The sequence below is a fragment of the Oryctolagus cuniculus genome, chromosome 9, assembly GCF_964237555.1.
Source record: "Oryctolagus cuniculus chromosome 9, mOryCun1.1, whole genome shotgun sequence".
NCBI lineage: Eukaryota > Metazoa > Chordata > Mammalia > Lagomorpha > Leporidae > Oryctolagus > Oryctolagus cuniculus.
Window position 1 is genome coordinate 73,250,910 of NC_091440.1, and position 72,089 is coordinate 73,322,998.

At 45.3% G+C, this 72,089-nt stretch overlaps 1 long non-coding RNA gene across 1 annotated transcript; it reads left to right on the plus strand.

Annotated features, from left to right (window-relative positions):
* Window positions 1-21,921: 21,921 nt before the first annotated feature.
* Window positions 21,922-55,711, plus strand: LOC127487179 (uncharacterized). Its single transcript, XR_007913720.2, has 3 exons — window positions 21,922-25,720; window positions 35,067-35,174; window positions 48,527-55,711. It is a non-coding gene; the product is annotated as an uncharacterized lncRNA (long non-coding RNA).
* The last annotated feature ends 16,378 nt before the right edge of the window (window positions 55,712-72,089 follow it).

The window sequence follows — 72,089 nt, forward strand, 5'->3', positions numbered from 1 at the left end:
TCACCTTTTAAATACGTCAGTTATTATTCTATGGTGTGTATCAGTGTGGCAAGAACGACATGGTTAATGTGATAATATGATCTTCCATCACTTTTATGAGACATTTGCATCCTTTTATGCAACACCTAATTGACAGTTGCCCCACCAGTCCTCCCCAGTGGAACCGCCTATTAAATGGAATTTATGGCCGTTGCTTTTTAAGTCACTTAAATGACATGAAATGAAACTCTGTTTTAAATGACATCTTTTCTCTGGTTGGAAAAAAATCACATTTCAAAAAATATTTATTTATTATTCTGCTGAATGCACATGCCCAGGACCTGCTGAGCTGCAGTGTCAGTGCGTTGGGTGTTTGAGCCATTCTTTTCGGTGGCGGGTGCACCTGCTGCTATTGAACAACACCAGTCCCAGCACTTGCTGTGTCTCTTCTGATGTATTTCAGGGGACAACCAGAGCAGAGTCTGCTCTTGGGGAATGCATTCCCCTCACTCCAGATCTTCCTTACCCTGTGCAACTCGTGGGTGAGAAAGACAGCATTGTCTTACTATTTGTCTTTCTGCTAAAGTGCCAGTTACAAGAGGACAGTGATCTGATTTTGCTCAGGGGGGTGTCCTTTAACACATGCTAGGTGCTCCATAAGTCTTTGTTGAATGGATGAATGAATCAGTACACTGACTGCCTTAGCCTTGTTATTTTTGTGATTTTGATGTAATTTCTTTTATCCTCCCTTACCTGTTCAATCCTTATTCCACAATCCGTTGAGTTTTTCAATGAAGGCCAGGAATTGATGTTTCATTTATGTTTTTTAAGTCAGTGAATGAGTTCCTACAGTTGAGAACTGGCACATCTTCCAGATGACTGATGGCAGGTCTCCCCAGGTGGCCAATGACATGTATGGCAGCATGCCTTTCACATCTGGTCTGTTCTGCCCATTTTTGGTAGGTAGGACTGATGAGATGAGTGAGCAAAAAGCATTGTTTGGGACATGAGGAGGGCACTTGACCATGACTTTTGATTTGGTTGCTGTTCCCCATGGAGTTCAATGCCAGCATCTTCTGTGACTAATCACAGTATTAAATCAGATTGGAGGGATTTTTTTAGAGTTAGAAGGAAGGAGAGGCAGAGAGAGAGAGAGAGAGGTCTTCCATCTGCTGGTTCACTCCCTAGATGGTCACAATGCCAGAGCTGTGCTGATCCAAAGACAGGAGTCAGGAGCTTCCTCTGAGTCTCCTATGCAGGTACAGGGGTCCAAGGACTTGGGCTATCTTCTACTGCTTTCTCTGGCCATAGCAGAGAGCTAGAAGGGAAGTGGAGCAGCCAGGACTCGAACTGGCACCCATATGGGATGCCAGCACTGCAGGCGGCGGCTTTATCTGCTATGCCACAGCGCTGGCCCAATGGAAGGATGTTCAACTGCTTGTTTCCTAAGCTGTAAGAACTGAACTGGAACATTCACCATCATTGTAGGGAATGTTAATCTGTCTAGAGCCCACCACCTGATAGTCCTATGAGTTCACAAATGCATGGACCACATTTACCTTATTTAGTCTTGTAGATCCAGCACATGACATTCTTTGTTTCAGCAACACTCAATGGGCTCTTTGAGCATAATTGGTGTTCAGCAAGTATTGTTAAATGAATGAAGTCATTCATTCTTCTTGTTGATGCAATTTTAGGAGCAGGTCAAGGTTTTATGAAGCCTGAAGGTTACATGCTTTGAAGGAGGGATTCTCTTTGAGAAAAAGAATAGAAAACCACAATATGGGTATGAATATAAATATTTGGATTGAGTAAGGACAGAGTAACATACTATTAGAAGCTTAGAGATTCATGTCTCTTCTTTCTAAGCTCTTTTTAGCCAATTTGCCAGAAATTCTTTCTTAGGAATACTTTCTTCTTCTGGACTGTCTTTCCTTTTCCATTTAGAATTCTTTAAAAGTTCCAGAAATTTCCAGAACAATGGGGCTTAAGCACATAAGGTGCTCTATGTCTTAACCTTCAATAGCTTCACAGTAAACATGCCTCTGATTACAGGTCTTGAGAACTTAAGTCCCACTAACAGGAGTGGTGGGAAAGAGAAAGAGGAAGAAGTTCTCGGCCAAGGTAGGACCTCTACAAAAACTATAGAAATGATTTGGGGCCTAATCTAGACTTTAGCTCAGAAATGCAGTTGATGCCATGCACTCTGCACAGTGGGTCTTCTTGTGGATCCCTGCCATGGCCCCACCTCTTGTGACCAGGGCTTGGAAGCCACCAACATCCTGCCTTCAGGTTGGATGGATCAAGCCTCAGGCATATGTGCAGCTGAATAAATTCCTGTGATCTATGATCTATTTGTCATCATCAGTGAAGATAATGTAAGATTACTGATTCTCTCTCTTTTTTTCTTCATCTTATTTCCTAACTTCTTAGAGAGGGGAACAATTTATGAGTAGCTATGTCCTTTGTCCCTCTTCTGAAACCTAAAAACACGTTCTACAGAGTCATGTGTAGGAGCACAGGATAGACATTTTTTCTCTCTAACCTGGAGTCTCTTCAGTTTCTTCACAGGTCTTTAGGAACACATTTACATCACGTGTTGGGTATTGTCATTTCCATAATGTTTCTATGTTAAAAATTTCATTTCACATAGTCATGTAGATCAAGAATATTCAACACACATGTGTGTGTGGCATTGTATAGAGGGTTTCACAAGGAGTTGGAAAGAAATGGAAACTTTTGAGAGTTTATGCTATCAAGAGGGCAGATGGAGAATGGAAAATATAGCATACAGTGTAAGGTAAAGCAGATTGTAACAGTGTATCATAGGGAAAGGTAAACAATGGCAGGGGCTACAAGAATCTAAGAGGGAGAAAGAACACATGAGGTTACATACTCTGCATGGTGGGGGCAATATATTTACTGGAACTTCAGAGAGAGTAGGATTTCAGTATGCATGGATGGGCTAGGAGATTGGAGAAAGGGAAACATTCCAGGTAATCAGTACAACATGAGCAAAAGAAGGGAATCAGGAGTGTATGAGCCATGCTCAAGGAAAAGTGAACATATAGCTTTGCTGTTATGTAGGGAAAGAGTTTTTTAAAATGAGAAAGGATAAATTAAATAAAAACTATGGGTGTTCTTAACCTTGGAGCTTCATAGCATGAAATGTTGAGGAAATCATCAAATTGGGATGAGGAGATCTGAGTTGGATTGTGATGTCATGACTTACTCGTGGACTCATTCTGAGCAAATCATGAAACACTTGGAGGCTCCCCAATATAATAGTGGGGTAATGTCTGACTCAGTGTTCATAGGATTTTATGGAGGGTCAAAATATAGGAAACGATGTTATGTTACAAATTCTCACAAAAAACACTTATCCAGTGCCCAGGTCCTAGGAACACTGAGGGGACAGGCATACAGGGCTGTGTTCTCCACAGTTGACCGGTTGGTGCAGAAAACCAATAACACATGCACAGATCAACCCAAAGGACATAACAGAATCTCAGATAGTTGTAACTGTTATGAAAGGAAAGAGCTGACTACTGGGGTAAAAAGCAATGAGTCAGAGGGAGGAAAGTTGGATTTTCACTACTGTAAATAGGGCAGTCAGGTTTCATGGTAGCATGAACTAAACCAGAGAACTAAACCAGAAGTAGGAGGATCTGGAGGACTAGAGTTCCAGACAGACATAACAGCAAACTCATATTTGAAGATCAGCAGGAAGGCGAGAGTGGATGGAGAATAGCAGGAGAATAGAAGAGACAAATTTCTTTTTTTTTTTTTTTATTTTATTTTTGACAGGCAGAGTGGACAGTGAGAGAGAGAGAGACAGAGAGAAAGGTCTTCCTTTGCCGTTGGATCACCCTCCAATGGCCGCCGCTGCAGCCGGCGCACCGCGCTGATCCGATGGCAGGAGCCAGGAGCCAGGTGCTTTTCCTGGTCTCCCATGGGGTGCAGGGCCCAAGCACCTGGGCCATCCTCCACTGCACTCCCTGGCCATAGCAGAGAGCTGGCCTGGAAGAGGGGCAACCGGGACAGAATCCGGCGCCCCGACCGGGACTAGAACCCGGTGTGCCGGCGCCGCAAGGTGGAGGATTAGCCTATTGAGCCACGGCGCCGGCTAGAGACAAATTTCTTAAGATGGTCAGGATAGCTCAGCTAAGACCATATGATCTGAAGAGAGGAGTTTGTTTTTCATTTCAAGCACATTGGGGAACACTGGCTTGTTTAAAACAAAGGAAAGGCCCATTCCAGTTTACTCTGTGAGAAGGGAATTACAGCAGGACAAGAATGAATGGGGAATTGTAGATAGGAGATTGTAATTTTTAAAGGAATAGTGGTGGATTAGGCAAGATGATTGTTGGGAGACAGAAATACTTATGTGATTGTGAATTGTATATGTCAGCTTGATGGGGCTAAGGGATACTGAGATAGCTGGCAAGGCATGCTGATTCTCAGGCCTTCAGACTCAGATGGAATGACACCACTGGCTTTCTCCAGCTTACATATGACAGACGACAGTGAGGTTCCATGCATACATAATTGCAGAGCCAGTTTCTAAAATGAATCTATTTCTCTCTCTCTTAGTCTCTATCACTTTATGCCTGTATCTATCTATATCTATATCTGTATCTCTCTATATATATTGTGGATGTTTCTACTCATTCAGTTTCTCTGGAGAACCCTAATACAACTTGGATTCATGTAGCATATCTGGAGCATCACCATAAAATTGTTGATATAGTAAGATGTGAACTTGCATATAGTGCTAAGTGAAAGTATTTTGTGATTTGAAAGCATTGTATGAAGCATTAGCATTGCCCAATTTGGTAGTCAATAGTGAAGGTGAAGGTTTTGAGTTTGGAAGTGGCATGAAAGCAGCGTGTGAGTGAGTTAGTATGACATAGCCTATAGCATGAATAGAATGGACAGAACCTAGGGGAGTGAGCAACAGTCAGCCCACATGCTACTCAGCTTGACTGTGCACATGAATTGCCTAGCGATCTTGTGAAAATGCAGATTTTTATTTTGTATGGCCAGTATGAGACCCAAGATTCTGCTTTTGTAAAAAGCTCTCAACTGATGGCAAGGCTGCTGATCTTCTGGTGACACCTGCAGTAGAGGATAATTCAACTGATAGTTTAGGAGGGCATGAGCTGGGTGGAAGTATGAATGTAGAAGAGGAGATTTTTCTAGTATAGTGGAGGTACAGATTGAAGAAAAAAGGGAAATTATGAAAAAATTAAGTTTCACTCAAGGTGATCAAGAAATCATGGTGTCAGGGCCATAGTTGTGGTACAGTGAGCTTAGCTTCTGCCTACAACCCTGGTATCCCATATCAGAGTGTGGGTTTGAGTCATGGCTGCTCCACTTCTGATCCAGTTCCCAACTGATAAGCCTGGGAAAACAGAACAAGATGGCCCAAGTACTTAGGCCCCTGCTACCTATGTGGGATATCTAGATGGAGCTCCAAGACTCCTGGTTTTGGCTTGGACCAGCCCTGGTCATTGTGGTCATTTGGGGAGTGAACCAGAGGATGGAAAATCTCAATCCTTCTTTCTCTCTCTCTCTCATTCTTTCTCTCTGCCTTTCAAATAAATAAACATATTTTTTTAAAAAGGAAATCATGGTGGCAATAATAAAGACACTGAGATCAAGTGGAGGTTTGGGGAAAGAATTTTCCAGTTCTAATTATTTTTTTCTTGTGATGCAGCTTGGGGTTTGACTTGGGTGCTTGTGGTGGGAAAACCCCATGATATATTCGATCTTACCTGGTGGGATGAAGTGTCAAGGTTTCTATTTCTTCTTCCTGTGTCTGCTGATTGTTAGAACACAGAGAATGCATGTCTTTAAAGATTCCCAAAGGGCAGAAGGACTGCAAACCTCATTCCAAGTAATGTGGTTGGAATTTGAACTACTAAATCATCTTGGAAGTCAAGAAAGTCTGCATTTTCATTGTCTCTGTGTGTTTACTCCAGAGCGTGCTTGAAGATCAATCCCTATCCTTATCTCCTACATATTACACACTGTTGGCTTAGGCTATTAACAGCATACACCCCAAGGACTAGTACAATCTGTGAAGCACAATAGTCCACATTGTTGAACATTTATTATGTGCCAAGCACTGGGCAAAGAATTTTATGGCTATTATTTTATTGAAAGCTCACAATTCCAGGAGGAAGGCACTATTAATATCTCTCTACCCACCTCCCCAAAGACCACCTATCCCTGTATTATAGTCAAGGGGCTTGAGGTTTTACAAGTTCAGTGGTTCATCAAGACTCTACAGTAGAATGGGATTCAGATGGCTTAACTGAGTCATTCTTTCAACACGTAGACCCAGGGACTTTCAACAAGTAGACGCCAGCAGCCTCTCTCTTAACCGTTTCTTTAAAGTGTCCTCTGATTGCTTACCTGGAGTTAAAACAGGATATCTGGCCCAGTAGCTGGTCTGACTGGGCTATTCTCTATGATCTGTGGGACCTTCATCAAAGCCCTGGAATTCTCTGGGCCAAACATTTTTTGATGAGAATAGCCATCCCAGCCAGCCCCAGCCATCTGCATCAGTAAAGACTGACGCTGGACAGCCCTCAGAGATTCTGGGCCGTGTGGCTTGGTGAAGGGCAGGTTACCAGTGCTTTGAAAAAGTATCCAAAGGATCCCAGTGGACAGCCAAGGTGCAGCTCCTGGATGACCATCACTCCTTAAAGAGGTTTCACATCTTTCAGCAGCTTTGCCCTGCAGATCTCTGCAGGACGTGGGCATTTTGTCTCTCCTAATCACCAGAACCAGCTGGTATGGTGGCTTTTATTTTGGCCATGCAGCCTCTGTGGTCTGAAACATTAGGCAATAGGGACGTCTGATATGATCATAAGAATCCCAGATTTTACAGGTAAAAAATATGAATGTGGAAAGAAGCTTCATGTGGGATTTTTTTTTAGAGAAACTGCTTCTCCAGAACGGCCCTCTGAGGAGCCCAGAGTAGCCCCAGTACTCTGTGTGCTGAGAGATAACTCGGAGTTGAGAAATGTACTCGAGGCTAGCAGGATCCGCCTTGATTTGGCCAGGGAAGTGTGGTCACTGAATGTCTGAGATATTACACAGTCACATGGAAGCAAGGCATGAGTGCTGCATGGAAATTATTTCATCCCGTCGCTCAGGGTATCAACTAGCATTCCGAGCCTCTGGGACCGGGTCCTCCTTTGGGGTGTGTGCAACAGCAGCTGGTGCCCCACTCCCTGGAGGTGGCATCGCAACCAGGAACCCTTGCCCGAGGATTTTGCTTCTGGCCAGTCCCCCGCCCCCTCACATATTATGCCCGAGAGTTTTATTTCAAGATAATTCAGTTGTTAAGAACTGGGTGTGCATCTAAGTTGTCCCAGTGGAGTCAAGCCTGGGAGGATTCCCTTTTGATCCCCACCTTCTGGTCCTGAACTGCTGAACCCAGGGCTGTTTGCCTTTCCACGGCAGGATGACATCAGCGAGGAGGCAGTTCCTCAGCGGGGGGAGCCAAGTCTTCAGACACCATCTCGGAAGTAGGACAAGTACATTTTGTTTCTGCGATTCAACCCAGAGAACTGCTCGCTCCCCGGAGCGTGTGCCAAATGTGTTTGCGCAACCTCAGCAGCCGCTTCCAAAGTGCGGTTCAAGAGTTTGCCAAGGATTTCATTTCTTTGGAGAAATAGGCTTACATGGATGGCATGGCTGGTGTTGACCAGACGATGCCAAATGTGAGCTGGGGGCTCAAACACCAGAAAGGGTTAGTGCCATAGGAGACAGTCTCCCAGGCTAGTCCAGACATGCGACACTGCAGCTGTACTGTCCCCAGATGGAACACACAGCCGTGGAGAACATTGAGATCCAGCTGACCAGGGCATACTGCCATCTTGTTTTGGCCAGGGGCGAGTTCATGCAGTGGATTAGAGTAAGAAAAGCTACCAATTTGGCCACAGCTCCTAACATTTGCTCTGCATTCTTGAATTCTCCTCGTTAAAGAGAATTTCCTTGCAAGTCTCTACACCCCAGGCAACTGGACAAGAACACACACACACACACACACACACACGATTACACATGCACACACCCACACATCCACAGAGAGACTTAAAACTTTTAGGTGAAACTTGTTTATTGCATATGTCTCACGTAAACATGCTTCCACTAGAAGAAAACAAGAACTATAAAAACACATGTGCACATACAAGTGATCAGCATTTTAAAGGCTCATATTGGTGTCTTTCAAAGGCCAATCTGATAATAAGAGCTTATGCTTTCCCATGTTTTATGGTTTATAGAACAATTTCACATGTCTCATCTGATCAGCTCAATAACTTTGTAAAATATGTATTAGTTTCCTCTCCATTTTAACAGCAAGGAAGTAAAAGATCAAAGAGGTTAAGCAACTTACTCAAAATTATATAGCAATTAAGTTCTGGAATCAGTATAAAAAGATGTGGGTCATCCGTACCCCACCTCTCTCCTGTGCTTGCTGTCTCATTTTAGGAAGACTGAAGAGCAGGAGGTGCACGACTCCTCTATTTCTAGGCCTAGATGCCGGGGCCTGAGGCCTCACAGTGTGGTTGAAGGACCAGCAGCAACACCCACTTAATATGGGGCTCTTTCAGACATGGATGGGTGGGCGTTTGGTACAGTGGTGAAGTGGCCTGTCGGGATGCCTCCATCCCAGATTAAAGTGCCTGTGTTTCAGTCTCGGTTCCACTTCTGGTTCCAGCTTCCTGCAAATGTGCATCCTGGGAAGCAGCAGGTGATGGTCCAAGTCCTTGGGGCTCTGCCACCCACATGCGAGGTCCAGACTGAGTTTTGGCTTTAGCTTGGCCCAGCCCTTGCTCTTGTGGGTGGGCATTTGGGGAGTGAGCCTGTGGAAGGGAGATTTCACTCCTCCGTCTCTGTCTCTTTTTCTTTGACTTTCAAATTTAAAAAAATCAGCCAAAAATGCAGATGCCCAGGCCCACCCCTGACTTTCTGAATCCTAATCTGCATTTTAATTGGGATTTTGTCAGGTGATTCGCGTGTACGTGCTGGAGGAGAAGGCTAGGATTTCTGTCTTATTTCTGCCAAATCAGGAGGGCTGAGCACCGGAGTTGCATAATCTAGGGAATTAAAAAACAGCTCATGCCAGGGGCCCATGCCTGTAATTCTGTCTGTAGGATGAGAGCCAGATCAACAGGCTCGAACTCCCCCAGGTGGTTTTCCCACAGGCCAGGTTTGAGAGCCGCGGCAGAGATCACCCCTGAGCTCTCTTCCCGCTTTTCCCAAGTCTGTAAACCTTCACCACGGGAATGCACCTATATGACAAGGCTATTTCAGATGCAATTAACAGGTATGTTTATTGTGGTAATAAAAGCAAAAATCTTGAAAACTGCAAACATACGTGGGACCTTAAAAAATGAACGGAGCATTCATATTATGAAATAACTACGTGCAGCTTTCAGAAGTTTTTGCAGCAAAATAAACTTCTTTTTTCATTTTCCATGAACTTTCTGAAACACCCTCATGTCTGTTTTGTCCCATCCCATGCTTCATGGATATTTCAGGATTCATAAACATTTTATATTGAACCCAACCTTTTTCTTTCTGCCCAGAGACTTTAAAAGGCACCTGTAAGTGTGCCAGCTGCTCTGTGTGGTAACTTGCCAATGGGATGATGTATTTTATTCCCTCACTGTTCCCATGAAAAAGAAGTTAAACGGTCCAGAAAGAGGCCCTGGATCCCCATTTTTAACTGGGGGGCGGGGGCTGTGAGCTGCACAAAAAGCATGGTGCAGCCCTGAAGGCCCTAGGGTGAGCAGGAATGGCATGCACAGCTTACTTTTCAGGTAATGGCTCCAGTGCCCCATAGGACTGGCAGAACAGGCCAGCACATTGCCAATGCCACCAAGAGTGTGAGGTCCAGGCAAGAGCCAGATCCCAGGAGAAGCCTGGCTGTTTCTGGGCCAGCGTTGAGAGCCTTAAAGGCAGTATTGTGTTCATTGAACCTCTTTAAAAAAAAAAAAAAAAAAAAGGGAAAACCCAAACAAATCCCACATGTTCCTGTGTGTCCAGAGTCATGCTGTAATATTTGGGAATGCGTTCACTCTCCTGTTGAGCCATCTGCTTGAGATATCAAGAGAAAATTCATTAGGGAGAGATTAAGCTGGGTCAGGCGAGGACAGCTGTGCAGCCGAGGTCCCTGAGCCAGCCGCGAGTGCAGGAGCTCGTAATTCTAGATGTCCTGTATTCCCCTGCTTCTTAGATATGCGGTGACGACGCCAGGGACCCACGCATATTTGCTGAATTTTGCAAAGCCGTCTAGAAATTGCTGGGGGGGGTGGGGTGGGGAGTTTGAAAGCCTGGCCCCCTGGTGTAAGGCAAGCCTAGGCACTTGTGTTTTCCTCTGACGTCTGTGCTTGTCAAGCCTTGCGTGGACATGTAGGGACACGTGCTTCATCTGGTGCCACACTTAGAAGCTGGGCAGCTGTTGCCATTCCTGGCTGCCGGACTTGTGGCGGGTCACGTCCCACTTTGCTAACTGCCTTCCCCCACCCCTTCACTATCGGTTTCAAGGCTTAGCAGCTGCATGGCTAATTATTTTATTTTCTTCTCCCAACACTTCTTGGATTCCTTTCACCGCCTCCCTCCTGTCTCTTCCTGGCCCATATACTCAGAGCATAATCCAATTCCCATGGCTATATCTCCCACTCTCCCTCCCAAGCGGAGGAGTCCAGAGCAAGGGGAGAGAGAGGGGGTAGAGCTACTCTGGGAGCTGGGGCTGGACACAGGAAAGGCTCTGGGCTCTTGGCATCTGGAGTCTTCAGTACTTACCCTGTGAATCGGCCGTCCCATGACCACTGTGTGACAAGGCAATGTCATCGTCCAGCTGACACAGAAGCGGCCAAGGTTTGGAAGGGCTGGATCTCCCCGTAGGTCAGTGAGTGACAAAATACAGGCAGTGCGGTGTGACAGCTCTGGACACAAGCCAGTGGTTGTCACTCCTGCTACCCCTTAGAATCTTCTGAGATATTTCTTTTTCTTTCTAGAAGCATTTCTGATTGATTTTTAATTGACAAGCAGTAACTTTATATTTATGGAGTTCAAAGTGATATTTTGATAGAGGAGTACAGTGTGGAATGATGAAATCGGAGCAACTGGCGTATCGATCACCTCAAATACTGATAATGCTTTTGACATCCAGATTCCTGGGTCCCACTTCCAGAATTCTGACCAAACTGGATGGGGTTGATGCCCAAGTGTAGGGATTTATTCACAAGCTGTGGACTTGGTAGGAGGTTCTGCTCTTCTGTTTTTCTTGGATAGGGGTCTAGTTAGTGTCAAGTCCCCAAATCCCTACCTCCAGATGGTGGGCACGGTATTTCCCAGGGACAAGGAATCTCATGTTTGCTGATGCAGTGGGAGAAGACAAATGTGAATGATGGTTTTGCCGCTGCCTGCACATGCAATGGCTTATTAGCTGCTAACCAAGTGTTGCCTGACAGTGCTCCCGGAGGGCCTGGCTGAAATGAAGAAGGTGGAGGACTTCCACTCATTTGTAATTACACATTAGCGCCACTCAAGTGCTGCTCACCCCTAGCGCTCTCCTCACCGAGTGTCTCCCAGGCCAGCCTCCGTGCCTGGGGGGCAAACTCTCCTTTGCTGATTCAATTATGCTGTGTCCATGGCTGATGGCTTTTAGATTTGCCTAATTCTTTTGCAGGGGAGTGCCTCTGGAAGCCTCTGGAATGAGTACCATTTGCATATCTGTCTTAATTACCGTTTCCTTAAGGAGAAAATGGAACTCTGTTGTCTGCACACAACTGGGCTGGTACAGTAGGCTGTGGGGACAGGGAGCTGGAGAGCTCCTGCCAGCTTCCAATGCCCCTGCCAAACTGACTTTTTTTTTAAAGATTTTATTTATTTATTTGAGAGGTAGAGTTACAGACAGTGAGAGGGAGAGACAGAGAGAAAGGTCTTCATTGGTTCATTTCCCACATGGCTGCAATGGCCGGAGCTGCGCCGATCTGAAGACAGGAGCCAGGTGCATCTTCCCAGTCTCCCATGCGGGTGCAGGGGCCCAAACACTTGGGCCATATTCTACTGATTTCCCAGACCATAACAGAGCTAGATTGGAAGAGGGGCAGATGGGACTAGAATCGGCGCCCATCAAACTGACTTCTAAGACGTCCACACACCTGTCCCTTCCTGCTCTGATTGGAAGCCACACGTGCTCTTGGTTCAATCATGCATCCTTAAACATCTTCCCCAACAATGGTGATAGAGGAAAAGACATTTTTAAAGAGGCACTGTTAGGCCGGCGCCGCAGCTCACTAGGCTAATCCTCCGCCTTGCAGTGCCGGCACACCGGGTTCTAGTCCCAGTCGGGGCGCCGAATTCTGTCCCGGTTGCCCCTCTTCCAGGCCAGCTCTCTGCTGTGGCCAGAGAGTGCAGTGGAGGATGGCCCAAGTGCTTGGGCCCTGCACCCTATGGGAGACCAGGAGAAGCACCTGGCTCCTGCCATCGGATCAGTGTGGTGTGCTGGCCGCAGCGCGCCGGCCACGGCGGCCATTGGAGGGTGAACCAACGGCAAAAGGAAGACCTTTCTCTCTGTCTCTCTCTCTCTCTCTCTCTCTCTCCACTCTGCTGTCAAAAAAAAAAAAAAAAAAAGAGGCACTGTTACAGTAGCTGCTACCTCTGCTAATGAGGTTTCCCCACAAAGAACCTGGAATATCAGGGTTCTAAGGGACTCCAAATATCATCTAGGTTGGAGTCACGGATTCGGCTGTTTATATAGTCCTGTCTACTGGAACCTCGTGTGACAATGGTTCTATATCTACGTTCAATTTGGTGGCCGCTGGCTGCATATGGGTATTGAACACTGGAAACTGGCTAGCATGACCGTGAAACTGAATTCTAAAGTTAATTTCATTAAATTGCATTTAGATTGAAGCAGCCCGCATGACTAGTGGTTACTGAAGGGACATAGCAGGTGTATGGAGCCAGGTAAGGCAGCCATGTAGGCGGTGACTGGGCCAAGGTTAGCCCTCAACACGTGGCAGGAACTTGTGACTGCCGAAGGGACTGCTGTGCTCCACTCCAGCAATAGTGGCCATGTGGGAATGTGGGCTCAGGGGTGAGATGTTCTGATTGTTCAAGAGAAGACAACAAGCCAGATTTGCACTTGAAACCTGTTGAGTTTTTAGTTTAAATTCTAAAATGTATTTATTTGAAAAACAGAATTATAGAGAGGGAGAGGGAGAAACACAGAGAGATGTTCCATCTGCTGATTCATTCCCCAAATGCCTGAAATGGCTGGGGCTGGGCCAGGCTGAAGCCAGAAGCCTGGAACTCAATCCAGGTCTCCCACATGAGTGGCAGGGGCCCAGGCATTTGGGCCATCTTCTACTTTTCCAGGCCCACCAGTAGTGAGCTGGATTGGAAACGGAGCAGCCAGGACTGGAACTGGTATTCATAAGGGATGCTGGTGTCAAGTTTTTACAATTTTGGTTAACATGTAATACTTGTACATTTTTATGGGTATGTTGCAGTGTTTCAACATATTTAGATGGAGGAAATCTCCCAAGCTTTAAATGTTGGAAACTGTTCACAATGTTTAAATCACTTGTGCTTTTGGTCCAACTCCTTCACGTTACTAAAGAGGAAATTAAGACTCAGAGAAACCTCATGCTTTCTCCAAGGCTGTGAAGCAAGTGGGTGAACCAGACTGCCTCACTCAGTGTCCTGGGTCTACCCTTCTTCTCTTGATCAGGATCCATTTAGTTCTATCTACAGATGACACTCAACTTACCATGGGGGTTGTGTCCCAATAAGCCCATTGTGAGTTAAAGTGTCACTAGGTTGAAAGCACCCCTCCCTGCAGGCCACCCTGCAGGGCTGCCCAGCACACTGCGGTGCAAGGGTGGTTCCTCCTGTCAGCGTGGGGATCTGTGCTTGCTGCTGCTGCCTCACAGATTCTGAGAGAGGATTTTACTGCATTTCAGCGGCCTAGGAAAAGATCCAGGTTCAAAATTCTAAGTAGAGTTTTTACTGAGTGCTTAGCACTTTTGCACCATCATAGAGGATAACAATCCTAAGTCAAATCATCATAAATTGGAGACTGTCTATTTTCTTGTTCTAGACGGTACCTAGTTTATCCTCCACACATTTTCATTTTGTCAGATTGAACATGTGACCTTGTGCATTCCTCTTATTCTTCCAGGCACCGATAACATCCCCAAGCATCAGAAATACCCCCATGTGAGAAGAAAGGGGATCTTTGCCTCTTGGATTTGAGCATTCAGATGCAGTTTGTCTAGAGAGCTGGAATCTCTTTGAAGTCTCCTATTTTATCTTAAAAAGAATACCCCATGCAAACTTGGCATTCTACTCTTTAATATATTTGTGCTTATTTAATATTTAGACAAAAGCCTTCAAATATTCAAGTAAAGCTGATGTTTCAAAGAGAAGCAGCGGTTTTATCTGTGGTTTCATGAATCATCTGGCCCACAGCATACCCCATAGCCCAGTTGGAAAAGCGCTGAGGCAGGGCAAGCCACTTCCGTGGTCAGTTCAAATTGCTCTGCCATTCTAGTGCACCATTATTTAGCAGGTAGAAGGGAAACTTCTAGATCGGGGACATCAGGATTTCTAAGTCTTTTCCAGGAAGATGTGAGTCATTTGGTCTTTGATCCTGTCCCATATTTAAGATATTTCCAGGCCATTGAGTGAGAGAGAGAGAGAGAGAGAGAAAGTAGATAGCATAACCAGGAACAAAGAGAGCTCACTCCATCACTGGCTGTCCCAATGCCGTTGTTTTACAAGATTGCTTTTGTCCTGAAAGGGAAGCACACATGAGGTGTCATGGAAGTGACAAGAAGGGAATCTGTCTTGCAGGGGAGATGGGACAATGGCCTTCCTTCAGTCTCCCGCAACACCCTCTCCAGGCACGTCAGGGCAGGGAATGTTGGGTTGCAGATGCCGGTGTGTGGATGTATACCTTGCAGAGATAACGTCCCCTAAAAGAAGCACAACTCTCACAAAGAGAAGCCACAGGCTTTTAGTCTGGGTTGCATTTTGTTGCTCTGTGGCCTCTTATTACACGTACTTTTCTCTGTATTTTGCTTTGTCCTCTCCCAAACTCAAAGGTTTTTGAATCTTTTGGAGCAGGTAGAGGAAAGTTCGAGGAGGTTCACAGTGAGTTTGTAGCCCACCATGGCCTAATATAGTTAGTAGAAGAAGAGCAGCAGAAACGTATCCTGAGCATTTTTTTTTTATTTAGATGAGAGATTTGGAAAATTTGGGACGCTTTCTGTTTGCTGTCTTCCTTCTAGTGACTGTGGAAGTGCAGGAATCCCAATCCCTGAGTGGGATTGGTCCCACAATGAGCTTGGGCTGTCCTGCACGAATCTTTGGGTTCCTTTTGTTTTCTTTGTACAGTTTGCTTTGTTTTTTTGTAAATCTTGAATTAGCCAGATGACATCACAGTTTTAGCTATTACTCTCCCAATTTTATCTCCTGAAAACATCACTCCCATATTTTCAATTGCCTACTAGATGCATCCTCCCTATTGAGATGCTGTCAGCCTCTCAAACTTAAAATTTATTGATGAGCTTTATCATCTATTTCTGCAAACCTGCTCTGTACCCCACACATTCCCTCTCGGAGAGCAGTGAAATAAATGACTCATTCAGCTTCTCCAGTTAGAGAGCTCTCCATTATCTTTGATTTCCCTTCTTCCTCTCCTACCACATTCAATTAGTTGCCAACCTTGTCAACTTTCTTCTCCTAAACTTGGCAGCCCTCCCATTGTTCTGATTTGATTCATGTCATTATCATGTCCTGTCTAGACGATTCCTATGGCCTCTACGCTACTTTTCCCCTGACCTTTATCTTCTCTCATCTCTGGGGGGCAGTTTTAATACTGTCCTCCTGAAATCTCTCTCTCCCTAAATTGGCATAGCTGGCTCCAGCTTCAAATTCCCTGTTGACCCTTATTGTTTCAGGATGAGGTTTAAATTCTATGTAAAGGTTGCAGGATTTCTCTCTCACTGACTCTGATCTAACCGTTCATCTCAAACGTCTGCCAGTTTTCATCTACATAGACAGCAGTCAGGGCACACAGAACTCATCTCTGCTCCTCCAGCCCTGCCCATTCTTTTCTTAATTTTTTTTTTTCCATTGGTTCACCCCCCAAATGGTCGCTACGGCCAGTGCTGCGCCCATCTGAAGCCAGGAGCCAGGTACTTCTCCTGGTTTCTCATGCGGGTGCAGGGCCCAAGCACTTGGGCCATCCTCCACTGCACTCCCGGGCCACAGCAGAGAGCTGGCCTGGAAGAGGAGCAACCAGGACAGAATCCAGCGCCTCAACCGGGACTAGAACCCAGGGTGCTGGTGCCACAGGCAGAGGATTAGCCTAGTGAACCGCGGCGTCGGCCCATCCCTGCCCATTCTGTCATGCATCGGGTTTGCTACACACAGTATGCCCCCTCCCTGTGCTCTGGGGTGTTCTTTCTACTTATTTCCTGCTTATCTTTCAAGCCCCACCTCAAATGCCAACTCCTTTAAAACTCTCTGTAGCTCCTCCAGTCGCAATGAGCTGTTCTGTCTCTTGTAGCCTCCAACTCCTTGCCCTCAGATCTTTCACAGCAATGCTTTGCCACATGGGTTAATAATTTATCTGTATGTTCCCTTGATGATGAGATTCTAAAGGCACACACCGTGTCCGTCTCTGTGTTGTCCGCAGGGCCTAGCACACTGCTGAGCACCAGGTAATGTTGGCCACATTTGTCCAAACACCAGTCCTGCTGGTCCCAGTGGCCAGTTTTGAACTGCATAAAGGGAGAGATCGTGTTTCGTATCTTTGGGTCATCAGTGCCAGCATATACTAAGCGCCCTCTAAACATGCTGATCATGAAACCTCTCTGTGCCTTGGTTTTGTGGCCTTGGTGAGTTACAAATCACTGTTGCAAATCCAGGCTTCTGAGACCACTGATCCATGGTGAAGGCCATACTTCTTGTGTTCATTTTGTATCTACTGAAAATCGTGGTAGCGACCATGTACTAAGGGCCTGTGATGTGTCAAGTTCTGCATTAAAAATTACTTCACCCGACTATCATTTCTTTAAAGGCAGCTATGATTCAGCTGAGGTCTATCATCAGAAAAACCCTGGAATTTATTTAAAGTTACCTTGTGCACATCTGAAAGACTCAAATTATTGTTTAAGCCCCTCAGACATTACACCACTAATCCTTTTCTAATGATCTCATCTTAAGAAACAGCACTGGCAGGGGGACTGTTGGGCCCCCTTCCCCTCATAACGACATAATGAGCAGATTTGGGTATTTACATAATAACTCAGAATGATTTCAGGGCATTTTAGGCAAAATATACAACCATTTAGACTGCTGTCATTGCACTTATCTCATCACTCTTGGAAATTAAATGGAGATGGAAATGGAGAAAAGCAAAATTGTGGGAGTTTCTGGGTGTGCTGCACTTGGTTTAGCTCCTTAAATGCTCTAGGCTTGCAGCAAAGTGCCACAATTAGGAAATTCAGTTCATAGAAAATGCAAGCATTAAAGCTTTGAGCAACCTATCAGAAACTGAAGTGAGGTAGAAGCTGCTGGATCCCAACGATCCTTCTGAAAATGGTGATGTTCTCAGCACTGAGAGAACTCGTGCAGCTCCCCATTTCTGACTCACTGCTATTTTCTTCCTCTCTGTTTTATTTTCTCTTCACATGTTGGACATTATTGTTGCCATTTAGGACCTTAACATTTTTACGTGCACATGTATTATTTTCCTTGCTACTTACTTCTCCTAGGGAATCATTTCTGAGATCATTTTCTCCTTTCTGAAATTCAGCCTTTTTTTTTTTTTTTAAATCTTTTATTTAATGAATATAAATTTCCAAAGTACGACTCATGTGTTACAATGGCTTCCCCCCCCATACCGTCCCTCCCACCCACAACCCTCCCCTTTCCCACTCCCTCTCCCCTTCCATTCACATCAAGATTCTTTTTCGATTATCTTAATATACAGAAGATCAGCTTAGTATACCTTAAGTAAGTATTTCAACAGTTTGCTCCCACACAGAAACATAAAGTGTGAAATTCAGCCTTTAGAAGCTGCTTACCCATGTTTGTTGGTAAGAGTCTTTAGGGTTTTCTTATTTACGAATATGTTCATTTACCCTCATATTTGAAAGAGAATGCTGCTGTGTGGATAGGCATGGCCTGCCTGTAGTTGCTGTCTGCGGGCCAGCTGTTGGGCTGATGTTCTCAGTAGAAGGCTGTCTTTGAGTCTGGGAGCTGCTTCTGTATCCCTGTGGATTCTGCAGTCCCACTGGGACGTGTCTGGGTGGGATTCCCTTGGGAGCACTGGTGTCCCCTGGGCTGTGTGACTCACAGGAGCACGGTCACGAGTCCGCTCTGGGAAGTCTCCAGCCTCATCGTGCACCCCCCTCTCCGTCCCCTCCGTTGTCTCCTTCCTGCTTCCTTTGGAGATAAGAACTTCCCCCTCCACCCCTCCTGCCTCATAATCTCTTTCCCATTTTCCATCTCTTTGCTGCCTGTTACACACTTTTGTTCGTTTCTTCAGGTTGATCTTGAAGTCACCAATTTTCTCTTCAGTTCTGACTAGTTACTTTACCTTTTGTTTCTCAAATTTCTCACCCCTCTTTTCATCAAAATCTGTCTGAGTACACATGACAATCTCTTATTTCTCTACCAACTTTTGGATACAATCTTTCTTGAGGCTTTGAAATATCAAGTGTACAACATATTATGGTTAACTATAAGCAGATCTCTAGAAGGTTTTCATCTTGCTGCCTTCCATTTTTTGAACATGTTAAACAAGCAAATATTTTGTATTCCCCTCCAATAATCCTGTTTTCTGTGTTCTTACTGGTCTGATTTTTGCCAGTTGTTGTTTCTATTGCTATATTGCTACTTCTTTTTTTTTTTTTTTTTTTTTGACAGGCAGAGTGGACAGTGAGAGAGAGACACAGAGAGAAAGGTCTTCCTTTTCCGTTGGTTCACCCCCCAAATGGCTGCCACGGCCGGCGCGTTGCGCTGATCCGAAGCCAGGAGCCAGGTGCTTCTCCTGGGGGCATCTGGGGAGTGAACCAGAAATGGGAGGTCATACTTTCTCCCCTTCTTTCTCTCCTCTGTCTTTCCGCCTCTCAAACAAGTAAGTTTTGAGTTTTGTTTTGTTTTGTTTTGACAGGCAGAGTTAGACAGTGAGAGAGAGACACAGAGAGAAAGGTCTTCCTTTTCCGTTGGTTCACCCCCCAAATGGCTGCCACGGCCGGCGCATTGCGCTGATCCGAAGCCAGGAGCCAGGTGCTTCTCCTGGTCTCCCATGTGGGTGCAGGGCCCAAGTACTTGGGCCATCCTCCACTAACCTTCTGGGCCACAGCAGAGAGCTGGACTGGAAGAGGGGCAACTGGGACAGAATCCGGCGCCCCGACTGGGACTAGAACCTAGTGTGCCGGCGCCGCAAGGCGGAGGATTAGCCTAGTGAGCCGCAGCGCCGGCCTCTATTGCCACTTCTTATGATAGCTTCTTTTCCTTCATGTTTTGGGATCTCTTTCTGTCTATCTGTCTCAACACCTATTATTTAGAACTCTTTAAAAACTTATTTGTGGCCAGTGCCGCGGCTCGCTAGGCTAATCCTCCGCCTGCAGCGCCTGCACCCCGGGTTCTAGTCCTGGTTGGGGCGCCGGATTCTGTCCCGGTTGCCTCTCTTCCATGCCAGCTCTCTGCTGTGGCCCAGAAGGGCAGTGGAGGATGGTCCAGGTGCTTGGACCCTGCACCCGCATGGGAGACCAGGAGAAGCACCTGGCTCCTGGCTTCGGATCAGCGCAATGCGCCGGCCATGGCAGCCATTTGGGGGGTGAACCAACGGAAAAGGAAGACCTTTCTCTCTGTGTCTCTCTCTCACTGTCTAACTCTGCCTGTCAAAACAAAACAAAACAAAACAAAACTCAAAACTTACTTGTTTGAGAGGCGGAAAGACAGAGGAGAGAAAGAAGGGGAGAAAGTATGACCTCCCATTTCTGGTTCACTCCCCAGATGCCCACAACTGTCAGGGCTGGGTCAGAGCCTGAGCCAGGATCCGGGATGCCAACACAAACCAGGATCCCTGCTTGGGTGACAGGAACCTACTTACTTGAATCATTACTGCTGCCTCTCAGGAATTCTGCATCAGCAGGATCAAGGAGCTGGAGCCCAGAATCAAGCCCAAGTACTGTGATGTGGAACTCAGTTATCTTATACTGACATCTTTTCTATGGCACTAAATATCCAGTTCAGTTACTTGGAACTTCACTGCAGGAATGCTCTGAGACCTGGGTGGAAGTTGTCTCTTCTTTAACTGAATTTTTGGTTTACATTTTTGCAGTAAATTCTAGACCCAAGCTCTTACCATCTGATAGTTATATATTCTCTGAGGCTATTTTTTTCCCTCCATCAAGAGCCAGGGTAAGACAAATTATCCTGCTCTCTCAATCAGATAGTTTTGATTTTTTTGAGTTTACTTATTGAGAGTGTTTCCCAATTGAGGGCTTTTTTGGAGGGGAAGGGAGGACAGGATTTGATCTGACTTCTCTCTAGCCCAGGCATAGTTTCCTGTCTTGCAGGCATTCAGCATGTTAGGAGTCCAGGATCTGGGTACTCAGAAGTCTGCAGGCAGCACAGGCCAATGGCTGCTCTAACTGCGGTTTACCTCCTTGAATTCAAGCCTTCTTATTGGTTCTAGCCTCTCAGAGCTGTCTTACTTTAGCTAGCTACACCATATATTTCAAAACATTTTAAATTTTTTAGTGTTTTAGTTATCTCTGATTAGCCCTATTTCCAGAAGCAAAAGTCTCAAGGATGAATCCTGCAACCTTTGATCAATACAGTAATTATCCTTCCTGCTTAAAAGCCAAGAAATACATTCACCAACATGATAAGTGATTTAAAAAAAAATCATCAGTGTCTATACTGGATTCCCAGGCCAGGATCTTGGTTATCATCTTCACTGATGGCAATAGTCTTTCTACTAGCTCACACACCAATGATCCTCCAAAGTCTAATGACAAACTCGCCTACTATTCTTTAAGAAAAGAGAATGAATTAGACAGGAAGCAGTGTTCACTTTGCAGAATCCAGCAACATACCTACGTCTGCACTCATCTTCACTGGCCCACTTTCTGTTCTGTCCTAGGTCTGCCCTTTGTTCCCATGCTTCGGTTCCTGGCCTTCTTCCTTGTGATCATTCATTTCATTTGGTGTCTCAGCAGTTCCCCCATTTCTATTGGCTTATTACTATTATCACTAGTGTATCCACTTAAAAATAATCCTTGGCTGTGGCCCCTATATCATCCTCCAGGTGCTACTCCGTTTGTCTCCTGCTCTTTATAGCAACTCATTGAAAGTGTTGTTTCAAGCATGATCTCACATCCTCTCACTAACCCACATGACTTGCTTCCCATCGGCTATGGTTTGACTATGAGTTGACCCCTGAACTCATGCAGACATTTAAACCCCAAAGTCATGAGTTAATGGTAATATGAAGGTAGAAACAATCCAATTATGATGTTTGGGAGGTGGATCTAATGAGAAATCTTTAGGTCATTGGGGTATGCAGTTGGAATGAAGTTCTCACAAGATGATTGTTATAAAAGCCTGGGTTTGATCCCAACCTCTCTCTAACTCCTAATTATCTATGTGACCTCTACACATGCCCTGCTGTAGCCATCTGGAGCCTTTACTAGATGCCCAACCAATGGAGCTGCCTGATCTTGGATTTGAACCTCCAAAACAATGAACTAGATAGACCTCTTTATAAAGTTAAGTTGCCTCTGGTACTTTGTCATAGTAATGAAAAGCTGACAAATACACCAGTGTCTTCCAGTTGCTCATGTAAGCATTACCTTTGTGTTGTTAGAGTTTATGATCAGGAACAAGTGTGTAGCCTTGTAGTTAAGATGCCTACATAACACATCAGAGTGCTTGAGTTCAATTCCTGGCTCTGACTCCCAACAACAACTTCCTAGTAATGCAGACCCTGGGAGGTAGCAGTGATGGTCAAGTAGTTGGGCCTCTATCACTCACTCAAGAGACCTGGATTGAGTTTCTGGCTCCTAGCCCTGGCCAGAGCCCTGAACCTACCATTGCTGGCATTTGAGGAGTAAGCCAGTAGATAGGAATGCCCTCTGATTCTCAGCTGAAAACCAACCAACCAACCAACGAAACAATTGAACGAAAACCCCTGATGATCACTAGTCTACTTTTGTTGTTGTTGTTCTACTTGACCTCCCACAGCATTTAGTACTACTAACCACTTTCTTTTCTCTTGAAATGCTTTTCTATTTGGACTTGTATGATACCACATTCTGCTGATTTTCTTCCTCCCACAAAGCCTTCTATGTTCTTAAGTACTTCAAGTTCTGGAGTGTCTGCAATCCTGTACTGGGCCCTGTATCTGTTCTTCATTTGCGTGGGCTGTCCCAGGGGATGGTGAAATCCCAAGGCTTTAAATACTAAGGATCAGCAATGGCTTTCGAATCTGTATCTTCAGCTCTAACCCGCACCAGAGCCTCCACTGTACATTCAGCACCTGAAATCGTGTCAGGCACATAGGATGGAAGAATGAGTGATGATTAAATAACCTTCAGACCCTCAAACAGATCATCTTGAGAACTCAAAGTATGTAACCCAAAGTGCTTCTTCTAATTTGGCCAAATGTTTGTGCATTTGGGAGTGCACCTGATACCTGCTAGCATCTTCAAAGATTTACTGTCAAAAACTCATGAATTCTTGGCATTCCTTAGAAGAAAAAAGCTCAGTGTAAGCTTATGTAAAACTTGACAACTGATGGGTCCAACCCACTGTTTCTTCTGTATCCAGTGTTTTATAACACAATGAAGCACTTAGAATTGGAGAGATTCATAGGCCTTGGGGCAATAGACAGTGGAGCACTGGGGATCAAATATTCAAAATCTCAGAAAGAGTTTTTTTCACAGAATGGAAAAGTGTGTGTTTCTGTGGTTATGTGTGTATGTATGTGAGCCTGTGCATGTACTTGTGTGTACCTGTACCTAGGTGTGTGCATGTGTGTGAGTGTGTCTCTGTGTGTAGGTATATAAGTGTGTATACATGCATGCTTCAGGGGACAGGTGCTGGCACAGAGTTGGGGCTGGGGAAGCACTGGTGCCACACCAGCAGGAAGGGCAGGGAAGGTCAACTTCCTTGTAGGATGAAACCTGCCCACTGTCATTTCTGCCAGGAAGGGCACAGATTGGCTCAGATACACAATCAGTCCCAGGAAATGCAAGGTAACTATTGATACCTCATGTGTGTTTTAGCCCAAGGCATTCTCAGGGAGAGTTCTGCAGAGGTTCCTACCAGGCCTCAGGCTAATTTGAATTCTGGCTAATAATGATCTGGAGGAAGGTGTTGCCATTCCACTAATGACTCTGAGTCACACCCACACTGAGGGCTTAAATCATGAGCATGGACTGAGAAAGAATGCACATTGTATGAACTTTATATCACCACTGTAACCCATTGCCAAAGTTTAGTGGTTTAAAACACTATGGATTTATGACCTCACCGTTCTGTAGGTCCGAAGTCTGACAAGGGTCTCACGTGGCTAAGTCAGGTGCTGGCTGGGCTGTGTTCCTTTGTGGGGGCTCCTGCAGAGAATCCCTTTCCAGCTCTTACAGATCTCTGTTGGCCCTTGCACTTGGCCTGCTACAGCTCACAACCAGCAAGCAGACATGAAGCCCTGCTTACCCTGCTGTGTCTTTCCAGTTCTCTGAAGCTGGGAAAGGATTTTCCCCTTTGAAGGACCATTGTCAAGACATTGGGTACACCTGTGTAAAACCTGGCCTTGTCCCCAAATCAAGGTCCTTGACCTCAGTTACACCTGCAAAGTCTCCTCTGCCATGTAAGGTGACATATTCGCAGGTTCTGGGGGTCAGGATGTGGATGTCTTTGCAGGGTGGCCACATTACTGTGCCAATGATTCATGTAGAGGTTACATACTCGGGCTCAGTACAACTCCATCCCTGGAGTGGAAATGAGTCCAAAAGGGAAAATGGCTGATCTGAGTTGCTTGATTCAGCAGGCCAGGCGCACGTAAGCCCTGGGGATATGCTGGGAGCCAAACAAGAGACACAGTTCAACTGTGAGCAGGAAGCCAACTGAATAGGTGCCCTCTTGGGCCTGGCCCAGGGAACCCATTTAGGAGAAAAGTCAGGGCCTTAGAAGTCCGTGGCTATTAACTCTAATGCTCACACTTAGTTGACAATCAAAAGTGAGACAAACATGTCTTAAGTAATAATTAGTTTTTTGGACAGGGTGTCTCTGAAGGAGACTTCTGGTAATGAATGCACCTGTTAATGGTAGGAGGAACTTAAAATATAATGTTAAGAGTCTAATGAGAAGCAATCAGCTAAAATAAAGTTGAGTTTCCATCAGAAATTTAAAAATGAAACTACTGAGACTGGGACTGTCTGGGAAGCAGAATTATGGCCCCCAGAGGTGGTCAAGTACTAGTGCCTAGAACCTGGGGGTACATCACTTTGTATTTTGGAAATATGTGCAATAGAATATTATGCCATATACATGGCAAATGGGACTTTGTCAGTGTGATCCAGTCTGGGACTTTGAGATGCTGAGAGTGTCCTGGCTGATCTTTGTAAAAGGAAGAGGGAAACAGAAGAGATGAGAATCAGAGAGATGGCCGTGTCAGAAAGACTTGGTTTGAATATAGAGGAAGGGACGAGAGGAAAGAACCAGAACTGGGGAAGGCCAGGGGCTCTGGAAGTTGGGGAGGGCAAGAAACAGGTTCTTCCCTGGCATCTTGAGAACGAACGCAGCCCTGCCCTCACCTGGATTTTCACCCTAGGACGCCTATTTTGGACTGTGACCTATGGACTGCACAGTATCTGTATTGCTTGGAGAAACCAGATGTGTGGTCATCGGTTACAGTAACAATAGAAACTGATAAGAGAAAAGGTGGGACTTTATGGGTCTGCTTCCTGCCATGTGGCCCCAGGTTGAATGGAGACCTTCAAAGTCTGACTGAACTAGTGAATGAATAGGTAAATAAATGCAAAAACTATGGGGCCCACCCCCAGGACACTTAAAATGGTGCCACTAAATATAAATGATGCCATTTAACTCGATTTTTCTCTTTTATGAACTTCTTTGATTAGGGCATAGAATGCCTTCAGAACACACACACACACACACACACACACTGTCTCTCGGTAGTACACCCACAGACACACACATGCACACAACAGCCTTGGACTTCTAAAGGACAGGGGCAACTCCATCCCCATCCCCGCAGCACACACACACCCCTCTGGTGTTCTTAAATGAAGCCTGGGTGGGAGAAAAGGAAATGCTCTCTGGTTTGGGGTCCAGCACTGGTGGGAAGGATGACCCCTAGCAACTCCAGTGTTACAACCGGGCTGTGAAATGTTCTGAATCATCTGACCTTGGACTCCTGGTTCAGGCTAATTAAGCCTCTTCCACTGCACAGTGTCCTGGTTTGCAACTGTGGTTGTGCAACCATTTAAATTGTGCACCTTTGCTCCAGGGAGCTGATTTGCTGTTTCTCTTTTGTTTCCTTGGAAGGACTCAGGCACAAGTGGGCTGTCTCCTTTTAGAACAGTGAGAAAGTAATGGACTTGGTGCTCTCATGGGGTGTCTGGACTTGTGGCTGTGGAAGGAACTGTTTTTGGAGGTGAGGTGTGAGCTAACGCTAGTCAGTGCTACCACCCAGAGAATCTCCTCTATACCTCAAGTTTTCTTTCCTGTCTTGGGAGTGTTTGCCTACACATTCACTGGCGTGGATGTAGGAGAGAAGCCTGCTGAGAGCTGTGTCTGAAAAGGGACAATGTGGGTACAAGTCACTGGGAGAAAATCTGTGACAGATATTGTGCTCCTAGCATGAGTGTGGGAGGAAGAGGGCTGGCTGTGTTTTAAACCTTATTCTATTAGACGTTTCTTAATCATGGAGCTGCTTGAATTACAGGCCTCCCTGGATGTGATGATGTTACCTTTAAATCACGAATGGATCATCTTTAGGGGTGAAAAATCAAGAATGCTCAGAATTTGAGTATGTGTCTATCTCACTGTTTGGTCTCACATTTTTACAACCTCTGTTTTTGCAATGGTATCAGGAATTTACTCAATTTTAGAGTGCTTGTCCCATTATCTATCTAAGGGGGTGGACATCTCAGAAAAGAGGGCTATGCTTTCATTTTGAACAGGTTGCTTAGCTCCTACGCCTCAGTTTCTTCTCTGTAATGCGGTGCCAAGGGCAGGAGTTTGGCCTAGTGGTTAAGATCCTGCATCCTGTATAAGAGTACTTGGGTCCAGTTCTTGAATTCTAGCTTCCTGATGATATACACCATTGGAGGCAACAGGTGATGGCTCAAATGACTGGATTCCTGCCATCCATGTGGAAAACCTAGGTTGTGTTCCTGGTTCCCAGTGTTTGCTTAGTCCAGTCATGGCTGTTGCAGCCATTTAAAGAGTGAACCACTGGATGGAAAAGTCTGTCTGTCCCTCTGCCTCTCAAGTAACAACAACATCAACCACATGATGATAATAATACCAGGCAAAAACAATTTGGGGGAGTTAAATGAATAGTATGTAAAGTACTCAGTATCACGCCCTGAGGCAGGGAAGCTTACCTCTTGCTCAGTTGTAATTAATTTCTCCAACCTGCTCTTTCCTGCCTTGGGTTAATCCTGCTGATTCCTTCTGGATCTTGGTAGCACATGGCATGCCAGTTAGGGTGAAATACCATTTCTCTTTATTTCCTCCTGACAGGGGTGGATTTTCCCAACTTAGTTTTGGCTGTAGTAGGCACTCGGTAAATGCTAGTTGAAATAAAATGTCATTTCTTATATGAATGGAGATTCTTCTCACAGTTTATTGGTACTGCAAGTCACACAAAGGCGGGGTCCACCCCTGCCCTGCTCACTGGGGTATTCCCAGGGCAGTGTTTGATAGATGCTGTAGGTGCTTTTCCATCATTAACATCAAGTCTCCCGCGTCATCTCCAACTACTTTCTCCCATTCTAGATGTGTAATTTAGCCCTGTAGATTGTGCCTCTAAATGTTCTCCAGCTCTTCTCCTTTACACACTAACTGCTGCTTTAATTCAGAGTTGGTTATTGTCTATCTGTAGTGATATCAAACCATTTTGCCTGGCCTCCCTGCTTCCATTATTATCCTTTCCATTCTCTAGCCTACTTTTCAAAAATATTCCCTGTTCCCATCACATCCTACATAGATGCACAAGCATGTACAGACACAAACACACATATACATTCCTTAGCCTAGAAATAAAGTCTTTCATAATGTTTTCTGAATCTAACTCTTAAGACATGATCCCCTGCCATTTCCTGTAGTTAAATGTATCCCTTACAATTCTATTAACATTCCATGTCTTTCTATCCTTGTGAACTTCCTTGTGTCATTCCCTTTTCCTGAATACTGTTACTCAGTGCTCAGTTTTAATGCCAACTTCTCTTGCCCAGAGGCAGAGGGATTGAAATGTTAAGAGTTGAAAGGGTCTGTCAAACCTTCCACTTCTGCCTCCTCATTGTATATGTGGGGAAACTGAAGCCTAGGAAGATTAATAGTAAAGCCCAAACTAAACTAAAGATCTCATGGCTTTTCATTCACTACTCTGTCCATGTGGCAACTCCCTTCATTCACTTCCAATAGCTCTTCTTAAGATCCTTTTTACATTCCATTTTACTTTATGATTTCTTTTAATTGTCTGGATTTATAGCTCAGTGGGCAAGGACTATGCTTTAACCATCTTTGTATATCCATAGCACTCAGCAAAGGCTGACACGTAGTAGGTACTTTTGTGTGCACTAAGCACAAGGAATGGGGTTGATGGATGGATGGATGGATGAATGAATGGATGGGTGGACAGGTGGATGAATGAGTGGATGGTTGAGTAGATGAGTGCTTGGAAAGATGACTGGAAGGATGTGTGAATGAATCATCGGATAATTATTAATGTAGCAGTTCTCTAGGAAAGGTTCAGGTGTGCTAATACTCCCATAGCAGACCACGTCTGCAAATATATGTGCCTTACAGCAGAGCTAAACTCACAGCTGTTGGTGTAGCTTGCTCATTTTTGATGTGATGAGGAAAGGATGATGGCAGGGGGTTGAATGAGTACTATACCCCTCCAGGTGTGTATAATAATAATAACATAGTTGTTTATCTGCTCTAGAGTCTATGTATTCTATCTATATTTCATATTTAATCCTCACAGCAACTTTATGAAGCAAGTGTTCCTATTATTCTGTAGCCAGTTAATGATGTTTTATTTAAAGAAATTGCAGAGTTCAGACTTGAACCCAGGTTGTACAGACTGAGAATCCCAAGGTGGTACCTACTACATGAAGCTAGGAAATATAAGGGTGGCAGTTGGCTGAAAGGCCTCAGAAATCTGAGCTGCTGTGTCTGAACCCAGTCAGGCCACTCATTTCCTGAGTGGGCAAATTTGTTAATTTGACTTCTCAGTTTACTTTATGGTTTAATGGAAGTAACAGAATCTTCTTCATAGGAGTGCTGTGAAAATTAATGACTGTATATAAAGTGCTTCAAGATAAAGATTCTCAGATCAAAGGAGCTGGAGGGAAGGAGTTCTGAGTACCATTAGGAATGCAGGAGGGCCTGCAGCTCATTCTGTTTCCACGGGCTGGTTTGTGAGTGGGCAATGTGGTTGCAGAAAACTCAGCTTCAGATCAGTTTCCATTGAAGAGTTCTGGCAAGTAGAATCTGGTAAATAATTTCTACTTCCAATTTTCACATGTTTACGGAGCATTATTTTGGCACTATATTATTTTAAAGGAGAAGTGCTATGAATTAATAATGGTGGTAATTAAATACCGCTGGGGAACCAGGGGGAAAAGTACACCGCTGCCTTGACCTCTGAATCAGCCTCACTTCTCCACTGAATAACTTAGTGTGGTGAATTCTTTTCCTCAATCATTTTGCACTTGGCCACAGACATGGCAGAGAATGGAAAAAGAGCTCTGTCAGTCACCATGGCACCTAATCTTCCCTTGCCTCCAGATGGGAGTGTCTTGGCATGGTTTATATAAATAGGATTCCTGTTCTTGCATTTGCTCACGCTTCATCAGGACCACCACACAAACGTCCCTGGGCCTCTGCTATGCCAAGCAGATGCTCCTGTAGGTTGACATATACTTTCTCATCTGTTCATTCATGTATCAAAGGCTTATAGAGTATTAGCTGTGTGCTAGGCACCATTCTAAAACTAGGGATACAACAGGTGGGATTCCTACCTCGTGAAGAGACAGGTGAATAATTAAACTGTTCCAGAGGGTGACAAGAGTGACGAGGAAAGAACAGTTAGGAAACATGGGAAAACAGCATGTCCACCAGGTAAAGTCAATGAAATCATCCAAGGATGTGATTTTTTTTTTTAAAAGATTTATTTATTTATTTGAGAGGCAGATTTACAGACAGAAAAAGGGAGATACAGAGAGTGAGGACAAGGATGTGATTTTAAGCTGGGTCTGAAAGATAAGTATGAGTAAACAGGGTTTGCAGTGGCCAGTTCTTGTGATAAGTGTGTGGGATCTGGAGACAAATGAGATTAAGATACAGCTCTGATTGGGCCACTCTGGTCAGGGAGTTGGACAGACACTGCAGCAGCAACAGGACGGAGCAAGAGGTGCTGTCAAAGAGGTGCGAATGAAGAGGAGCTCCACCTGGGACGTCTCCAAGGGAGCTGACTGAGAGTCTGACCCAGATGGCAAGGTGGGGAAGGGCACATCTTCAGTGAAGGCCCAGCTTGCAGATACAACCCTTTGGGAAATGACAAATTGCTTTTCAAATCTTGAGTGTAGGGACACTTAGGGGAGTAATGGGAGTCAGATCAGGAAGGGCCTTGTGCATTATGCTAAGGAATTTGACTGTGATGAGGAATGGAATTGAGGAAGAAACCGACAAGATAGGAAACAGCTGTGTGAAGAACCAGGCAAGACAGTTCCAGGTAGGCCAAACAGCAAGTACAAAACCTCTGTCGGGGAAGGCAGCTTTGCTTCTACTAGAACCATTCACAATAAATGGCCCCAGTCCTTGTGCCCCTGCACTGGTGGGAGACCCAGGGAAGCTCCTGGCTCCTGGCTTCTGATGGGCGCAGCTCTGACCATTGCAGCCAACTGGGGAGTGAACCAGTGGATGGAAGACCTTTCTCTCTCTCTCTGCTCTCCTCTCTCTGTGTAACTCTGACTTTCAAATAAATAAATAAATCTTAAAAAAAAAAAAAAACAAACCAAGGAACCATCACATATCCAGTGCAACTGGTCTGTGTGTGCAGGGGGCAGGGCAATGTGGGATGCTCGGAGAGTATGGTGTGTCCTGGATGGTCTGTGTTGCAAGGGCATCCATGGAAGGGTGTTTGGATTCTCTTTTAAGTACAAAAGGAAGCCCTCAAAGGTGCTGAGTAGAGAATAGACTTGTTTAGAAACTCAGGCTAGCTACTGTGTGGAGAGCACGCAGGAAGAGAGGATTAGGGGTGTGGGAAGCCACGGAGGAGTCTCTTTTTGTCTAAATGAGAGATACCAGTAGTTGTAATCATAACAGTGATTGTAGAAACAGATAAATTAATTAATTGAATGTAAATTTTATGGGTGGGGGAGTGTGGGTATTCTCAAAAGGATTGTCAATAGATTAGATATGGGGACTGAAGAAAAGGGAGGCATAAGGGGTGACCCCAGATTTATTTTTGGATCATTGGTGTGGATGGTGGTGCCAGTTAGTCAGTTGGGGAACTCTGTGGAAGGGCAGATTTTAGGAGGCAAATCAGAACTTGTTTGAATATGTGAAGCTTGACACGCAAATGGAATATACAAATGGATGTGTGTAGAAGATAGAGCAGGGTGAAGATGTTAATTTGGTAGTCACAAGAAAAATTCAAATCCATGAGGGTGGATTGAGTTGCCTAGAGAGAGGGGAGAGGGAGGAGGAGAGGAGCGAGAACAGGAGGCTGCAGAGGCAGTCAGTAAGGTGGCAGGAAAGTTGGAAGAAGGCGGCTTCCCAGAATCTGCCCGAGGAGAAGGCTTAAGGAAGGAGGCCTGGTCCACTGTATAGGAAGACGCTCTCTGTAGAAATGGAATTTGCTTAAATGATGGCCTCCCAGTTCTTACTGGACTTGGACAGGGAGTGGAGGGGTGGACGTAAAGAGATCTGGGGACAGGTGGAAGTGCAGCTCACAGCTGTGGGAAACGGGAGAAGGAAGGGGTTAGGGATCTGGGTGCCTGAAGGGCTCAACTGAGAGGGGAGACAGGAGTTTGTAACAAGTCCTACCTTTGCCCCCTCACATTGGTGTGGGTTTTCTATGGATAGAAAGGCAGCAAGAAGCGAAATAATGAGAATGAGGTTTTTTTTTTTTTTTTCTTTCCAGGAAGGAAGGAACATGAAGTGAAGGAGGAGAAAGATTAGAGGATTGGGCAAGAACATGATGAAAGAGTGTCTCCAGGATGTGTGAGGAAGTAAAGGCGAAAGGGGTGCAAGAGACGGGGAAACATGGGGTGGCTTCCAGTTATTTGACATGGATCCGGAGACATGGGTGGGTAGACAGGCAGAGAGGCAGCGGTGGGGCCAATCTCATGATGGAAACAAGAAGAATGGATGGGAGTGTCAGAGATGGCAGATGAGAGGCCTCAAGGACTTGAATTTGGGGCAGAGAATGGCAGCAACAAGAGGTGCAGTGATGGGAGTTGTTAGCCCCCAGTGGGTGTCTCATGAGGATGCTTATGACTGATGTGTAGATTGCTGCCTCCTGTGAGGCCCTTCCTCAGTTTATTCCTCGAGTCCTCCATCTCCTGGCAGCAGCCCCTGTTGTTCTTGATCTCAGCGGGCTGATGAGATCAAGGGACAACCAAAGCACTTCGAATCCTGACTCTACCACCCATGCACAAGGTTTCTTGGGGTATGGTCTCAAGCTTTTCTTCCTCCATTATTTTATCTTTTTTTTTTTTAAGATTCATTTATCTGAAAGTCAGAGTTACACAGAGAGAGAAGGAGAGGCAGAGAGAGAAAGAGAGAGAGAGAGAGAGAGAGGTCTTCCATCCACTGGTTCACTCACCAGTTGGCCGCAACAGCCAGAGCTGGGCCAATCCAAAGCCAGGAGCCAGGAGCTTCTTTTGGGTCTCCCACGTGGGTGCAGGGGACCAAGCACTTGGGCCATCTTCTATTGCTTTCCTGGGCCACAGCAGAGAGCTGGATCAGAAGTGGAGCAGCTGGGTCTCGAACCGGTGCCCTTATGGGATGCCAGCACTGCAGCCAGAAGCTTTACCTGCTATGCCACAGCGCCAGCCCCTATTTTATCTATTAACTGGAGACAATAATACCAGCTTGCTATCCTTCAGAGGGTTACTAAAGATGAATCAAAATAAAGCACATGAAAACACACTGAAGAAGGTTAAAGCCATGTTGAAAGGGTCAGTCCACATTAAAGTTGTACACATTCCGACGAATCCCAGAAGGTGGAGACTTGGTGCTCCTTTTGTCTTCATACCTGCCTTCTGTCTTATTATTCACAGATGTTTGCAATGGGCTATATTTAAAATAAACACCTGAACAGGGTAAAATGGGCAAGTATTTTGGTCCTGTTTTTTGTTATATATCAGTCATTCTCTTCATTCAATCACTTATGCAACAAATATTTACTGCTTTTTAAGTTTATTTATTTTCATTTTACTTGAAAGGCAGAAAGCAAAACTAAGAGAGATCTCCATATGCTAGTTCAGTCTCCAAATACCCACACTGGGGGGCTGGGCCAGGCTGAAGCCAGGAGCCCAGAATTCCACCTAAATATCTCATACAGGTGGCAGGGACCCAAGTACCTGGGCCATCATTTGCTGTCTTTCAGGGCATGCATTAACAGGAAGCTGAATTAGAAGTAGAGGACCCAGAACTTGAACCAGGCACTCAAATATGGGATGTGGACCTCCCAAACAACAACCACTGTGCCAAATGCCCATGCCAGATTTTTATTGATTTCTAACTGCATCCAGACACTGCACTAGTGACAAAATAATCCATAGTCCTTTCTCTTATGCACCTAAGTCTAGTGGGTGTCAGACACTGAGACAATTATAACACAGGTCTTGGAGGGAGATAGAGACCCAGATGAAAGGGGCACCTGAACCAAAATTATGCCACTTGCTAAAGGAGCCACCTCGTGGAGGAAGCAGAGGGGTAGACTCTACAGTCAGTGTTCATTACACAAATATCTATTCCAGGAAGTGTGGGTGCATGAAACCCACACCTCATTTATGAGGCCGTTTAAATCTTCCTTCTCAAATCTTTATTCAGAGTTAGTTCCTGGAAGCTCAAAAGAATTCTCCTTCTCCTAGACCTTTATTGAAGGAGATGATGACAAGTTCAAAAAGTTGCTTATAGGAAGGAGACGAGGAAAGCCTGAGTCACTCTCTAGTTGGTAAGTGAGAACTAATCCTTGCAGAATCGGCACTGACAAAATCACCTTTTTTTTGACAGGTAGAGTTAGACAATGAGAGAGAGAGAGAGAGAGAAAGGTCTTCCTTCCGTTGGTTCACCCCCCAAATGGCCACTATGGCCGGTGTGCTGTGGCCAGCGCGTTGCGCCGATCCAAAGCCAGGAGCCACGTGCTTCCTCCTGGTCTCCCATGTGGGTGCAGGGCCCAAGCACTTGGGCCATCCTCCACTGCACTCCCGGGCCACAGTAGCGAGCTGGACTGGAAGAGAAGCAACCAGGACAGAATCCAGCGCCCCAACTGGGACTAGAATCTGGTGTGCCGGTGCCGCAGGCGGAGGATTAGCCTAGAGAGCCGTGGCGCTGGCCAAAATCACCTTGTTACTGATCAGTTCCCATTCTAGTCCCAACCTGGCACTCTGGATTCAGCAGAATCCTTCAAGATGACTACTTGTTTCATGCTACCTTCTTGCTCAAAGGAAACTGGAAGATCTTGGATCTTCTACCAGGAACCCTCTCTGTAGGGTGGATATTGGGTGAGTTCTTGGGTCCTCCTAAAAAAGGTAGCTGAGAGCAGTGCTGTGGCCTCTGCTGTTGGCACAGAACTGCCTTGGGCCCTTGGCTTCCTCGCTCTTAGCTGGACTGTTTGGAAGACAGAGCAAAGGGCTATTTGTGCCCCGAGTGAGCATTCAGGCTTTTTGTGACTAGGTCCACGTGGCACAGTTGGCACACTCCCAGTCCAAGGTGCCTGTTGTCCAGATGTTTCTCTGGACATCTCTCAGAGCTGGGTGGGCACATGGTGCTGACACAAAAACATATGTTGTCAGTCTCTTGTCACGCGTTCTGCGTTGCCAGTGGCTCTCCACTGCATTGCTGTGGGCCAAAACAATTTAGGGAAAAACTCAGCTGAGAACTTAATGAGAGCCTAGGAAATTGACATGGTGCATTTTCCAAGTCTCCAATCACTGTTGCTGTGGTGATTCCTCTGCACGGAGCATGAGGCCTCAGTCACTTTAATGATGTATTTTACACGCCTGTGCCCCTGGCTGGCAGGTATAAATCCCCCTTGTTTTAATGGAAACATAGCCTGTAATGCAGCTATTAACTGGTAGGTTCTTATTTTAACCTCCTGTGCTCTTCAGAAAAGATAAAAAGAATTTCCCCCGAGGGTATATGATTTTAAGCTTGAGTACATTCAAGTGATGTGAACTCATCCTTTTCCGGCAGGCTTTATCCTTCACTGAGGGCCTGGGACAGAGACTGCCGCGTAGTAGGGGCACAGGAAATGCCTCTGTGGGTGGCCCCTCCTTTTCCACACATGACTGGCCAGGAAGCCAGGCCCCTGGACTCTCTGGGAGGGGTTGTTGGTTTAACAGAGCTGACAGAGTTTGAGAAAGGAAGTGCTCTGTTCCCTTGCACTGGAAGAGAAGCCCATCGCGTGACTCTCTCCACGCAGGTGTCATCTGCTGAGACCCAGGGTGACACTCTTTGTCTTGCAGGTGTGAGATTTGCTGCTTTCTTTTACTTGCAGAAGTCGGAAAGGAAACTCTGCCTTTCTGTTTCAGAGGCTGCCTGCGTCCGTGGACCTGTGCTTGCTGCATGCAGTCCAAACCAGGGGCGGTTTGCCCCACCCAGTGGGTCTCAGTCTTCAGTGGATGTTGGAATCACCTGAGGTTTGTGTTAAGCTTTAATGTCCATCAGCTTCCTCCATTGCTCTGATTTGGAGTACCTGAGTCAGGGTCCCAGGAGTCAAGAAATATTGTACCCAAGCTTCATAGTAGAAGGTGACTTTCTGCAGGTTCCTAAGACTAAGATTCAGAATAAAAGGGGTCTTGTGTTGGCTGCATGAGCAGAAATCTGCGTACCAAACATGCTAAGCTATGTTCATTTCTTCCATAGTCCCTAGATGGGGCTGGTATTATGGCATAGCGGGTAAAGCCGCCCCCTGCAATGTGGGCATCCCTTATGGGTGCTGGTTCGAGTCCCACTTTCAATCCGGCTCCACTTTCAATCCAGCTCCTGCTAATGTGCCTGAGAAAGCAGCAGAGAATGACCAAGTACTTGGCGTTTGCACCCACATGGGAAACCCAGAAGAAGCTCCTGGCTCTTGGCTTCACCCTGGCCCAGACCCAGTGTTTGCAGCCATTTGTGAGGTGAACCAGCAGATGGAGGATCTCTCCCTGTCTCTCCTTCTCTTTTCTGTAGCTTCCTTTCAAATAAATGAATAAATCTTTTAAAAAATACTCCCTAGATGCTGATCCCCATGCTATGCTAAGAATTCAGAAACAAGAAATAGCACTTGCCCCATGGTAGTCATGTGCCAGTGTGTAGGCAATCGAAAACAAATCACCTAATACATGGAGATAGATGGTGAAATAATGTCACATGAACCCAGCCTGAGACAGTTAATCAAGTCATGGTATAAACGTATTGCCTGACATATTGAGCACATACTATGGCCTGGGTTTTGTCTTATGTTAATATAATTTATCTCAGGAATCCAGTAGTGTATGTGTGGCCGGAGGTCTTCCTTGTGTTTTGTTTTTTAAAAAAAAAAAATTGCATATTTATTTGTAAGGCAAAGTGACTGGGGTCAGGAGGAGACAGAGAGAGAGACAGGGACAGAGAGGGAGAGAGATTGATCTTCCATCCACTGGGTCACTCCTCAAATGTCTGCAATAGCCAGGTACGGGCCAGGCCAAAGCCAAGAGCCAGGAACTCCATCTGGGTCTCCCATGTAGATGTCAGGAGCCCAAATACTTGGGCCATCTTCTGCTGTCTTACCAAGTGCATTAGCAGGAAGCTTGATCAGAAGTGGAGTATCCAGGACTCAAACCAATGGTCATATGGGATGCCAGTGTGGGCTTAAACCACTGTGCCACAATGCTGGCCCCACAGCTTCCTTGCTATAGTAATTTACTCAAGGCTGCCTGGCTGATAAATAGCACAGCTGAAATGTCATTGCCAAAGGTCATGTTCTTAATAGCCTTATTATGATGTCTTCTCAAAGAGAAGGAGTGGCTTACTTATTGAACCTCTGTGTGGGGGGCTCACTTATTTAAATATCCTGGCATTTCTGATGTGGTCAGAACTCTAAGGAGAAACATTGCACAGCCTTGTAGGTCAGGCACACCTGAATGGATAGCACTATTGCATCTCCCAATCCAAACCTAAAAGGAGAACAGGTGTGCTGGGATATGGATTTCTTCAGCCTCCACCCTGGCCGTGCAGGGTTCATCCCCTTTATCAAAAGCTACCTACTCAGTCTATGCAGTGTGCTTACATAGACCATAGAATGATTGCCTTGCTCACTAATGCCTGGGCTTCCATGGCCAACTGATGTTGTGCAGATGTCTGCTGTTTCAGCCTGAAGGTCTGAGTAGGAATAGGCTTTTGCATTTTCATCCCCAGGCCACTCTTGAACATGACCAAGGTCTTCCAATCAGTTCTTAGAATCGAATAACATAGCTTGGTAGGTTGGTGTTTAGAAAGCTGGAGCAGGAGTTAGAGCTCTCCAGCTCCACACAGGCCATTTGCACACATTTTATCTGTTGGAGTTTCAGTTGAAGACACCCTTCTTCACTTCCTCTCCTGAAAATGGTCACGTCCTGTGTCCCAAGAACAGTGACTGCTCCAACATGAGCCATGCATCATGTTGGTCCCTGCTGCCTTGACTTGAAGTGTAAGGTCCTTAACTAGGGTGCAGCTTTTATTTGCTCTTTTATAAGTTGCCATTTGGGATCGATCATATGCGTGTGCGTGTGTGTGTGTGTGTGTGTGCCTTCCTTTTCTTTTACTACGTTCATCAAAAACAGGAAGTCAGAGATATGAATACTCTTCCTGTGAATCAACAGAGAAATCTTGCTCATCTGAACCCATGAATATGCAGCCCAGAGCCAGTTACTTGAAATACACTCGAGCTACTGTAAGAAAGGAAGGTTGCAAGCTGGACCCTGAGGTGTTCGACAGACTGGTCTAGGAGAGGGAGCCAGTCCTGTTGTTGTCACAGAACTAAGCCTAGAGAGGTGCATGTGCCGGAGTGACAGGCATGGAATCCTGGGCAGGGACCAGCAGTTTCAGTCCAGCAGTGTTAGATGTAGGTGACAGGTGAGTGCTGACTGACAGATGATGGGCTGTGCACTTTAGTGGCAGTGTATGGTGTGATAACCCTGGACCTTGCAGGGAGTTGGTGAGAAGGGTGCCTGGGAGGTCATTAAGGTAGGGGACAGGCACATTTCAACACCTTGTGCTGAATCAAAAGGACACACTATTGTCTTGGGTTTCATTTGGCCTCACTGATTCATTCAAATACTGAGTCACAAGTTACTAATTTGCGATTAGCGATGTGTATTTCAATATTAGCCAGTGAGTCACAAGTATCAAGGAACCGGGACTGATACGGTTTCAAATAATTCTGTGATGTCACCAAAGTTGAAAGACAGTCCCTTCTTGGTTGGTAAGGTGGCTGCTGGCCAGAGAAGAGCCATTCTACAGTCTGTCAAAACAGGCAGGTGTGCCTTCAATAGTGTCCACCTGCTTTCTTCTTCCCAGGGAACAGGTAGGATGGAGTGAGGTCACATGCAGAGGATGTTTGGAGATCTGGAAACAAAAGATCTTCTATACATACAAGCTGATCTGTCATTGTCCTTTGTCCAAAATAAATAGCCTTTTTGACCACTGTTCATGGATGCTTAGAAAACATGATAGTCTCTGTGTCCACACCTGCCTAGTCACACTTATGCCCAACAGCTTCCACCTGGAACTCATGCACCTAGCAGACCGGGAGCTTCCCCTAGGCATCTCTCTTTATTGGATTTACACAGTGCACTTGCTGTCTCTAAAGCCATAGAATAGGTACCAGGGCCCCTCAGAATCATTAAGTCTTGTGCTCTGAGCCAGCTATCTGGCTGCCGATATCTCTCTTCCCTGCTGATGTCATTGGTGGCCCTTGGCTCTGTTCATCTCTGCAGGTTTTCATCAAGATTGTATTGGAGTACCTATCACATGTCTTGCCCAGTGGGATGAATTGAGAACACAGGGAGGAAAATGTGTGATTCGTGTCCTTGTGCTGCTTCAAGTCCAGTGGGAGATCAAATCAATCTGTGCAGCAGGTACAAGTGACCAAGTGGTGAGCCTGATTAGAGATGCTATCTTGTATCCCAGGGGATACCTCTGTGAGTAGCTTGGTTCATTTGCTGCCAGATCTACCGGTTGTGTGCAGTCTGATTTCTTTTCTACAACTTTTAGTCGTTTATCCAAAATCCTCCCTCTGGAGCCCCACAGAGAGAACTGACTCCCTCTTCTGGGATGATGGCACTTTGGACATGTGAAAATGGCCATTTCCTCTCCCACTGCCTTCTCATCCAAGGCTAATCGTCGTAGTGTTGTAACGCGTTACACCCATGCTGCTGGGTCCAGACTGACCCTGTTTTAATTGCTCACTTCTGTACATATTCCAGTTTCTCAATGTTTTTCTTGAAGTAGGAAAAGCCAGTACCCAGAACAATATTCTGTGTTTAGCTGGAGAGAAAAGTCAGAAAAACTGATAAGTGAGAAATAACAAAAATAATAAATTTAAAAGGATACTAATAGTATGTGTATAAAACATATGAGTAGAGACACAATTATGTATTTACAAAATATGAAGTAGCTTAAAGACTTTTCAGTATAGCCTAATTGATTTTCACTTTCTTAGATCATAAAATATTGGTGCTAAACTAATTAAGAGAGCTTGATGACAATGTCCAACCTACTTCTCTGGGCAGATACTATGGCTGTGAGTCCCTCAAGTAGTCTTGCCTGCTGTTTGACCTTCCCCCTGCCTCACTCCCCTGGGTGCTATATCATCCACAGTGTGTGCATTTTTCTAAGGTACTTCCTAATCCAGTCCTATAGGTGAGTTTCTATCCATGAGAGAGTCATAGCCAAGCCCTGCTCTGAGGCAGATGCCCCTTGAGAAGGCCGGCGCAGGCTGTGCATTGGGCAACTTCAGGAGTGGCCATTCTGATCTCAGTGTCTGTGACTAATGCACAACCCGAGACATGCACTGTCTCCCTGCTCTGAGGAGGGCACAGCTTAGGCAGCCGCACATGCTGCCTGGATGCAGATTACCTGTGATGTCTGCCTTTAAAGCACAACTCAAGAATTCTTTTTCTAATCCATCTTGGAGACACTGTCAGTGTTTCAGAACTTACTCTTAGCTACAATATTTTGACACTTGGCAACTATGAATTTCCCAGACAGAATACCTTGTATCCAGGGTCATGGATGCAAGGCAAGCTCCCCGATAATATGTACCAACGTGAGATTTGGAAAGGGTGTGGCTGCTGCTGCTGACAATCGAGATATTAAAGCAAAGCTTTATTGTCTAGGGAGCAGCTTCATGTGAATACAGAAGCAACTAAGCAGCACGCTGTGGGCTTCCAGATCTCACACCCTGGGCTTGTGTTCTGGAACCCCACTGTTCTTGTGGCCCTCTCACCCTCTGATTGGGGTACAAGGAGCAGCTCTTTCACAGGCCAGTGTAGTGGCCTGGTATAGGAAGTCATTCCTGGAGATCCTACCTTACACCTAACCTTCTAGCCCTTCTGGTAATTTTGTGAGCACTGGATACCCTGTGTTAAATCCTTTCTGTTAAAGTAGCTAGGACAGTTTCTAGTTCTTGTAACAGAGCCCTGACAGATGCATTCACCAAAGCTAGTACATGAAACATGATTTCAACTCTTTTTGAAGCTAAATTTAAAAGTTTCTTGTGATTGCTGTGGTTCACTTATTTCGTAAATACAGAATTGTGTCTGCACTCATGTGTTTTACACACACACTACTTAGTATCCTTTTAAATTTATTATTTTTATTATTTCTCATGTATTTGTCTTTCTGACTTCTAAAGAGAACTGCCTCAGAAGTTGAATGCCAGTCCTGTGAATCCTGCCCATGCAGGATGTGACTGAAGCAGCTCACTCCAGCTCTGAAAGTCCTCTCCCTTATCTATCACATGTTACACATAAGACCTGCTTTGCTTGTGTACCCATAGGTGGAGAACATGTAAAAATGAGCTTGCCCCTTACTGTAGTACAGCTCCCAATAAAACCCAATCTTTTCCTTTAGCAATACTGTCCATTAGAAAGTGTCTATGAAACCAAAGTAATCCAATACTCACCCCCTACATCCCAAAACAAAAAGCCCTAAATTAATCAAATGCCCCACCTCACAATTTGTTTAGAATTCCCTATGGCTATTTTCAAACTAAATGTCCGGAGACCTTCTGAAGCAAGAGTTGACATACATGCAGACTTTTCTATATAAGGAAATGGAAAGTTGGTGAGCTCAAGGGGTCTTGCAAAGTTACACAGCTATCAAGATGCACATGAATGTTGTCAAGCGTGTTAATGCAATGTCTTACAAAAACGTCCTGTGGAAAAGGGAGTCAGCTTAGAAAATGAAGTCAGCACTTCTTGAAGGCAAGCCTGTCGCTCCCCCTCTTCACGGAGGAACGACACTAAACCCTGCGCTGTTCTTTTGTCTGCTCGGCCCTCCCCGGGTTTGCTGCTGGTTCTTCCCGGGTTGGCTACCGTCCCTTCCACCTCCGTGGAAGGGCGGTTCCCCCTGCCACTTTCCCCACTTCCGCGGGGGGAGCGGCACACCACCGGCTGGCTCTCTCGGGGGCTGCACAGGTGTTCCTCTTAGATGTTCCTGGTGCATGTTGTCTCTCTCCTCCTTTATAGTCCTCTTCCACCAATCCCAACTCTGCTACCCACACGCCGAGTATGCTGCTCTCCTCCAATCAGGAGCAGGTCCTGCTGTTTATTGGTTGAACTGGAGGCAGCTGTGTAGAAGCTGTTTCCTCCTCTCCCAGCGCCATATTGTGGGAGAGCAGATGCATAGAATAAGTCTTAATTCCAGTAACAGTCTAGTCTGAGTTGCTCCCCACAAAGCCATTACCCTTTCTGTCCTGTTGAACAGCTGCCTCTTGCCAAGCCTTCTGTTCAAACTTGGGGCCCTGTGCCAGATGGTAAAAGAAGTATAGAGGGAAAAATTGTACTGTTCTAAGTAACAAATTGACTACTATGACTAATTAAAAAGACAGAAGCAATTATTATAATCTTTATTTTCCATTTTTAAGAAAGTGTATTTGCTGTATGTAACAGGCCCCTTGCACGGCAAGTTATAATTCACACCTCTACACAAATAAGTGCTCCTTACCATACCTTTCCCTTGCCTCATGCTGCTGTTGCTTCTCTGTGGACCCAGTTCTCAGCTCCTCAGAGGACATCTACTCTGATAAGGCTTCCTTGATTGTTTAAGCCTGAATTAGGCCCTGTGTCTACTGTCATAGACCATCATATTGTTATCTCCACCATGTGCCATGTTTCTGATCTCTTATGGATTTTTGTTTCCATTGTTTTATTATTTTTAACTTTTATTGCTCAAAGCCTATTTGCAAGTATATTCTCTACCCAAATGCTCATATGGGCAAAGCAAGTATCATTTATCTAATTTTAGAGGTAAGGATAGTGACCTTGACATTGAGAACTGAAGTAATGTAGGTACATAAATTTTTATGTAATAAAAATTAATTTTTTAAATTTGCTCCTTTAGTTAAAAGAATCTGTCATAATGTAGCATTAATAGTGACTGAAGCTTGCTGAATTTAATTTTACCTGGATCTTTTCTTTTTACTTCAATAAATAGCTGAAAGAAAATAACCATAAAATAGATATTGGTGAGGTCTTAGTGAGAAATAATACCCTAAGTCTCTTTCTATTATTTCCTGTCTTTTTTTTTTTAGCTCAGCATGCCTCTCTGTTTATGTGAGCAAAGGCACACCCATCTTATTTGAGGCAGATAATACATTAGACTAAGCAAGGGGTATTGGAATGAGAAGAAGAGATGTCACCTTTTTAGCATGAAGGCTAATTCTAGGTAGTGTCGGGTACATGAATGTCCAGGTAGAAAAAGGTGTGTAATTTATTCAAGTCCTGATTAGACTGAATAAGGAAAGTTCAGAGGTGTATTTTATAAGCATATATCCTGTGCACACTATTGAATTACTATTTAATTTGAAATGATGTATCCCTTCAAATTAGGAAGAAGGTGATAGTAACAGAAAGACAGACATTTAAGAAAAAAATTCTTAAAATCCCTAGCCTTCAGGTAAATGCAAATCAAACCTGCAATGAGAGCACCTCACCTCACGCAGAACGGCTGTTATGGTGGGAAGAATCACTATATTCCTAAAGCTGTACTTATGAATTGCATGAAGTTTGTATTCCTTAAATAAAAGGTTTCTTTGGGGGAAAAATAAATAAACATATATAGTAGAACTTTAAAAAAAAGAAAAGATAACAAATTCTGGGGCAGGCATAGTGGCACAGCTGGTTAATCTGCTACTTAGGATACTAGCGTCTTATATTGTAGTACCTGGTATCAAGTCCCACCTTTTCTTCCAGTCCAGCTTCCTGCAAATACACCTGGGAGGCAGTAGTACTTGGGTCGCCAACAAAGGATACCTGGGTGGAGTTCCTGCCTCCTGGCTTCAGCCAGGCCCACTCCTTGCTCTTGTGGGCATTTGGGGAGTGAAGCAACAGATGGAAGATCTCTTGCAATCTCTCTATATCTGACTAGAATGTGGAGAAAGGAGAATACTTGATGTTGGTGGACATGTCATTAGTATAACCACTATGGAAAACAGTATGACATTTCCTTAAAAAACTAGAAATAGGACTATCATCTGATCTAGCAATCCCACTATTGAGTGTATGTCCCAAAACAATGAAATCATTTTATCAAAGAGACACCTGCACTGTTATGCTTATTGCTGCACTGTTTGCAACAGGCAAGATAGGGGATCAACCAAGGTGTCCATCAGATGAATGGATTAAGAAAATGTGGTGTATATACACAGTGGAATATTATTCATCCATAAAAATGAATGAAATCCTATTGTTTGCAGAAAAATGTGCGGAATCACAGAACATTGTGTTAACATTATGAAATAAGACAAATCCAAAAAGACAAATTCTGTGTGTTCTCTGTCATATTTGGAAGTTAAAAAAAGTTGATCTAAACAAAAATAGTGAATATTAAAGACTGGAAAGGGTTGGGAGAGGCTAGAGGATGTTTGGGTAGTAGGTACCTAAATCAGAGTTATTCCTATGTTACACAGTCCAATGGGGTGAAGTCAGTTCACAATAATCTATTACATATTTTCTAAGCAAATAGAATAGAAGGGCATGAAAATTTCAATCATAAAATACTGGTAAGGAGAGGGAAACATTATTTACCTGAATTTCATTGGTACACATTATATATATTTATTGAAATATCACACTGTACCCCTTAAATATGTACTATTATTGTTAATAAATTTTTTGAAGTGTTTAAAGAAGTAGAAATGCCAACTAACTGATTTGGTCTTTACACATTGAATGCATCTGTTTACTTATCATGCTGTACCTATAAGTAGGTACCATTAAAATTTTTAAAAAGAAATATTTAAGAAATTATAGATTTGCAAATGGTTACCTCTAGGAGTCATCAAAAATAAACTATTAATGTTATGAAACAAAATGTCCTACACTGGTATAGTTTTAAAATATATCATTTTTAATGTGTATTATCTCATTGTGTCTTCAGATTATCTTTGTATGGTAGGTAGGGAAAGTACTGTTATCTCATTTGTTCATGAAGAAATAGATCTAGTCCAGTGATGTCTCTCTGTGAGCTCTGGGACTTACTCAATTTCCTTGTAAATAACTTAGAGTAATAGCAATATCTAAAAATTTTTCTAGCTGCCATTTATTTCGAGATAAAAGACAATAGTACTCATCCACTTAATACCATAGAGTGGTTACCAGTCAAGGGCCCCATCAGCCAATGCTACCCCAGAACAATTAGGAAAAAATAGCTCTCTTTAAAATAAAGACTCTGCTCTCATGGGCAATGATGCTGGCCTGACTGTGGTCTTGAGGTATGTGTTGTTCAGTCTGCACAAAGCAAAGGGTTCTAAGCATTCAGTGCCAGATGTCTGGCACCAGATAGACAGAGCTGAGAGAAGAATGGGTATGTTCTGAAACGGTTTGGAGTGGTTGCAGGTGAGGGAGAATCAAACCCCATGCATGTCCATCTCTCTGTCCTGATGATGTGTCACCAACTAGAAATCAGCTACAAGTCTGAGACATATGATCTGAAGACAGAGCTTATGAAACAACTGTCTTTTGTTTCAAATAGAGACCTGAGAACTAGAAAAGTATTAAAAAACACAACACAATTTTCTCAAGTTTGATATTCATTTGTGTGGGCTATGCATTCTGGATGCAGAGATAGAGATGGCAGAGAGGAGCCCATAACCGAAAGGGGTAGATGAATAAACAAACAAAAACAATGCCATAGGACTGTCTTCAAAAGTGTGGCAGTAGGAGTGATGACCTGGTCGAAGGGTTGGGGAAGGCTTCTTGGAGGAGGTGCTGCTTCAGGGGGCAGAAAGAAAAAAATTATTCTAGACAAAATGAATAGAGTAGGCAAAAGTGTAGGGACAAGAAAAGTGTGAATGATTTTTGGAAAGAGAGGAGTAGTCCATAAAATATGTGCAAAAATACAATGTAAAATGAAGAAGAATGCACATATAAATTAAGAGAATTCCTAATAAAATGTTTCCATACTCAAAAGGCTGCCTCACATGCCCCACTCTGGAGTACAGCTTTAGAAACATGTCTCAATCTGTCATGTGCACAGAATCTGAATAGGAGTCTTGTTACCACGCAGTCTGATTAAGTAGACCTGGGGAGGGACTTGATAGTCTGTATGTCTAATATGCTCTTAAGGAATGCTGACGCTGGTGATCTGTAGACCACTCAGTGAATGTGTAGAACAAGCAGAAGAATGAAAAATGAAAATACCAGTCATCATTTAGAGGCTACTGGTGTGTGCATGCTTCTTATCCAGCACCTGTGTGTGTGTGTGTGTGTGTGTGTGTGTGTGTGAAACTATTTCACTCCCCAAATGGCTGCAAGAGCCAGGTCTGGGCCAGGCCAAAGCCAAGAGCTAGGAGCTCCCATGTGGATGGCAGGAGCCCACATACTTGGGCCATCTTCTGATGCCTTCCCAGGTGCAGTAGCAGGAAGCTGGATAGGAAGCATGTAATAGCCAGAACTTGAACCAGCGCTCAGATATGGAATGCTGATGTCTCAAGCTGAGGATTAACCCTCTGCACCACGACGCTGGCTCCAGTAATGAATATTTTTATGAATCTTGATGTGAATGGAAGGGGAGAGGGAGTGGGAAAGGGGAGGGTTGTGGGTGGGAGGGACGGTATGGGGGGGAAGCCATTGTAATCCATAAGTCGTACTTTGGAAATTTACATTCATTAAATAAAAGTTAAAAAAATGAATATTTTTAAAGAGAACAGTGATAAGATCATGTCTAATGTGTGATGACAATGTAAGAGTGGCTGAGAATGGGTGGGACAGGACTAAAGGATGGGAGTCTTCTACCAGAATCTGGGGACTTGCAGTCAGAGCCTGATCCTAACCAGTGGCAGCAGGGATCGGGGAGAGAGTGGATTCCTGAGATACTCAGGGTAGCTCACACAGGACATTGCTGGTGTCAAGGGGCTGTGAGGCAGAGCCAGAGTGGGGAGGAGAGAATGAATGACACCTAAGGATCAGCCATGAAGAACGAGGTCCGGCGCTGCCATGATGAGATATGGTATGCAGACAAAGGACGCAGTCAGAGCCTAGAAGGCAACTGTTTCAGAACCCAGGTCTGGGAGAGCTGGACACAGCGCAGAGCTGTGAAGGTGAAGGTGAAGTCACATTATGAAGGAAGGAGAGACATGAATGGAGGACTTGATTAGGGAACAGCTACAGGTAGGAGGTGGTTATCAGGCAGTGTGATAGCAACTGGAAGCCATTCAAGAATTAAGTTATGTTAATGCCTGCCACTTAGAAACATGGATAGATTTAATCATGCAAGATGATTTTAGTGGGACTAGGTTCAGATGCATTATGGATGCAGGGCCATATATAGCAGGTTAAGGAGAATGTGTAAGGCAGAATAATAACCTGCCTTGTCCCCATCAGACATGTGCCTGCCCCTAATTCCTAGAACTTGTGAATATGTTATTCTGTGTGGCAAAAAGGACTGTGAAGTTGTGACAGAAAGTGTAGACCTTGCGATGGGAAGATCAGCCTAGATTATCTGGGTAGGCCTAATCTCATGCATCCTCATAATCATAGAAAAGGTTGAAAGAGTGAGTCATATTTCATGTCGCCAGTAGGCTGATGATGGACTGAGTGATAAATTTGAAGATGGTGGAAGAGGGCCAAAGACCAGGGAATGTAGTGGCCTCCATACACTGGGGAAAGTTCTCAGTTACTAGCCAGGAAGAAAATAAGAATCTTGTCCTATAACTAAGAAATTCTGCCCATCGCCTGAATGAGGAGGAAAGGGGTTTTCTTCCAGGGCCCTCAGGATGGAGTGCAGCCTGCCCACCCCTTGACTTCAGTCTGCAGGGACTCACAGCACACTTCAGACCTACAACTTGGTAACATAATAAATTGATGATTAACCACTCAGTTGGTGGTAATTTGTTACAGCAGCTCTAGGAAACAAACACAGATTCGTTAAGAATTAAGAGTGATGATGGCCGGCTCCGCGGCTCACTAGGCTAATCCTCCGCCTTGCGGCGCCAGCACACCGGGTTCTACTCCTGGTCGGGGTGCCAGATTCTGTCCTGGTTGCCCCTGTTCCAGGCCAGCTCTCTGCTGTGGCCAGGGAGTGCAGTGGAGGATGGCCCAAGTGCTTGGGCCCTGCACCCCATGGGAGACCAGGATAAGTACCTGGCTCCTGGCTCCTGCCATCGGATCAGCGCGGTGCGCCAGCAGCAGCGCGCCGGCCGCGGCGGCCATTGGAGGGTGAACCAACGGCAAAGGAAGACCTTTCTCTCTGTCTCTCTCTCACACTGTCCACTCTGCCTGTCAAAAAAAAAAAAAAAGAGTGATGACAACAATGAATAAGTAAACTACTGTTTCCTGATGTTTGACAGTTAAAAGTACAAGGTTCCAAAACTTGGAAACTGGAAAAATTTGAGGATCACTTGTGTTGGAGTGTGACAATATGGTTTGGATGCTGGATGCTATGTTCTTTTAGCTCTTCACCTGCCTAAGGCTGTTTCATATGAAAGATTACTGGGCTTATTGCGGAGACTGTAATAGATCTACTGCCATCCCTCACCTTTGGGGTTGATAGATTGATTTTATCTTTTCAGGGCATTTTTAGATTCACTGCCAAACTGAGCAGAATATACAGAGATGTCAAAGGTTTAAGTATTCATTTATTTGAAAGGCAGAGTTACAGAGAAGCAGAGGCAGAGAGAGAGAGGTCCACTGCCCAAATGGCCACAATGGCCGGAGTTGGGCCAATCCGAAGCCAGGAGCCAGGAGCCAGGAGCTTCCTCCTGGTCTCCCACACAGGTGCAGAGGCCTAAGGACTTGGGCCATCTTCTACTGCTTTCCCAGGCCATAGCCGAGAGTTGGATCAGAAGTGGAACAGCCAGGACTCGAACTGGTGCCCATATGGGATGCTTGCACTGCAGACAGCAGCTTTACCTGCAACACCACAGAGCCAGCCCTGAGAAATGTCTAACTGATCTCCGCTCCACCACTGCGTGCCTTGCTATCAACACCCTTCAGAGGAGCAGTTCATTTGCAATCAAACCTACATGGACACATCATTATCATCCAAAGCCCCTTGTTTATATTAGGGCTCACTTTTGGTGTAGTTAAGTCTTTTAAAATAAGTGCCAGCACCTGTGAGTGCTCCGTTTCCTGTCACACTGATTTCCCTGCTGTAGTAACTCCACAGCCTATTGGAGTTTGCACCACTGCCTGATAGCAGTGTGCCCAGACAGATGAAGGTACCTTTCAGGTTCGCTGCTCCACCTCCTCCGATGTCTCGCGCTCAGCAGTCCAGCTATTATAATAAGTGCTTAATGTGTGCTCTCACATTGTTGTGGTATCATTTGTAGGATCTCATGCTGGGCTGACACAAGTCGGAGACAGCAAACGCATTAAAGGCTCATCGTTATCAGCTTGCTGAAGATTCGGTTGATGGAATGGTGGTAAACCTCAGACGGTCCTCGGAGACATAACCCTATTTGTGCTCTCTCCTCATCCTGTCCCTTCCCTTCATGTTCTGTCCTTCATAAATGCTGCTTGTCTGTTATGTGACGCGAATGTGTAGCCTGGCTGCTTTGCCAGTCTGGCCCATTCCCTGGGAACGTAAAAATGTAAAAATACCAACTGGTGAAAATATTGTTACTGGTGTTCAAATGTGGAGGGGTTTGGGACACTGCAGTAATGGATCTAGGGTATTTTAAAATGTCTTTTTAATAATTATATGCATTTCAACATTCTTGTAAGTTTCTTGTAATATGATGATCATTCTAACAGTCCTCTTTCAGATGTGGAAATTGCAAGAAGCAAAATATACACCTGTTTAATATATTAAGTATGCTGTAAGTATAGATTTCAATGCCACACCATAGATTTTTAATTTTTTTATTTATCTATTTGAGAAGCAGAGAGAGGCAGAGTCAGAGAAATTTAGAGACAGAGGTGGGGGCATGAGTGTGGGAAAAGAGGAGGAGCTCTGATTTGTTGGTTCATTCTCCAAATGCCTGTGATGGCAGAAGCAGGATGGGGGTTGGTGAAACCAGGAGCTGGGAATTCTATCCAGGTCTCTCACATGGGTGGCAGGAACCCAACTGCTTGAGCCACTACCACTGCCTTCCAGGGTCTCAGTTAGCAAGTAGCTGGAATCTGGAGGTAGTGTTGGAGACTAAACCCACATGCTCTGATATTGATGTGGGCATCTTAATTATTAGGCCAACTGCCTACCCCACATACCATTGATGTCTTAATACGGTAAAGCTCTATAAATCTAAGCAAGTTCTACCTTTACTTTTTCTAAAAGTAAAGTAAAATATAAATATTTATTTACATTTTCCATCTTTCATTTGGAACTATTATAAAGCATTTCTTTATGGTTATTCAATTCAATTATTAGGCCTATCACAGAGTCCTAGACACTGGACTAATAATAATACTAATAACCCTAATTATGATTATATTGTAATTGTATGTTTAATTCTGATGGCTCAGTTCTCTCTCAGGTACTCAGGTACTCTGAGGGGAATGTTGAGCAGGTATCCATAGACACATACATGGTTTAATGGGTCATGGACATGGACATATGTATGATTTAATGGGATATGGACCTGGATACATACAGTACCCACACAGACCCAGAGTTCAGTCTGGAGCCTTAGCCCCAAAGTCATTCTCTTTATCCTAAGGGTAAATTATGAAGAAAAGAGAGTTGGAGAAGGTCGCCATCTTTGAGTTGTTTCTCTATCAAGTTGTGCTGTGTGTGGATACACATTCATCCTATTTTAGCTCTCCTGAATCTCCTTATCCTAGGCACTGGCTGGGCCACTGTTTCTTCTGCACGTCTAGCAATACAAGTTAACAACAATTCCCTTCCTGTATTTATTTACTCTAAATCTTTGAGACCAAATCCTATGAACCTGTGGTCCTATAAATTGTCTTCATGCTACAACACTAATACACCACCCCCTTGTTTCTCATCACCATCGTGGAATTCCTTGATGACTTTCTGATGTTTGAGGCCTGGGAAATTTATTCATGCAATGATTCAGCAACTAGCATTTATTAGCTACTGTGAAGCAGGAATTTTGCCAGACAATGAAGATATTTAGTTGAGTAAGACACTGTTTCTGCACTCAAAAAGTCAACCATCTGTGATTTTTTGAAAAAAAAAATTCTTTGAGAGGAAGAGAGAAAGGAGAGAGAGAGAGAGAGAGAGAGAGAGAGAGAGAGAGAGAGAGAGATTGAGGCTTGTAAATGCCTAGGGTTGACTAGGTCAAAGTTGGGAACTGGGAACTCAATCTAGGCCTCTCAGGTGGGTGGCAGGGACTCAGTAACTTGAGCCACTGCTTGCTGCCTCCCAGGTCTACCTTGGCAGAAAGCTGGAATTGGGTATTGAACTGAAGCCAGAGCAGGACATTGAACCCAGGTACTCCAAAATGTAATGTAAGTAATGTGATTTATGTCTTAACACTAGACTGGAGCTTCCAACCCATACTCAGACTTGTTCGTAATTCATATTTTCCTGAGTTTGAGCCATTTGGTTGATGTGCCCCGAATGTCTTATTGGACAGAATATCCTAGAGGAGTGGCTGATGCAAGCTGGAGTCAGGTTGGGTGTTTGGGTTCACATTTACCTTCTTCTGATCATCAGAGGACATCCTGGATGTAGTTAGAATCCCCAGCTAGAGGAATGCCCCTGCTCACACCTCTTGACCTACAGGCACCATACTGACTTCTGTGAGGACCTGTTCCTGTGAGGACCTGTAGCAGATCTGATGGATGCTTGAGTATCAGACAAGCTGTGACCTGTGGCACTGCTATCACAGTTAGGGGTAGCCACAGCCAGATATCTGTCCTTAAATTGTGTCAGGTTTGAACATTTTCAGGATTAAAGCATCCACATTTGCTTTGTATGCTATTTGTGTACTCAAGTCCCCTCTTATTTGTAATATTGCTTTCTGTAGTCTCAATTACCTCTGATCAACACCATTCCAAAAATACTAAATGGAAAATTCCAGAAATAGACCATTCATGTTTGAAATGAATTTCATTTTAGTATATTGTTTAAACTGTTTTCTATTATTATTGGTTTTCATTACCATCTTTATTGTGTTCAATTTGTGAATTAAACTTTATCACAAGTATGTATATAAAGGAAAAATCATGGCATATTTAGGGTTTTGTACTATCCATGGTTTCAGGCATCCTGTAGAGGTCTTGGGATATATCCCCATGGATAAGGAGGGACTGCTTTGTACTAAATTCAACACTAGCAAATACCAGTTTGGATAACATACTAATTTAAATAATTCTTTTCTTTAGTGTCTGTAACACTGTGTCAATGACACAAAAGCTATAAATGTAGTATGTAACATACATACTGTACACATACACACAAGCAGAAATGCTTCAAAAATGTAATGCAAAATGAAATTAAAAGATAAGTCTATCTGATGTAAAAAACATTTGGAATTCATGCATATGTTTTTCATGATAGGCATTTTCCATAAGCTTTTTTTTTTTAAAAAGATTTATGTATTTATCTGAAAGGCAGAGTGACAGAGGGAGACACACATAACACACAGGCATACATATACACATGAGAGAGAGAGAGAGAGAGAGAGAGAGAGAGAGAGAGAGAGAATCTCCAATCTGTTGGTTCACTCCCTGGCCTAGGCCAGGTCAAAGCCAGGAGCCTTGAACTCCATCCAGGTCTCCACATGAGTGGCAGAAACCCAAGTTCTTGGACTGTCATGTGCTATCTCCCAGGCACATTAGAAGGATGGGAAGTACAGAGTAGCTGGAACTTGAACCAGGCGTTTTGATATGGGATATGGCTGTAGTGAGCCACAGATTAACCTGCTGTGCTACAATTCCCACTCCTCCATGCACTTTTTGAAGTGCACCCCCCATACACATATACGTGTATTGATACAACTTTTCTATTTGTCAACCTAATGGGATTATTACAGCACATCAGCCCTAAGGGAAGGAAGGAGTATGTGTGGGAGTTTTCAGGCTATCGCGTCTATAGCTGAGCACAGATAGTTTCATAGAACAATTGGTGATGAAGAAGAAAGGAGAGAAGTTGTAGAGGAAGAGAAGTCGGGAGATGTGCAGGAAAGTCTGTTGAGTTTGCAAGTTCCGTGGTGTCCATTGTGCAAGGGCTGACTTCCGGGGCTGCGTAGGTGAACAAATGCCCAGCGAGCTGGTGCTGGGGGTTGGCCACATATGCGGAAGTGTAACAGCTATGGATGTGTGGTTTGGGCAAAGGTGTCTGATTTGCCCTCTTTTCAATTTTCAATCATCTCATCCTTAGTCTAGGCAGAGCGACGACGAGTGGCTTTCATTCAACTTGTGCCTCAAGAGCACTTCAGGGACTGGGGAGCCATTTCTTACCGATTTCCCTTTCGAGAGGCTGGATCCCCACCCGAGCAGGCCTGGCTGGCCACCGTTAGCCTCAGGGCAGCGAGGAGGCCAGATTTCAGATCCTCTGGGCCTTCATGCACAGGAAGCCTTCCTCTTTCATGTCCAGTGGGCACAGACCCCTTCACGGGGAGATCTCTGACTACTTCCTCCTCTGTCTGAAGCTTTCTTGGCACCACACGCTTCCTGGGGTGGCTGACATCACCCTGTGTGGAGGAGGATTGGCCTGGCTTCTGAAAACATGTGTGCAATTGAGTGCATTCTATTAAGAAAGAGGGGAAAAAAATCAAACCCCAAACAAATAAGCAGACACACACACCATCCATGGCCATTGCTCAGCACTGAGAACTGGCAGCTCTGTGCCTGGCAGGAGGGCAGGAGGTGACTCTGAGAGGCATTTCTGAGGTGAACGCTATGGTTGGGGTGAGGGGACTGATGTGGTCCCAAGGAGACGGATAGCACTGCCCGTCCAACAAATCCCATGACTCTGAAAGAGATGTCACCACAGAGCCTAACAACTGGGAATCTCAGCCCCAAACAAAACCACAGCACCAAGATGTGGAAATGAGAGAAAAGCTAAGGGCTGAGTAAAATATTAAAGATTGCTATTGGTTTAAAAAAAAAAGAAAACACAGCTCTGTGACCACCACCTGAGCCACACAGGCTTGCGTAGGAGCTAAGGGACCCCTCCACCCCCTGCACACATGCACACACACTCACACACACACACACACACACACACACACACCAGTCAGACCCAGTCCGCCCTCAGCAGTGTTACAGCAGTCTCTTTCTGCGCACATTGCAGAGCCCAACATTCTTCAGGCTGGAAAACTTTCCTCACGTCTAACCTGAGGCCCTCATGCTGCAGCTGAAATTCCTTCCTTCCTGGAAAAGGACCTGTCACCCTTTCCTCCTCCAGGATCCTTCAGACTTGTGTTGACGTGAACAACAAATCCTGTTTTCTCCTCGGTTATTCAAGGAGAATCTCCGTATCTGTAACTTCTGGAGAACCTCTGTCAGATGCTGGTGCTCAGGGGACCCGGCGCAGGCACCCCTGTTCTGGGTTGTCAAGGAAAATCCTCTGGCCTGGATTCTTGGTTTCCAAACAGAATGCTGCACACTGTTTAAAGAGTATTTTGTTTTCCTTTTCTGGAACCCATTGTGTGTTGCGTCAGAGACAATGAGCGGTTCACACAGCTGCAGTTATCCAAGTATTAAACTCCCCATGCTGTCCGAGGGCACAGTCCCACTGCCTGCATGGGGTGTGGGGGTCTGGGTGGACTGTGCAGGAGTGTGGCTGGGGGGCCAGGGTCCCGATTCTGTCCTCCCTCCCCGCTGCGACTCACACACTGTGGAACTGAGTAACTGTTGGCAAGGTCTGGGCCACAGTAAGCCAGACTGGGCGGGGAGAGGATTCCATTATTATAACACAATGCCATAATAGGATAGGACATTCCTTTCATATTCTTACACAACAGGAATCTTTAAACTCCACTGTTACTCTGAAAGGGGAGGCAAAATGCACCCAGCGCTTTGTTGTGTTTTTGCCACCAAAGTTACCTTATTCATCGTGGGGGTTGTGTGGGCCTCAGCCTCCTGAGCTTGGTTTTCGCAGCTTCTGGAAAGGGTTGGGCAACACCTGAGGACAATCGCGGCGCTCACTCACCCCAGCCCTGCTGGGAGCTTCTGCTGGAGCCCTTTGCTGCGGCGTGGCTCCGAACCTGGCAGCCGGGGCTGCTCTTGGGAAGCTGGCCCTTTGGGGGCACTGTGCTGGTTCTTACCAGATGGCCTTTGGGTGTGGAGTCAGTGCACAAGAGGCCTCCTCAGGGCACTGGGGTTCTCCAGTCGTGCAGAGCCGACGGGGACACACTGGTCTCTGAATGAGACCACCGCCAACCCCACTGCCCTTCCCTGCAGAGTGGGCGTGAGGCTCAGCCAGCACTGGGGAAGGCCTAGCAGAGGCCTCTGCATCCCTTGCCAATGCTGTTGACAGGCCGACTCCCTGACCAGGCGTGGGTGCTGAGGCTCAGGAACCTGGATGCTCTTTCTATTTGGCCATGACCTTAGGCTTTAATTTCCTACCACAGAGTCTGGGTGGAGAATCACTGGGCAGGGGCTCAGCTAGGAGGCTGACGTGGAGCGAATACCAGCAGACATGGGGCATTTTCTTTATAAAAGTGTAGCAAATGAGTTTAACAGTCTTTGTGACCTGGTCCATCCCAAATCCCAATCTCTGACGTTGATGGTGATAGAGATCGGAATATAATGAAGGAAACCCAACAAACTCTGCAGCGTTCCAATATTCCATTGATAGTAATTTAAACTCTCATCCTTAATTTGTTCTTATACTTGCTCCTGTAGCATTTGTTTATTTAGACTACTGGGCAAGAGCCCTTCCTAAAAATCTTTGTAAATTCTTAAGTGCAAACAAGTAGCATTCTCCATGCCACCCAGCACTCTGCAAGGTTGGGCTGTCTGGGCAGTGTTGCAGACATTTTAATAACCCCTTGTGGGCAAATGATGACACTTTTTCTTATTTTCCAGTAGGCTTCTATTTGTTCTTTGAATGAGACTCCATATGTAAATGGATGATTATTCTCTGAATTTCTTCTGTGCAAGTTGAGCACCAGAATCTCCCATATTATGTGTACAGAATCTGGGCCTGAATTTCAACCGTGAATATCAATGAAGCAAAGCAATAAAAATCCATAAAAAATTAACATTGCTAAAGAGGACTTCAAACCTCTCGGTGCTACAGCTCTGAGGTCAGTGGTAAGTGACCATGGTTTAATGAAGTGGGGCTCCCTCTGATTAGGGAGAAGTGGGCATGGCATCTTCTGCGGCATAAATAGCCTGCCTCTGAGCATGCCAAGCAGTTGCTTTCAGAGGCTGAATTTTCTCCCAGCCTGGGTGAGTTGGCAGTGGACAGGAGAGGACATTCCAGTGAAACCGGGCCATCGGGAGCTGAAGACAAAGGCAGCTGATTCAAGTGCGCAAAATTGGAGTTTCTCTAATCAAATATATTAAATTCACCATTATTCTTGATTGTTTTAATGGGAAGAAAGGGCAGCTGTGCCCTTCATTTTCTAAGCATTTTATTTAGTGCTGAGGAGTTGGAGAAAGGGAGGGGAGAGACAGTCGGGTGGGAGGGGGGAGTAGAAAGGGCTAAGACAGCTACAGGAAGCTAATGCATTTTGTCTTAAAAGTAAGATGATTTTGCACGCAGCTCAGAACCACATGGAGAGTTCCTAGAGCTGTCACTCATGGAGAGAAAAAAAAAAGATAGCTGGTTTCTAAAGCACTTTGACATAGGAGTAGAAAAGCAGCCAGCGAGCAGACTGGGGGCATGGGATACTCAAGCCAGGAGCCCCCAGTGCCCAGTGCTGAACAGCTTTGCTTCACTGCCTACATGGAAACCTGCTTGTGAGCAACCCCCCCCCCCCCCGGCCCACCCCTCTGCCTCCAACCCTCCATACTGGTGCTTTGTAGAAGGCATTTAAATTTCAAGACATTTGGGGCAATTCATCTCCACTCCTTTTGTAACCTTCCAGCTTCACCATCTGAGCAAATGCATTCCAAATTCTAGTGAAGAAACCGTCGACTCAAGCTATTATTATTATTTTTTAAAATAGTTTCGCAGACGGTCCTGTCCAAGGGTAACGCTTCCTGCCCAGAGTGCAGGACTACAATGTCTTGGTATGCACCTCCAGCATCAAAGGCGAGCTGGGGTGCATGATGTCACTTTCTCCGTCTGTTGAGTTGATAACAGGATGAACCTGAACCAGACATTCCACTGTGCAATTAATTATTTCACTCCACCGTCAGGCAGGAGACTTAACTGTTGGAGCGCTTGGAGCTTCGCACACACAGATGCACTTCGCCGAGAGAACGGAGGTCCCAGAGCTGCAGTGTGGGGCTCCCGGGCTCCCACAGGCCACCGTGAGTCATGCGGAGAAAGGGCTTTGGAAGCTGGTGCCTGTTACAGCCTGAAGCCAGCCTGTTTCTGAGCTGGAATGTGAAAGGCAGCTGGCTGTGTCAAAGGGGCAGAGAATAAAGCCGCAGTGTAGAACGAAGACACAATTCAGCACAGAGAAGATGCTATTAAAATGGTTTCTGGCCCTCCGGGAGCTTCTTGTAGAGGGCCCCCTTTTGGAAACAAATGATTCTGTTCCTCTCCTTAAAAGAAAAAAAAAAAAAGAAGAAAAAAGAAAGGAGGTGGGAGTCCCTTTCAGTAAAATGTTACTGGGCTCTTTTTAAACATTCCCATTTGGAGGGCATTAAAGGGAATGTCATAAGGCAGTGGCTATATACTTAGGGGGCATTGTATTGAGTGGCACGATGCAGGCTAACTGCAGCTCTCCACCCTTCGGAGGGAATCCAGTAATCAATCAATCAGCTCCAGTCCCCTGTCGTCTGCGGTGGGCCTCCGGCCCCTTCAGGGAGGTTCCTGCCTTTGCACGAGACAGCTGGGTGAGGCGGTCTGGGGAGAGGAAGAACTTGCCAGTGCATTCCTCCCTGCCCTCCCACTCCCCCTCCCCTGGGGCCTCGCACACAAATATCCCTTTGTGCCTGTGGCCTCCATCCCTCCCAGCATGGCCTGAGCTGGCTTGGAAGCCATTGCCAGAGAGCAGCTCAGCTCCCCGCATCTTCATCTCGCAGCGGCTGTGTGAGCCTCCTGGGAGTCGCGCCCCAGGCTGGCAGGCTCTGAGCAGGCACCCACAGTTCTCAGCTTGGGGCTGGGTGGTGCTGCAGGTGGCTGTCATATCTCATCTGTGGCTGCTGCCTAGGGGCAGGGAGAAGGCAGAAAGGCGCATGAGAAAGGCAGTGAGGACGGCAGAGAGAGCACAGAGCTGGGAGTTGAGTGGCAGCCTTGGCTCCACTGAATTCACTGTATAAGCTTGGGGCGAGTCACTTCACCCCACTGCAGCTCCATCTTCATGGCGAAGTAAGAGGCTGTGGGGATGACAGCCAAGGTCGCTCTCAGGTTCATCTGCCCGTACCTCTCACTAATACCTGACAAGGTAGGACAGGAAACATTGTGTGCCTCCAAGTCACACTGGCCTTGATTTGAATCCTGACCTTCACCAAGTTACAAAATTTCTGTTTTCTTTTGAAAAAAAATTCCGAGTTTCCTGATTCAAATGGGGAATCTGAGATGATGACCAACATGCAATATATTCTTCCAGACATCAGCTTTCCTTATCAGCTGTCGAGTATTGACTGTCAAAAGACAAAGCTACTTAATACAAATCCACGTTAGTCCAAGAGATTTGCAGGTTCTAAAGAAATGTCAGCATTTGCATGTCATTGGTTACCAGTTCTTACATATTTCAGTTTCAGATACAGTATTAAGAATAACAACAACAACAAAAAATCAGGATTGGTTGTAAAATAGATTGTCAACTTTTTTTAAGGTTTATTTTATATTTTTTTTATTTAGGTTTATTTATTTTTGAAAATCAGAGTTACAGAGAGAGAGGGACAGAGAGAGAGAGATCTTCCATCCGCTGGTTCATCCCCCAGATGGCTGCAATGGTTAGGGCTGGATCAGGCTGATGCCAAGATCCAGGAGCTTCATCTGGTTTCCCACGTGGGGCAGGGGCCCAAACATTTAGACCATCTTACCCTGCTATCCCAGGCACATTACCAGGGAGCTGGATCAGCAGTGGAGCAGCCAGGATTTGAATGGGCACCCATATGGAATGCTGGTGTTGCGGGCGGCTGTGCCACAATGCCAGCCTTTCACCTCCCTTCTTTTGTTTTAAGATTTATTAATTTGTTTGAAAATAAATTATAGAAAGAGATGGAGAGACAGAGAGAAAGAGATCTTCTATCCACTGGTCACCCTCTAGATAGGCACCATGGCCAGGACTAAGCCAGACTGACCCAGGAAATGGAAGCTTCATCCAGGTCTCTCATGTGGGCGGCAGGGGTCCAAGTACTTGGACCATATTTCACTGCTTTTCCCAGGCCATTAGCAGGGATCTGGATCAGAAGTGGAGCAGCCGGAACATGAATGGCCACCCATGTGGGATGCCAAAGCTGCAGGTGGCAACCTTACCCACTAACCACAACACTGGCCCCATGGCTGTCAACCTTTTTATTTTTGCTGAGTAGGTTTGTTCAAGCATAATTCTTATCTATTCTTATCATCATTTCAAAATGATAAAGGCTGCTATGACTAATCAATTTTACTGGGAAAGGACCCTTGTGAAACTGGCTCACACATGTATTTTTATTAGATGTAAAATGTGCAAGGACTGTGTCCTTCCTTTTCCTCCCCATCTCTCCCATTCTGCTACCAAGCTGGGGCTGGTCTTGGGAAACCCTGTGTTCCAGAATAAATGCAGCTCATCTGTGTACCTGCCTGTGTATGTGTAAATTATTTAACATTAAACTCCGTTTCCCCCTTTCATTCTTCTTTCAAATCTCTGCATTCCCGTGTCCACAAACACACAGCTCTTTATACACAATCTACCCTGAAATTTCCAGAAGTGAGCAAAACACTGTGCAAGCGTCAGAGACTTCCCTCTGACCTTTCCTCTCCCCCTTGAATAGAGTCGGCAAAGGCTGCTCCTCCCCTTTCCTCCTTCGTCCAGATCACACTAAGCGCAATTCTAGCACATGGACCCCTCCCTTCCATTGGCCTCCTCCACGTCCCGGGACTGCCCTGCTGCCCTGATCTGTCTGGGCAGAGTGGGAGGTATGGAGAACAAAGGCGACCTCGTCCCTTCCTGTAGTCGCTTAGCATGGGGCATCTTGGGGAGCTCACCACCCTCTCTTATTGTCAACAACAACTTCTTATCAGAAAAGCGTTGGGTCTGTCAATTTGTCCCCTCAGTCCTTTCCCTCCTGGTAGCAGGCAGGAGAATTCCGGGCTCAGCGACGCCTGCTCCCTCAGAACCTTTCATTAGCTGGGAATCTGGGCCACGGCCCCTCAGTGGAGTCAGGGGCTAATCAGGCAGGCGTAGCCTGGGACGCTGGAAAACCCTCCACCTCCTACTGATCTGAGAGCTCACACTGTGGTCTCACGTATTGTGAATTATGGAAATGCCAGACACGCCCACAGTTAAATATAAGCACCAAGAAGCTGTTGAATGCCAAGTGTAAGTAACTTTGGAATGTTCTCTGCATCCATGCTGCCTCACACACTTGCTTCCGTGAGCGCTAGCGTAAAGGAGCTCGTGCTACATTGCTCTGCGCTCGGCTGGCCTGTTTCTGGTCTGTTCCGTGAACCAAGGTTGCTGGGATCACACTTACCCTGCAGGGGCCGTGACCTTCCTTGTAGACATATTTATTCTCCTTGGGAGGCCTCTCCATGGTCTGAAAGGAACACACAGAAAATCCATTAGGCCCAATATCAAATCTCTTTCTGGGGTAATAGATGTCAGGCTACTTGTGGAGATCTGAGTCAGGAGTCTGACCCCTCCTGGAGCTGAGAGTGTGACTGAGCTCAATGGTGCAGCTGGCTAGCCACACAGACATTCAGCCCGGCGCCACCTCCCTGCTCATCTGGACTCAGGCCGACAATAGGCAGATGGCAGCAGTGCATGGAGGGTGGCCCGGCTCTCCTCTCCGCTCCTCTCCCCCCGGCTCTGGCAAGGAGCTGTGGAGGAAGGCTGCCAGGATGTGGGGTAGGTCTCTGCACTGGGCCTTTCAGCTCAGCTTTCTCTTTCCTGGGCTTGCGCATCTCTTTTTGAAGTGATTTGGACCCTGAAGCACAATGGAGCTTGTTTTTCATTTGCAAGGCCTCAGTTCCTGCAAGAAGCTTGTTAAGTGTGAAGAGGCACGCTCCCTCTTCATGTGGTCTGCAGTTCTCATGTTTGACTCATTTTTGATGTGGCGGCTGCAGCCAATGAAAGCCACCCCAGCCGCAGTTCAAAGTTATAAACGGAGAGGTTTTGGTCTCTGTCTTCAACATTTCCTCTCTTTGACGTCTCTGTGGGGCCGAGAATGTCATTTCCTCAGTCGCTCCCAGACGCTTCTGCTCTCATTACGTTGTGTCCTTTGCTCATTAATGAGGGCAGTGGGATGCGTGGGATGGGAGCTGGGGCATCAGGGGCATGTGGCCCCCTTCCCCGGCCACCTGCCCTCCAGAGTGCAGATAAGGTGTCAGGAACTGTGCTAAGGAGTGACAGCACAAAGACAAACCCAGAGGACACCACGCTTTGGGCACGCCCAGCCTGCCTGGGGGTGCAGAGAGGACTCTGTCGTGCCCCCTTGAAGGTCTGCCACTTCCTCTTAGTGGCCAAAATCCATGTATCCTTTTCAGTTGTCACACTCCTTTACCTATCACTGGTTCGGGGTTCTCTTGACTGTCTGATCTTGAGTCATTTTATTCAACAGCTACCCGTTAAGTGGCTGATTTGTCTGTCATAGGAAGTGGTACTGTGTCACGGACAGAGCATGTTTTAGTGCCATAACCTTTAAGCACTGCCTTGTCTCAGTTGTGTGACCTGGTAACTTATGCAGACTCTAGGGGAGCTCAGTTTCCTTTCCTCTTAATGGGGTTAATACTATCACCTACCCCATAAGGTCATTTTTTTTTTAAAAAAGATTTATTTATTTATTTGAAAGTCAGGGTTACAGAGAGGCAGAGAGAAAGAGAGGGAGAGAGAGGTCTTCCATCTGCTGGTTCACTCCCCAGATGGCTCCAACACTGGAGTTGCGCCGATCTGAAGCCAGGAGCTTCCTCCGGGTCTCCCATGTGAAGTTGGGCCATCTTCTACTGATTTCTCAGGCCGTAGCAGAGAGCTGGATCGGAAGTGGAGGAGCTGGGACTTGAACCAGTGCTCAGATGGGATGCCAGCACTGCAGGGGGTGGCTTCACCTGCTACACCACAGCGCCGGTCCCCCATAAGGTTTTGTGAAGTTTAGATAATATCAGGAACAAGCTTAGGACAACACCCTGGCCTATTGTAGGTGCTTAATGAACATTAACTGCCGAGTTTATCATTACAGTCCCCTGACTAAGTACTAGGAATGCAACCGTGTACCTACTGTCCCCTCATGGTGCTTACAGGCTGGAGTGGGAGCAGGCAGCCCACAAGTGAGTAAGCGCTTGAATGGAAACAGCTTCTGGCAGCTTGTGCTACTCACTGCTGTGTGTTCCTGGGCCTCCACTCCTGCTTACTCCCCATCCTTTACTGACTCGTCTTCTTCCATTTTTTTCATGAAGTAGTGACTTCCCCAATTCTGTTATTACTTCATCTCCATGCCTCCCACACTGAGTTCCTGACTTTCCAGTAGGTCTTCATTGAAACCTCAAGACGAACTGAAAGGTTTCACATCTGTCACCCAGGAGTCATCTGTGCGAGCTTCCTTGTCAGAGGGAGGAGGTTGCAGATGCCCTCCCCGCCTAGCTTTGCGAGTCTCCTGGATCTCAGTGCTTCAGAATGCCCACCTCTGAAAGGGAGATGATAGTGCTTTCTTTCTCTCTCTCTCTCTCTTTTTTTTTTTTTTTTTTTTTTTTTTTTTGACAGGCAGAGTGGACAGTGAGAGAGAGAGACAGAGAGAAAGGTCTTCCTTTGCCGTTGGTTCACCCTCCAATGGCCGCCGCGGCCGGCACACTGCGCTGATCCGATGGCAGGAGCCAGGTACTTCTCCTGGTCTCCCATGGGGTGCAGGGCCCAAGTACTTGGGCCATCCTCCACTGCACTCCCGGGCCACAGCAGAGAGCTGGCCTGGAAGAGGGGCAACCGGGACAGAATCCGGCGCCCTGACCGGGACTAGAACCCGGTGTGCCGGCGCCACTAGGCGGAGGATTAGCCTAGTGAGCCACGGCGCCGGCCAATAGTGCTTTCTACATGGATCCATTGAACACACACACACACACACACACACACATCCTCAACTGCATATATGATGTATCTGCATACATAAACATAGGCATATATGTGCAAATACAAAAAGGGACTCAAAGTTCACAGAAAATGAACATTATCTTTTAGTTTCATTTGTCCATGAACTTTTTGAAGCTCTTTGGACACACACGTGTGTTCAAATATATATATATTTGAAATATATATATTTGAAGCCCTTTCTACACACATGTGTATATATATATATATATTTGTGTGTATATATATGTATATTTATATGGGTGAATGTATACATTTGTATATGTGACTACTTCTACATGAAGTATGAATATGCAAGGGTACAGCGAAAAGGTCATGGAAAGTGAGATTAAAATATACTTTTTTTGGTGCAAAAGAATTTTGAAATCCATATATATTGACATGAAAAACCTCAATGCAGTGCCTGACCCCTAAGAAGTCGTCAGCGCATGGTAGCTGTAACTCTTTTGATGAGCTGGAGCTCCCACGTGGATTGTGGTTATTAGAGCACTGCTCCTGGAATACAGAAGAGTAGTCCTGCACATTGTCATTCAGCCTATGTAGTCACAGAGACAGGGCTGACAAAGTCTCCCATCCTTAAAGGAATTCGCAGTAAAGATTCGAGCATAGGTGACTCAAATGTAAGTCATACGCTAGAAGACAGTTAAATTAAGGACACATGTCTGGAAGCCCAGAGGGAAAACAATTTTGCTCAGGCTATCAGAGAAAGTTTCTTTAAGCTCAGCCTCTCGAACTTAAAGAATCAGAAACCTGCTGACAGATGGAGGGGACTGGAGGAAGGACATTTTTAGCAGAAAGAAGGAGAAAATGTTTGAACAAAGCAGAGGTTTAGGCAACTGCATGGCAGGTCTGGGCTCTGACCACCAGAATGTGGTGAGCGCTAAGGGGGCCCTGTCTGCAGAGGCAGGCTGGAATCCTGGTAGAGGGTCTGAGGCCTGTTAATGAGTTTGCAGCTAACTGCAATTTTGAGCTAAACATGCATTGCTCTAGAATGAGAAGAAGGTCCTAGCTTGTAAGAAGACAGATGCAACAAAAGGAAGAGCATTTGTAAAATGGGGAAATAAAACGGAGTGAATCATGCCAGCCAATGCAACTTTTTTGTATCTGCTGGTAAAAGACTCTCACGAATAGTCATAGTGCCATGGCCAGGTTGTCAGCTGATTTCCATGTGTGGTAGACACTTGAAGTGGTTTTATTGCTAAAGAAAGGGGCACAGGATGAAAGTCATAGGCCTTTCAGTGTCATTAAGCTTTGGTATTTGAGCTTGATCCTATGAGGTGATAATCTCAACATCAGTCCTTCCTCCATCTGACCTACTTCCTTCCTATGCACATTGCAACCTTTCAATGTCTTCTCTCCCCCTAGTAAATGATTTGCAAACTCCTGAGCATGATTTATATCGTGCTGTACCTCTACATCTCTCCCTATTTTTCCCCAAAATTTATGTGTTGAAAGCCTACCTTCCAAGCTGATAGTGTAAGGAGGTGAGGGCTGTGGGCTGTAATGAGACCATGAGGATGGAGCCCTCAGCAATGGAATTAATGTCCTTATAAAAGAGGTCTGGAGAACTCCCTCCCTTCTACCATAGGAGGACATAGTGAGAGTTAGGACTCAGAAGGAGGCCCTAGGCTGACACAGAATCTGCTGGCTTTTGATCTGGGACTTCCAACCTCTGGAACCGTGGGAAGTAAGTGTGTGTTGTTTCTAGCTGGTTACAGCAACTCACATGGTCCAACACACCTTGTTACTCTTCTCGTGTGCTCCTGCTCTGGACATGTGAACTCCACATAGCTGCTGAATATGCTTTGCTCCTGCTCTGCTCTGTGTCTTTGCAAACACTGCTTCCTCTCTATCTTTTTGGCCTCGTTAGCCTCTTCTCCTTGCCCCAGACCCTTTTCTTTTTCCATCTCCTCTGGGAAGCCTCCCCAGTTTCCTTTCTCTGGGGGTGTCCTTCTTTGGTTTTTGAAGAACAACCTATGCCATCTTGGTCATCATAACACTTCTGCCATATTTTCATTGCTGCTTAACAGAGCATCTTCCCTACAGAGCTCCTGAGGGCGAGAGCTGCCTCTCCTCACTCTTATATCCTAAGTGCCTGGCACATACTGTGGATAAGAACACCACTGATGAACTGAGGAAGAATAATTCTATGAACCCAAGGCATATTCATATTATTCACCTCAACAAGACATTATAATCTTATAGGAGCCTGGAGACAGCGTTTGATGTTGAGGATATGATATGAAAGAAAGAAAAGAATCCTGAAAAATGCAGGGCCCACTTGAGGATTTAGAGTGTCAGCCTTGACCCAGGTCACTGTGCAAATGTAGTCTTAGACTTCCTATTTCAGAATCAACTACAGCTCAAAACGCAGATTTCTAAGCTTCTAGAATCCATCTACCAAATCACATTACTGAAGAATGGGACCGGATAGTAAGCATTCTTAGCAGGTTCCCTGGATTCTGGTCCACTCTCAAGCCTGAGACCCCTGACCTGAGCAGTTTCAATCAGTGTAATGTTGGTGGGTGTAGGATGCAGGAGGAAATTGAGGGGACGATGCATGTTGATGCATGTTGACGCGATTTGTAAGGTTGTGAATTCCCTGCAAGGCTCAGATCTCTAAAGCAAGCTGTATACCATGCAGGTCATCATAAGAAAGTAATTAGACTTTTGAAATAGTTACAGAACAAGGAATGGGGCTAAGATTGTCTGGACCTTATGTAATCCCACTTGGCTAATGGAATAAGTGCCATATACATGCACAATCAGAATGAGAGAGAGTGGGGAATAACCATGTCCCTCAGCTTGCAAACCAAAATGAGTAGACCACTCTGGAGGGCTCTGAGGTGACAGGTCTCTTGGGGTTTTTCCCACTGACTGGTGCCAGAGAATAAACAATGAACAGAAATGAGCTTTGTCTTTCCTGACCAGAAGGCTCCCGTCCAATTGCAGACTCCTCTCAGTTGGAGAAGAAGGGGAAGGAGTTTGAGGTTGTCTTGACTCTGGCAATGCTAAAGTGTGATGAGAGACCAATGCTGTCCATTGGAAACAGGACAGAGGGGACTGTGGACATCCAGCTGAGCGTTTCTGCCTCCATCCTCATTGCGTGAGGAGGTTGACCTGTCTCCAGTCTTGCTCCTAGCCTACTTTTTAATTCCTGGCATGAACTGTGGTTCAGCTATTGTGGGGAGTTACCACCCAGATCACAGGACCGAGAGGGAGGCAGGTGGCCATTCCCTATCAGCATAGTCTGTGGGTGGGCGATTCAGGTAACTAGACATCACCATCTGGGAATAAAATGGATTTTAAGGTGATGCTCTGTTCAAGATAATGGTATAACTACAAGAAGACAAGAAACACCAATAAATAATAGAAGCAAGTCCTTGGAATTCCCTACATCTTTGAAACTAAAGGCAAAAAGAAAAACTGAATATACAACACATATGTTGACATATGGCTAAAGAGAAGATAAAGGGATGTATTTCTGATGAATAAGCATCTGTGATTTGTCTCTCCATTTTATTTATGTTTTATTTTTCAAAACTTATAATGAGGCAGAAAACCCTAAGAGATTAAATTGACCTAGAAACAATGGAGGAAATTATTGCAAGTGTTTTTCTAGTCATTTCCAACACAAAAGGTCAAGGAGACAAATTCCTTTCTTTTTTCTTCTTTTTCCATATTTTTTTCTCTTTTGTTTTAAATTTTGTCCTTGAAAATAAAATGGCTTTAGCTAATCCGGGCTTTTAATCACATTGTAAGACTATCATAATGAAATTGTAACCTTTGACAATGACAAATTTGCAAGATGTGACAAGATGCATTGATTAATATTTACCGTGTAGGTACTTTAAAACTCATCTGCCTTGAAATAATTGGGAGAAAGTTTTGTAGGACAGAACTTTAAATTCTCCCCTTGTAACACTTTAAAGTTTTTACTAATACAGCCTAGAACAGTGATAATCAGGTAAAGGTCTCTCATTGAAAACAGAAATCCTAACTCAAGTAAACTCAATGTACTTCAATTATAATAATAAAAGGGGGGGGAAGCCCAGAAAACAAAAGTTGGGGAGTGATTATTTGTATTTAGATAGTCAGATTATCCAGATTTGCTGCAGAGCTATTTTAACCAAACACTCATTATTTATTTCACTATCTTTTTTTTCTTGCACACTTTTTGTTTTTAAAGATTTATTTATTTGAAAGGTAGAGTTAGTTCCTTCTGCTGGTCTACTCCCCAAATGGCTGCAATGGCCAAGGCTGGGCCAGGCCAAACCAGGAGCCTGGAATTCCATCCAGGTCCCCAACCAGGGTGCAGGGGCCCAAGGATCTGGGCCATCTTCCACTGTTTTCCCAGGCTGGATCAGAACTGCAACAGCCAGGACTTGAGCTGGCACCCACATGGGATGCTGATGTTGCAGGCAGGGGCTTAACCCACTGTCCACAATGCCACAATGCCGGTCCCTTCTTGCACGCTTTTTTAAGGGATAGATTTATCATGTAAAACCAGTCAAATATACATGTATATTTTTATCCACTTGTTGAGTCAGTAATCTGTTTTAACCCTGTTCTTTGGATAATTCAATGCCACTTTTTCAGCTGTTGTTTAAGAAACTGAATACTGACACTGGGCAGGTCTTCATGGCTCTGCAGGGTTGACAGTCAGTCAAGAACTGCTGTTGGGTAAGTAGCCTGTCTACCTGCCCTGCTGTGCCTGTGTGTGGGTCTGGAACAGGAGCTGTGACTGGGCTTTGCAAGTCAGGGAGGATTGCATGTGTTCATGGCCACTCAGACCCACACTTCCCACACTTGGGCTTGTGATAGTCTCCCACCTTACCTAAACTCTCTCACCTCTGCTTACCTCCAAAATACGCTTTCAGACTTGCTGTTGCGAATGCACTCTGGGTTCCTGTTGTATTTCTAACTGTCCGTCCTGGAGTCATCACGGTAAGCGAAAGCACCACAGGGAATGTCTGCTATGAGACTGCTGTGAGTTGAGTTGTATCTCTACAAACCCCCTGTGTTGAAGTCTTAGCCTGTAAAATGGCTGTATCTGAAGACAAGATCTTTAGGAGGCAACTGAAGTAAATGAGGTCTCAAGGATGGGGCAGAATCTGAAAAGACTATGGTCTTATAAGAAAAAAAAATAGAGATTCTCTCGCCCCCTTCCATCTCTCTCTCTCCATTTCTACTATGTCAGGACACAGCCAGAAGGCACTGTGTGCAAGCCAGGAGGACAGCACCCACCAGAACCCACCTATGCTGGCCCCAACCTTGGACTTGCACCCCCAGAACTGTGAGAGAATCAGTTCCTGCTGTTGAAGCTGTCCGGTCTACAGTGTTTGTGAAGGCTGCCCGAGTTAATAAACACAGATATGAACCTGTTAAGGAGAGATTGCTGGAAGGACAATTTCTCCTGACTGAAATGGTCTTATCCCTTCCCACTCTATCCTCAGAAATATTACCTGTCCCCTCTACACTCACAAACAAAAACACGAATTCGGACACTAATATACAACACTTAGCTCTCACCAAAGACCAGACACTACTCAGTGATGACAAGTCCTGCTGATATAAGCAAAACATGGTGTAAGGATATAAAACCATAAATCTTCAGAATAATCAGGCAGATTGTTAATATTATCTGTTATTCCCATTTTATACTTGGCAGTCTGATGTTTAAAATTTTTAATTAGCTTGCCAGGGTTATAGGAGTATGTGTGGGTTTTTTAAAAAAGCGTTTGAACCAAAATGAATATTTTTTAATTCCATTGGCCCTCAAGGTCTTGAAGCCCCTGCCTGTAATTAGCAAGTAACAAAGCACAGATTCGAACTTAAGCAGGTCTGGCTTCAGAACCCATGCTGTTAATCACTTTGCTATGAAGTTTCTTTCATGCAGGGTGGACTTTTAGCACAGTGGTGAAGAGGCCATTTGAGCTACCTGCCTCTTACATTGGAGCTCCTGAATTCAAGTTCTGTCCATGTTGACAATCTAGCTTCCTGCTGATGTGCATCTGGAGCAGGTAGGTGATGGCTCAAACACTTGGGTCACTGTCATCCTTGTTGGAGACCCTGATTGAATTCCTGGACCAGCCCTGCCTGTAGTGGGCATTTGTGGGAGAAAACCAGTAGATGGAAGAATCTCTCTGTCTCTGTCTTTCTGACTTTCATATAAATGAAAATAAATAAGCTTGTTATATCTCTTAAATTTTTTTCATTGTATTTGGAAGGCAGAGAGAGAGAGAGAGAGAGAGAAAGAGAGAGCTCTACTGGTTCACTCCCCAAATGCCCACAACAAACAGAGATGGGCTATTTGAAGCCAGGAGATAGAAACGCAATCCAGGTCCCCCACATTGTGGCAGGGACCCAAGCCATCATCCACTGCCCCACGGCAGGCACCTTAGCAGGAATCTGCATTGGAAATGCCGGAGCCCGGCTCCTCTGGAACTCAAACCAAGCACTCTGGTATGGGATGCAGACATTTCAAGGTGTGACTTAACTGTTTTACCATATTCCCACCTCTGTTACATCTTTTTGACTATTCTACAAGGTAGATACAATGAATATCCTCATTTTCCTGAGGAAGAGACAAGCAAGGGACGGCCTTGAAATTTCCACAGAATTCGAACCTGTGCCCCCCGATTCCTGAGGCTTCCAGCCTTTCTTCCTATGGGGTGCCCTCCAGATGCCGCTGCCTGAGGCTGACTGCCTTCTGCAGGTGATGTTTAAGGGGAAACTCCATGCAAAGGGCTAACATGGTTAACAGCTACAGACGTGCTGCAGAGAAGCAGGTAGAGGCGCACCATGCTATCCAGGCTGCAGGTACAAGGTCTACACCCTCCTAAGCCCCACACACCTTTCCGGTGGCTGCTATTTCAGAGGCAGTAAGGAGCTCCAGCCCCCAGACTCACACTCAGATTCCTTGTGTTTTGGAGTCAAGGCTTCACCTGGAACTGCAACAATTTCTTTGGTTCAAACTCGGCAGTGCACCTGCAGCTTTCCCATTAAATTGCCTGCCTGCCGGATCAGGAGTAACGACTCTCAGGGGGAAGAGAGATTATTTGCATTTGAATTAATGTTGAGTTCAGAGTCACAGATTCCTCATCAAGAAGGATTTAGAGCAATTGCTGATATCCTGGGGATCTGTGACCATCTCATTATTTTCATCTCACAGGGTAGTACTAGAATTTTTAATTTTTTTTCAAGTCTTCTTTTGAAAGTTTGGCTCTCTTTACCCCCATGATCATAATTATAATAATTTTGAAACATCAGTCTGCTCAGATATCAAGGTGTTGAATGGATAATTTCACTGTAATGAATTTGTCTCATATGGGCTTATTTTCCACATCTGTCCTAAGCTGAATAGCTAACTGGTTAATAGGAGAACTGTTCCATTTCATTAGCTTCTCCCTGTTGATTTCCTTGAGGTGGAACTGATGTGTTGCCAGTTGCAAGCCCTGTCAGCTTTTTGCTTTTAGGCAAAGCATGGATCCAAATTCTATTATTAGGCACTGATGCCAACTAAGAGGAATAAAAAATGAAGCCGTTTGATCATGGCAGATAAACTGCAGGATTCTGTATACCCAGTGGCCTCTAAGAGATTAGCTGGTACTTGTTATGGACGTCATCGACACTTGTACCTGGGGCCCTCTTGGGTAAACTGCACAAGGAAGATCACCGCACCCTGGCAGGGATGAGTTGGGCTGAGACACAGAGGGAAATGTGTTTGGTGAACTGAGGCAGGAAGAAAGGATGGGGAAGGGAGAAAATGGGGTTACAGAGCACCCAGGAGGCTTTGTAAGGGTCTTGAGTATTTTTTAAATTCAACATAATTTAATTTATTTGAAAGACAGAGTTACAAAGACAAGGAGATCTTCCATTCATTGATGCATTCTGCAAATGTCTGCACCAGCCAGGATGTCTAAAGACGCTTCCATGACCCACCATAGGGAATCAGCCAAGAGGTGCTAATGTCATGGAATTATAAAGAGCTGGCGTGTACAGACTGAGCTCCAACCCCTTAGCCCCAGAGTCCAGAACAGCGCAGAGAGTCTGCCTACTGCATAGTTTGCATTTAAATGACTTGGGAGTTTGGTTCCCTGAGCATGGTCCACAGACTCTGGCTTTTCTAGTACAACACTCCCTTCAAATGTTGAGAACTTTGTTCTCAGAAACCATGCAAAAGTCCTAGAAATGCAAATAACCTAGCATCCATAGTGTTTCCCAGTACCTTTCATGTACAGAGACAAAGGGGGAAAAATGAAATCCTTCAGTGAGTCATAAATCCTCATTTTTAGTGTTGAAACCATGAGCACGGAGCTCACATGTGTGTCAACCTCAAACGTTTGTGAGGTATTCCCAAATGTCCTCCGTTCCCAATAACTGACTGCAAGTGTGCAGCAGACGGTTTTATTTATAGCATTGTTATAACTGCATTTTCAATCTTTACTAGAGCTTAGTGGCAACGTACTCCTTAACTTGACTACCTGCTGTAAAGGTTGTGATCTGACAAACAGCAGTTTTGGTTTTTTTGTTTGTATTTTACTTGAGAACTTCTATCCCATTGATCACTTCCCTAAATGCGTGCCACAACCTGGGCTGGGCCAGACTGAAACCAGGAGCCTAGATCTCCGTCTGTGTCTCCCACATGGATAGCAGGGGCACGATTAGTTGAGCCATCACCTGCTGCCTCCCAGGGTATGCCTTAGCAGGGAGCTAAAATTAGAAAGGCAGCCAGGATTCAAGTTCTGATTTGGGATGCAGGTATTCCAGGGGCAGCTTAACCACTGTGCTAAATGCCCACCCTTCACAGCAATTGGGGAACATTCACACTCCATATTCTGATCGCGTGCAATGCATCATGAAGGAAATAGTACCTGCTTTGGATTGCATAGACCTGGAGTTTAGCCTGCCTCTGCCACTGCCAGGTCTTTGGGTAAGTCACAGTGCCTGTCTGACTCCTGGCTTCCTAGCTACAAAATTAGGGGCAGTTCCTGCCCTCCCAGGTAGTTAGTTGTGGGATTATAAAGTGGATATAAACTGTATTTATCACAGTTCCCACATTTACTGGGTATATAACAATTTATAATCCCAGTATGAGTATTATTGTCATTATACGCATGTAACGCAGCTGGCTGCTTTTGTTCACACTCAGGTATTTAGTTTTGTCCCATTCAATTCTTATGTTCCTTTTTGCAGAAACTGATCGGTGTTTTAATCCAGATGGTTTCTTGTTCATACAACTACCTGAGTCTTGGGCATACAGGCCATTCTGTGACTGAGAGTCAGCCTGCTTGCACATTCTTGGCCATGCTCATCCATCCCTCTGTGTATAGGAGAAACCTCGAATTCACCCCACGATTCCTGACCACCGGAGTCCTTGCATCACGCAGAGGCAGTGGTTCTCGACTGGGAACTCAAATCTCAACGGGGGCTATTTGGAGATGTACTGGAGACAGCTTGAGGTGTCACAGCTGGGGAAAAGGGAGTGTTTCTGGCATCCAGTGAGTGGAGGCCAGAGGTGCAGCCAAACATCCTACACTGTATCTCTGTAACAGAATTACCCAGCCCCCAAAATGTTCCCAGTGCTGAAGTTGAGAAACTGCTCTAGATTAAGTTGGCACCATTGAAA